The sequence below is a fragment of the Salvelinus sp. IW2-2015 genome, linkage group LG13 (assembly GCF_002910315.2).
Source record: "Salvelinus sp. IW2-2015 linkage group LG13, ASM291031v2, whole genome shotgun sequence".
NCBI classification, from domain to species: Eukaryota; Metazoa; Chordata; class Actinopteri; order Salmoniformes; family Salmonidae; genus Salvelinus; species Salvelinus sp. IW2-2015.
This window is the reverse complement of record NC_036853.1, coordinates 32,599,505-32,669,427: the sequence shown is the minus strand read 5'-3', so window position 1 is coordinate 32,669,427 and position 69,923 is coordinate 32,599,505. Positions and strand designations below refer to the sequence as shown.

The following is a 69,923-nucleotide window of genomic DNA, read 5'->3' as shown; positions in this document are numbered from 1 at the left end:
TGGGACGTCAACAGGCGATAACCACCATCCGAGTAGGGGCAGTGTGGGAAAAGCCGGTTGTTGTGACATGGAGCGTAGCCGAGAGGGAAAGAATACAAGGTGGGTGGGTGTGGACAGGGTGGAAACTGGCTAGATCTCCTCTATGGTAGGGGGGTACGCTCTGTACACACAAGGTTGATGATGGTACGAAAGTGGAAATAGGCATTTTTAGATATTACCATCGTCATCATTCTAGGCTTTCTACAAGACGATTGAGTCAACGCGCTCAATATCTCGCCCTGCCTTCGTGTGCGCTGAATAGTGGATTTAGGGGTTCTAGGGTGGATGGGAAAGAGATGGGAGTGGTGATGGCCTATATTCTGGAAGACAGAGGAGACGGTAGTGGGGATGTATAGTAGGAGAATGGTGGCAGAGAAGGAAATGAGTCAAAGGTACGACGATGGGGGAGAGGTTCAACAGTTTTCCTTCGCACAGGGTCCGCAGGTGTATTTTGGGAACATGATGCAGTGGGTTTGAGGGGCACGACGCAAGTCTGGGGCCAGCGGACCAAAGGAACTTATCAGTTCTGGCTGTAGGTGGCGTCAAGCAAACTCATCGGCTGATTTTCGAACTCTTCTCTCGGCATAGGGATAACCGCTGTTAGTTCTGAGAGTTTCATCTGAAACGATAAATGGGAATAAAGGATGGGTATTTAAGGGCTCGAGGCTTGAAGGGCAGATGAGGAACTGGTAACTCGTGAACACAAGAAGTCCAGGAAGGGAATTCCTCAAATCAGGAGGCGATTAGAACAGAGTCAGAAGGCACAATGGCTCAGCGGGAGAAAGAGAGAATGTACTGGGCAGTATTGGAAGATATGAGGAGCTTCCGCCACTCGTTTGTTCTTCAGCCCGAGGTGGACATCGGCGGGTCTAAGGCACTTTGCAGTCTGCAAACTGCAGAGCACAATTTGGGCCCAAAGTTCTTCGGAAAGCCTCCCATCGGGTAGTTGTTTGGACTTAAGTAATCCCCTCCCTTCCCGCTGACTCTGCCAGAAGCTGCGTACGGGGTGGTGCGAGAACTCGTGGGCTAGATTCTCTCTCTCCACGAGGAGACGAGCAGTAGGTTAGCTCTGTCTCTCTACCGTCAGTAGTGTTGAGTTCGTTTCTTTCAGATGGTTAATCTCCATGTTTTCCCGTCAGTGCAGAAGTCGATCCATGGCGCAACCTTCGGAGGGGAAGCATGGTCCTGAGATTGAATCTCCTCTGTTTCCTTGTTGGCTGTCTTCTGCCTTGTCTGGCTCTTGCAGATCGGCAAATTCACTCTCATCTCTTCTCTCTGAGGCCGCCTGAGACACCCTCTCTTCTGTGGTGTCTGTCTCTCCTCCTGACCTCCTCTTGGTTGAATCTCCTCTCCTACCTCGTCTTCGTGCGTTCGTTATGTCTGTCCTGTTTCTCTCGCGCTCTTGTCTGGCTCTTGTGGCTCAGTCCTTCTCACTCCTCAGGTCTAGCTCGTATCGCAGCGGCACTCTCTCATCTTGCTGTCTCTCTCTGCGCTCGGTGTGAAGCGTTTGTATGGCTCTTTGTGTGGGTGCATCTCGAGAGGAGTTAGAACACGCGGATATCTGCACAGACTACCTCTCTTCGCGACACTTTATCAAGTTTTTTCTGAAACTCTAGCTCGAATCCGTAGGCCATTAGATTGCCCTACCAGGGACTAGAAAGAAGACAAGCAAGGGGAGACAAACAGGGTGGTGATGATATAGGGATGAGTTGTAATATGGACAATGCCCTCCTCACCTGTGGAAGTAATGCGCACGTGTTACACTTGGAAGAGCTTCTAATACTGTCACAAAACTGTTACTGGGTTCATTCTATTACGACTTTCATCAAGTTACTTTCTCCTCTCAGCTGGGAGTGGTAAGGGAGTATCAAGTGTGTGGTGGGTGTGTGTGTGTGTGTGATCGCGTGTGTGGTAATGCTTACTGCTGTCCATATGCTATAAACCTACCGTAGCCAGATGACAACGCAATGAGACATGTTGACTACCTGTACTCTCTGATTGAACAGTAGATGGAGGAACTCCCTCACGACGCCAGGTCAGCGGAGTCAATCACCACCTTCCGGAGACACCTGAAACCCCACCTCTTTAAGGAATACCTAGGATAGGATAAAGTAATCCTTCTAACCCCCCCCCCCATTAAAAGAGTTAGATGCACTATTGTAAAGTGGTTGTTCCACTGGATATCATAAGGTGAATGCACCAATTTGTAAGTCGCTCTGGATAAGAGCGTCTGCTAAATGACTTAAATGTAATGTAATGTAAATGTCAGGGCGTGACACTAGCACTACACAGCTGATTCAAATAACCAACTCATCATCAAGCTTTGATTATTTGAATCAGCTGTGTAGTGCTAGGGTAAAAAACAAAACGTGCGCCAGGACCGGGTTTGGGAAACCCTGTTCTAGTGGACACATAAATAAATCATTGTTGGGGTGCGACTGGTACATACTGGGTTCCCCTTGTTCCAGGCCATGCCGCCGACGTTCCGTCTTGCAGTCAGCTCACGGCTGAAGGACCAGAGGCACTCCGGGGTGGGGGTCGGAGTGCTCTCCTTATCCAGGGAACTCTTCTGCTCACCACCGTAGGAACAGAGTTGGGCACACTGTCAGGGTCTGGATAGCACCCATTGTTGTTTATCAGTCATAAAGCATTCAATATGTAACATTATAAATGTCTCCGACCGCAAACTGAAATTATAATCTCAGAGATGCTGGCCTTGTCTGTGTCTGGGGGCAGCCTCCCCCAGCCCTGTGCTACAGAACGAGTCGTACATGTCCCAAGTGGTGGCTGTGGAGAGGACACAGTACACATTTAAAACATCAGGGGCATCATTTCTGAAAGGGGTTTGCGCACAAAAAAAGATTTATCCATTTTGAACATGATGGGAAAGTGTGCGTACATCCACGCAAATCTTGGACCATGTGTACGCACAACTTCTAGTGGTTTATCAACTGTATTGCAAGCAAATAGTGTTATTTTGGAGGAAATGGAGGTGTTTGATGCACAGGAATTATAATAATGTTTGGCTAATAAAAACATTAAAACGTAGGCCTAGTGATAAATGAGACGCATTTGCCGTTGATAAGGAGATTGCATAGCAGCGGGTCGCCTAACATATTTATTTTATTATATTGCAGGACATGTCTCTCCTTTTCTGACATGACTGGTTTATTCCCGCTATGCATTTAACCATCGCTCATTAAATAGCCAACCATGCTCAAAAGTAAATAGACCGGTAGCCTCTTTACAATATTTGACAGTAGGCTATGGGTAGGCTACAGTATTGCTGTGCGATAGGAGCGCAACATCATAGCCTAATTCATCTCAGAACCTATACCAAGGCAGGAGATAGAAACACAAGTATGTATTTATAAAAAAACATAAAATGCATAAAGATTGCATAGAAGTGTGGACTGTAGCATTTACTTGTAAATTGTTAGATTAGACAATCTTGCAGAATGTGCGGCCAGTTTTTGGCACTCGCTATAGGCAGCATGCGTTTTTGGAAAAAAAAGTAGCTGCAAAAGACTAAAATACACTCTGCCCAAACCTCAAATTTGCCATTGCGCTTTCATTTAGAAACTGTCATGGCCCAGTTCCAACATCTTCAAATCATACAGCAAATGAGGCCGTTTTTATTACCATAAAAAGTGAATGGAGGGCGTTTTCCAGGCAGGGTTGTAACGCTCGCTCACGAGCGCAGAAATATAGTATGGCTCTAATTGTTGTTTTGAACGTGTATTGGAAAGTTCTTAGTAGCTAGCTAACTTTTTAGTTTGGATCCTGCGGCGCAGTTGGCATCAGTTGCTGGGACTGCTAGTCTCTATCCAGTAATCCTGCCGACCAAGGACGGGTTAGAGGAGCTATTTGGCGTAGGAGCTAGCAGGGTTTTCTTGAGGGCTTGAATGCAGCCCGCGACACGGTTAGCCATTGTGGCTGGGACCGCGGATTGTCCCGGATTTGTGGCTGTCTAGATCCCTTCTGTCTGTTGTTTTCAATCTTCCCTGTGACCTGCCCTGTCTGGACCTGCGAGGAGTAACAGCGTAACCTACGTTGCTAGCTACCATGACAAAGACCAAAGCCGGTGGGAGTACTGTTGAGGACAGTTGTGTCTCTCTTACACACGTGAAGGATCTTTAAGCAAACAAAAATTGTTCTACAAGTAGTTGTTACATTAACAAGAAAATAGCTTCAAGTGTTTTGTCCAAATACTGGTTGATTCAACTAATAAAAGAATGGATGACCTAACTGAGAGGTCCAAGACCTGAAGAACAGTTTGCAGTTCTCCCAAGGTCAGCTCGATGAGTTGAAACAGGAGAACGGCAAGATGACAGCAATCTGTACGTCATTGAGGGAGGACATTAGTTCTGCGTGTGAATCCATGATAACAATGACGGAAAAAGGAGCCCATGTGTTTGTAGCTTTAACCCCGCAGCACACACACACCAATTGATTAATGGACTGCTGAATGTATATATTTTTTCTCTTGCTTTGTTTGCTATTTTCAGTTTTATGTCCATCTCTGAGAAGCTACCCAGGAAAGGGCTGAAAATCGCCCATATTAATATATGTAGCCTTAGAAATAAGGTTAATGAAATCAATAACTTTCTAACATCAGATAACATTCATATATTAGCCATTCCTGAGACTCACTTAGATAATTAATTTGATGATACAGCAGTAGCAATACAAGGATATACCATCTATAGAAGAGACAGAAAATCTTATCGGGGAGGTGTTGTATATATTCAGAGCCATATCCCTGTAATGCTTAGAGAATATTTTATGTCAAGTGTTATTGAAGTGTTGTGGTTGCAGGCTCACTTGGCGCATCTAAAGCCTTTTCTTTTGGGGTGTTGCTATAGGCCACCAAGTGCTAACAGTCAGTATCTAAATGATGTGTTAAATGCTTGATAGTGTATGTGATGTAAACCGAGAGGTCTACTTTCTTGGGGACCTGCATATTGACTGATTTTCACCAAGCTGTCCACTCAAGAGGAAGCTTCTCACTGTAACCACTGTCTGTAATCTGGTTCAGGTTATTAATCAACCTACTAGGGTGTTTACAAACACTACAGGAACAAGATCACACACGTATCGATCACATTTTTACTATACTGTAGAACTTTGTTCAAAAGCTGTATCCGTACCCATTGGATGCAGTGATCACAATATATTGGCTATATCCAGGAAAGCCAAGTTCCAAAATATGCGCCTAAATTAGTGTATAAGAGATCATACAAAAGATCTTGCTGTGACTCTTATGTGGAAGATGTTAAAAATATTTGTTGGTCTGATATGATTAATAAGGAGCATCCAGACGCTGCACTTGATTTATTTATGAAATTGCTTCTTCCAATTATTGATAAACATGCACCTGACCTGACTGAAACTGACTGTTAGAACTGTTAAGGCTCCATGGGTTGATGAGGAATTGAAGAACTGTATGGTTGAAAGAAATGGGGCAAAAGGAGTGTCTAATAAGTCAAGAAAAAGAAGAAGAAACTGTATTATAAAGCCAAGATCAATGATATAAAGAATAATGGAAAAAACTTGAGTACTTTAAATTAATTATGCGCAGAATGACAAATTCAACTCCATTGTTCATCGAATCAGATGGCTTATTCATCACAAAACCATTTGATATAGCCATTTACTTTCATGATTACTTCATTGGCAAGGTGGGCACACTTAGGCAGGAAATGCCAACAACGAACAGTGAGAAATCGTATTCATGCATAAAAAGATAAATAATGAAAGAAAAGCATTGCATGTTTGAATTTTGTAAACTTAAAGTGTGAGAGAGATGGAAAAATTATGACAAACCTACTGGCATTGATAACTTATATGGAAAGCTACTGAGGATGGTAGCCACTCGTATCTGTCATATCTTTAATCTGAGCCTAGATGAAAGTCTTTGTCCTCAGGCCTGGAGGGAACCCAAAGTAATTTCGCTACCCAAGAGCGGCCTTTTCTGGTTCTAATAGAAGAACTGTAAGCTTCCTGCCAGCTCTTTGCAAACGGTTGGAACCCAAAGTAATTCCGCTACCCAAGAGTGGCAAAGCGGCCTTTACTGGTTCTAACAGAAGACCTATAAGCTTGCTGCCAGCTCTTTGCAAACGGTTGGAAAAAATTGTGTTTGACCAAATACAATGACATTTCTCTGTAAACAAATTAACAACAGACTTTCAGCTTGAGAGAAAGGCACTCAATATGTACTGGACTGACACAAATGACTGATGATTGGTTGAAAGAAATTGATAGTAATAAGATTGTGGGAGCAGTACTGTTAGATTTCAGTGCAGCCTTTGATATTATTGACCATAACCTGTTGTTGAAAAACTTATGAGTTATGGCTTTTCAACCTCAGATTGCCATATTGTGGATTCAGAGCTATCTAATAGATAGCAAAGGGTTTTCTTTAATGGAAGCTCCTCTAATGTCAAACATGTAAAGTGTGGTGTACCGCAGGGCAGCTATCAAGGCCCTCTACTCTTTTCTGTTTCTACCAATGACCTGCCACTTGCATTAAACAAAGTATGTATGTCTATGTATGCCGATGATTCAACCGTATACGCATCAACAACCACGGCTAATGAAGTCACTGAAACCCTTAACAAAGAGTTTCAGTCCGTTTTGGAATGGGTAGCCAGTAATAAACTGGCCCTGAACATCTCTAAAACTAAGAGCATTGTATTTGGTACAAATCATTCCCTAAGTTCTAGACCTCAGCTGAATCTGGTAATGAATGTTGTGGCTGTTCAACAAGTCGACAGGACGAAATGACTTGCCGTTACGTTAGATTATAAACTGTCATGGTCAAAACATATACAGTACCCTGATGAAGACAGCTTGCCTGTCGAAACGTTGGTAAATTAAATATTTTTGCATCTGAGCTCCTAGAGTGTGCGGCTCTCCTTTATTTTCAAAACATATACAGTACCTGTCAAAAGTTTGGACACACCCACTCATTCCAGGGTTTTTCTTAATTTTTACGTTGTGAAAAGTGAAGACATCGAAACTAGGGACCAAAAAAGTTTTTAACAAATAAAAACATATTTGAGATTCTTCAAAGCAGTCACCCTTTGCCTTGATGACAGCTTTGCACACTCTTGGCATTCTCTCAACCAGCTTCATGAGGAATGCTTTTCCAACAGTCTTGAAGGACTTTCCACATATGCTGAGCACTTGTTGGCTGCTTCGCTTTCACTCTGCAGTCCGACTCATCCCAACCCATCTCAGTTGGGTTGAGGAGGCTAGGCCACAGGCTAGGTCTAGGTCACAGGCTAGGTCACATCACTCTCCTTCTTGGTAAAATAGCACTTACGCAGCCTGGAGGTGTTGAAAAACAAATGATAGTCCCACTAAGCGCAAACCAGATGGGATGGCGTATCGCTGCAGAATGCTGTGGTAGCCATGCTGGTTAAGAGTGCCTTGAATTCTAAAGAAATCACTGACAGTGTCACCAGCAAAGCACCCCCACATGCTTGCTTCCTCCATGCTTCATGGTGGGAACCACACATGCGGAGATCATCCGTTAACCTACTCTGCGTCTCACAAAGACAAGGTGGTTGGAACCAAAAATCTCAAATTTGGACTCAGACCAAAGAACAGATTTCCACCTGTCGAATGTCCATTGCTCGTGTTTCTTGGCCCAAGCAAGTCTCTTATTATTATTGGTGTTCTTTAGTAGTGGTTTCTTTGCAGCAATTCGACCATGAAGACCTGATTCACGCAGTCTCCTCTGAACAGTTGATGTTGAGATGTGTCTGTTACTTGAACTCTGTGAAGCATTTAACTCTAATGAACGTATCCTCTACAGCAGAGGTAACTCTGGGACTTCCTTTGCTGTGGCAGTCCTCATGAGAGCAAGTTTCATCATAGCGCTTGATGGTTTTTGCGACTGCAATTGAAGAAACTTTCAAAGTTCTTGAAATATTCCGGATTGACCGACCGTCATGTCTTGAAGGACTGTCGTCTCTCTTTGCTTATTTGAGCTGTTCTTGCCATAATATGGACTTGGTCTTTTACCAAATAGGGCTATCTTCTGTATACCACCCTACCTTGTCACAACACAACTGATTGGCTCAAACGCATTAAGAATGAAAGAAACAAGGCACACCTGTTAATTGAAATGCATTCCAGGTGACTACCTCATGAAGCTGGTTGAGAGAATGCCAGGAGTGTGTAAAACTGTCATCAATGCAAAGGATGGCTGCTTTGAAGATTCTAAAATATAATTTGATTCAACACTTTTTGGGTTAGTACATGATTCCATGTGTTATTTCATAGTTTTGATGTCTTCACTAGTATTCTACAATGTAGAAAATAGTAAAAATACAGAAGAATCCTGGAATGAGTAGGTGTGTCCAAACTTTTGACTGTAGTGGTTGTATGGTTGTAAAGATGGGGAGAGGTCTGTCCGTAATAAAGAGATGCTCTGCTTTTTTGACACCACACTCCAAAAAGCAAGTCATGCAGGCTCTAGTTTTGTCTTATCTTGATTATTGTCCAGTTGTGTGGTCGAGTGCTGCAAGGAAAGACCTTGTTAAGCTGCAGCTGGCCCAGAACAGAGCGGCACGTCTTGCTCTTCATTGTAATCAGAGGACTGATATAAATACTATGCATGCCAGTCTCTCTCGGCTAAGAGTTGATAAGAGACTGACTGCATCACTTCTTTTTATAAGAAACATTAATGTGTTTAAAATCCCAAATTGTTTGCATAGTCAACTTAAACACAGCTCTGACACACACACTTACCCCAACAGACATGCCACCAGGGGTCTTTTCACAGTCCACAAATCCAGAACAAATTCAACAAAGTGTACAGTATTATAAAGAGAGATTATTGCATGGAACTCCGTTCCATCTCACATTGCTCAAATAAACAGCAAACCTGGTTTCAAAAAACAGATAAAGCAACACCTCACGGCACAATGCCTCTCACCTTTGACCTACAGTATATTGTTTATGTGCATGTATTGATATGTAGGCTATGTGTGCCTTTAAAAAAAATGTAGTTCTGTCCTTGAGTTGTTCTTGTCTATTAATGTTCTGTATTATGTCATGTTTTGTGTGGACCCCAGGAAGAGTTGCTGTTGCTTTTGCAACCTAACAAAATTGCAAATACCAAATGTATCAATGAAAACATGCGTATATGTTGTGTGCAACAGTTTGATAAATCACAAGAATTTGTTGTGCATGCAAATCCTATGTGTATGTGACCAATAAAATTTGATTTCATTTGAAATCGTAGAATTTCCACGTAGGCCAGAACTTAATGAGAAATTTACACACAGTTGATAAATAAGGCACCTGGTATAGAGGCATGAGAGGCTACTGCCCTCTCAAGCTAGAGAGGATTAGCTGCTCTCCATTTTATTCTTCAGCTAGAGCTTCTTCGGGCTAGGCGTCCCGCTAGTGGGACAACTTCCGGTGAAAGTGGAGGGCGCGCAATTCAAATAAATAATCATAAAAATGATGGAAATTAAACATGTAGGTACATACAAGTGTCTTATATCGGTTGGAAGCTTAAATTATTGTTAGTCTAACTGCACTGTCCGATTTACAGTAGGCTTTTCAGCAAAAGCATGCCATGCGATTGTTTGAGGCTGGCGCCCCACATCAAAATATTTCTTCACCGGCACAGTTTTCATAAATTCACAAATAGCGATTAAATATTCACACACTTTTTGAAAATCTTCCTCTGATTTGTCATCCAAAGGGTCCCAGCTATAACATGTAGTGTTGTTTTGTTAGATAAAATCCTTCTTTATATCCCAAAAAGTCAGTTTAGTTGGCGCCATTGATTTGAGTTATCGACTCGTTCAACATGCCATGATAGGAATCCAAAAATTTACCCCTAAACTTTGCTTCAACAAGTCAAAATAATTTTCTATTTAATCTTCAGATATCCTAAAATGTAATCAAACTATAATATTTCATACGGAAAGAAGTATGTTCAATAGGAAACCAATATTAGCAGGTGCGCGTTGTCTTCATGGCGCTCGCACAAATTAATTTCTAAGACTGTGTCCCTGTAGTAAAACTCATTATGCTTACTCGTTTTGGAAGAAACAAGCCTGAAACCTTGAACATTGAGTGCTGACACCCAGTGAAAGCCATAGGAATTGCATACTGGGAGCTAGATTTAATTATTTCCCTATACGTTCTATTGTAATAGCATGGGCTCTAAAAATAAAAATTCTGGTTGGTTTTTCTTTGGATTTTCTCCTACCATATCTATTGTGTTATATTCTCCTACGTGATTTTAACATTTCTACAAACTTCAAAATGTCTTCTTTCCAATCGTACCAATTATATGCATATCCTGGCTTCAGAGCCTGAGCAACAGACCGTTTACTTTGGGCACGTCAGTCAGGCGGAAATTAAGAAAAAAGGACCCTAGCCTGAAGAAGGTGAGATTTTCCAGGAGCAGCCAGGCCCTCTGAAGCTAGAGACAATTATTTGCTCTCCATTTTTTTCTTCAGCTAGCTAACTGTTATTTACTTTTTCCTGTATACTGCAATTTAGCTTTTAGCATTGAATGTGTCCAAGACAGCCTAACCAAAAATAAATATATTGGTATAAGAACAACAGACATAGCAAGGAGAGTTGAGGAGGAAGTACAAAGTGCATTCTGACCTGCCTTGGGCTTGGGCGCTCCATTAAACGTCTGCATGTGTCACGTTCCTGACCTGTTTTCTGTTGTTTTGTATGTGTGTGATGGTCAGGGCGTGAGTTTTGGGTGGGCATTCTATGTTGTGTGTTTCTATGTTGGTTTAGGGTTGCCTGGTATGGCTCTTAATTAGAGGCAGGTGTTTTGCGTTCCTCTAATTAGGAGTCATATTTAGGTAGGTTGTTTCACTGTGTTCGTTGTGGGTGGTTGTTACCTGTCTCTGTGTTTGTGTTCTGCACCAGATAGGTCTGTATCGGTTTTGCACGTTTGTTATTTTGTAAGTTGTTTGTAGTGTTCACTTGTTCTTATAATTAAACATGTTGAGCACTGGCTACGCTGCATTTTGGTCCTCTCCTTCACCCCAGGAAGAAAACCTTTACAGAACACCCACCAAACCAGGACCAAGCAGCGTAGCAACGGGGAGCAGCAGCGGCCCAGTACACAGGACTACTGACACAGGAGGAATGGTCTTGGGAGATCATGGACGGAAAAGGACCCTGGGGAAGGGTTGGAGAGAATCGCCGCTCTCGGGAGGTGAAGGAGGCAGCCACAGCCCAGGAGCGGTGGATTGAGGAGGCAGCAAGTAAGGAGGCTGGAAGCCCGAGAGGCTCACCCAAAAATTTCTTGGGGGGGGCTAAAGGGGAGTGTGGCGAAGCCGGGTTGGATACCTGAGCCAACTCCCCGGCTTGCCGTGGAGTGAGAGAGCGTCGTCTGGCAGACCACGTGTTATGCGGTAAAGCGCACGGTGTCCCCAGTACGCGTGCTTAGCCCAGTGCGGGCTATTCCACCTTGCCGCACTGGGAGGGCTAGGTTGGGCATCGAGCCGAGTGGCCATGAAGCCGGCCCAACGTATCTGGTCTCCAGTACGTCTCCTCGGGCCCGTGGTACATGGACCAGCCTTACAGGTGGTGTCCCCGGTTCGCCTGCATAGCCCAGTGCGGGCTATTCCACCTCGCCGCACTGGCAGGGCTACGGGGACCTTCAACTGGTAAGGTTGGGGAGGCTCGGTGCTCAAGAGCACGTGTCCTCCTTCACGGTCTGGTATACCGGCGCCACCTTCCCACCCCAGCTCAGTACCACCAGTGCCTACACCACGCACCAGGCTTCCAGTGCATCTCCAGAGCCCTGTTCCTCCTCCACGCACTCTCCCTATGGTGCGTGTCTCCAGCCCAGTGCCTCCAGTTCCGGCACCACGCACCAAGCCTCCTGTGCGTCTCCAGAGCCCTGTACGCACTGTTCCTTCTCCCGCACTCGCCCTGAGGTGCGTGCCCTCAGCCCGGTACCTCCAGTTCCGGTACACGCACCAGGCCTAGAGTGCGCCACGAGAGTCCAGTGGCCCTGTTGTTGTTCCCCGCACTAGCCTGAAGGTGCGTGTCCTTAGCCCGGTACCTCCAGTTCCGGTACCACGCACCGGCCTACAGTGCGTCTCAGCCGGCCAGAGTCTGCCGTCTGCCCAGCGGCGCCTGAACTGCCCGTCTGCCCAGCGGCGCCTGAACTGCCCGTCTGCCCAGCGGCGCCTGAACTGCCCGTCTGCCCAGCGGCGCCTGAACTGCCCGTCTGCCCAGCGGCGTCTGAATGCCCGTCTGCCCTACGCCGTCTGAACTGTCCGTCTGCCATGAGCCTGCAAAGCGCCCGTCTGCCATGAGCCTGCAAAGCCGCCCGTCTGCCATGAGCCTGCAGAGCCGTCCGCCAGACAGGAGCCGTAGAGCGTCCGCCAGACAGGAGCCGCCAGAGCCTTCCGCCAGACCGGTCAGCCAGAGCCTTCCGCCAGACCGGATCAGCCAGAGCCTTCCGCCAGACCGGATCAGCCAGAGCCTTCCGCCAGACCGGATCAGCCAGAGCCTTCCGCAGACCGGATCAGCCAGAGCCTTCCGCCAGACCGGTAGCCAGAGCTCGCAGACGGATCCAGAGCCTCGAGCGATCAGCCAGAGCCTTCCGCCAGACCGGATCAGCCAGAGCCTTCCGCCGGACTGCGCAGAGTCCCTCAGCCCGGACCTGCCAGAGTCCCTCAGCCCGGACCTGCCAGAGTCCCTCAGCCCGGACCCTGCAGAGCCTCAGCCGGACTGCCAGAGTCCTCAGCCCGGACCTGCCAGAGTCCTCAGCCCGGACCTGCCAGAGTCCCTCAGCCCGGACCTGCCAGAGTCCCTCAGCCAGGACCTGCCAGAGTCCCTCAGCCAGGACCTGCCGCCCTTATCCCGGTGCTCCCCTTATCCCGGTGCTGCCCCTTATCCCGGTGCTGCCCCTTCATTTAGGTGGTTTTAGTTGGAGGGTGGTCATTGGAGGGGGATACAGAAGCGGGGAGTGACTATGGTGGTGTGGGGACAGCGTCCGGAGCCTGAGCCACCACCGTGGTCAGATGCCCACCAGACCCTCCCCTGGACTTTGTGCTGGTGCGCCCGGCGTTCGCACCTTGAGGGGGGGGGTTCTGTCACGTTCCTGACCTGTTTTCTGTTGTTTTGTATGTGTGTGATGGTCAGGGCGTGAGTTTTGGGTGGGCATTCTATGTTGTGTGTTTCTATGTTGGTTTAGGGTTGCCTGGTATGGCTCTTAATTAGAGGCAGGTGTTTTGCGTTCCTCTAATTAGGAGTCATATTTAGGTAGGTTTTCACTGTGTTCGTTGTGGGTGGTTGTTACCTGTCTCTGTGTTTGTGTTCTGCACCAGATAGGTCTGTATCGGTTTTGCACGTTTGTTATTTGTAAGTTGTTTGTAGTGTTCACTTGTTCTTATAATTAAACATGTTGAGCACTGGCTACGCTGCATTTTGGTCCTCTCCTTCACCCCAGGAAGAAAACCTTTACAGCATGGAATGCTCCATGTACTTATCATTCCCCATTCTGTTCTTACAGAACTTCATGTACAGATTTGTCCTCTTTCTATCAGACAGGGTGAAGGAAACAAGTTGCATGCAAAGTTATCAAAACAACATTTCAAGCGTGGATCTATTTTACATTATGCGTTACTGAGGCCTGAGCCTGGAATCTACAGTGGCTTGCGAAATTATTCACCACTAATGGCATTTTTCTTATTTTGTTGCCTTACACCCTGGAATTAAAATGGATTTTTGGGGGGTTTGTATCATTTGATTTACACAACATGCCTACCACTTTGAAGATGCAAAATATTTTCTATTGTGAAACAAACAAGAAATAAGACAAAAAAACGGAAAACTTGGTAACTATTCACCCCCCCCCCAAAGTCAATACTTTGTAGAGCCACCTTTTGCAGTAATTACACCTGCAAGTCTCTTGGGGTATGTCTCTATAAGCGTGGCACATCTAGCCACTGGGATCTTAGCCCATTCTTCAAGGCAAAACTGCTCCAGCTTCTTCAAGTTGAATGGGTTCCGTGGGTGTACAGCAATCTGTAAATCATACCACAGATTATCAATTGGATTGAGGTCTGGGCTTTGACTAGGCCATTCCAAGACATTGAAATGTTTCCCCATTAAGCACTCAAGTGTTGCTCAAGTGTTGCAGTATGCTTAGGGTCAATGTCCTGCTGGAAGGTGAACCTCCGTCCCAGTCTCAAATCTCTGGAAGACTGAAACAGGTTTCCCTCAACAATTTCCCTGTATTTAGCGCCATCCATCATTCCTTCAACTCTGACCAGTTTCCCAGTCCCTGCCGATGAAAAACATCCCCACAGCATGATGCTGCCACCACCATGGCGTTGGTGGTGGCAGTTGGCGTTCTCGGGGTGATGAGAGGTGTTGGGTTTGCGCAAGACATAGCATTTTCCTTGATGGCCAAAAAGCTACATTTTAGTCTCATCTGACCAGAGTACCTTCTTCCATATGTTTGGGGAGTATCCCACATGCCTTTTGGTGAACAGCAAACATGTTTGCTTATTTTCTGGCCACTCTTCCGTAAGCCCAGCTCTGTGGAGTGTATGGCTTAAAGTGTTCCTATGGACAGATACTCCAATCTCCACTGCAGAGCTTTGCAGCTCCTTCAGGGTTATCTTTGGTCTCTTTGTTGCTTCAGGGTTATCTTTGCTTCTCTGATTAATGCCATTACTATTCCCTCTGCTAAAATGTACTGGAATGCAGCCCTAGGACAAGTGAACTGGAACAAAGTTTTGTTGTTGTCTGGTAAATATTGTATATCTAATAAGGTGAAAGAAGTATCATACAAACTCATTCATAGAATCTATCCTGTAAAGACCTTTATACACAGATTTAAACCCAGTCTCTTTCACTCCTTATATTCTATGCTTCTGATCTATCATGTCTTTAATATCTCAATGTTCAACGTTTACCCCGAATCCAACAGGCCTATATTATTATTATTTTTTTTTTCGTTCTTTGAATTAGTTAATTCTATTCATTTAAATATTTTGATTATTCATATCTTAATTTTTTCATATTTTTATAAATAGATTCGTCACTTCTGATATGTGAGCCGGCTCCAAACGTTCACCTGCAAGAGCCGGCTCTTAGAGCCTACTCGTTCGCGAACGACCAATCACTATTTCAGAGTGGGTTTCTTTAGTTTTGCTGTGGTGGTGGACATTTTGGTGGTCTTACGTCGTCATAAGTACAGACGAAATAGTGGTGTTTATACGGTGTTGTTTTACTTCGTTAGTAAGCTAGCTAGCTATGTTTACACATTTAAAGGCGCAAGAAAGCTCGCTTCAGTCTCTTATTTCATATTACCATAGAAACATACTCCTCCCATAACCTTTTACATTTTAACATCCATTGAAACGGATAAGATCCTGATTGGACATTTTTAGCTAACGATAGCTACTCCAGCACAGTAGGTGGCAGTACACTGTGAATAGTTATCCAGGGAGATCTACATTTCTCATAAGAGGAAGCATGGCTAGCATTGAATCAAAATACTAGCTCATCGTTTCACTTTCTTACACAAGGTGAGTTGCCCGAATTGCTGTAGAGAGCTTAGCTAGCTAAATTGCCTGTTAACTAGCTTTACAGACAGCAACTGTTACACCTGCCTGGCTAACGTTAAGGTTGAATCAAAGATAACGTTACTGGTTTGTGGTTTCCCCTTTTATTTGAACGCATCTAGCTAGCAACCTGGTACTGGCAATGGTTAAATATTTTACCATTGGAGGATGTAATGTTGTTATGGTATTGCATTGCCCAACAAAAGAAGTGTCATGATGTAACTGGGTGGGTATAATTTGTGGAGCGTTCCAACAGGAATCTGTTCCAAAAACTTCGTAAAGCACAAGGTTGCTAACAAACAATGCATACAAAGTAACATGATCAAGTCACCTAGTTAACTAGCTGCCGAATAGGCATCAACTCAACCCGTAGCTTATTATTAATGTTTGTCCATATGCTACCAGAGAAATTTTTCGGAATAAACGTGGTGAGTGAAAACTTAATGAAATAGCCCACTCCCTACCCGGTATCTTATTCGGCCACTATACAACTTTGTATGCGTTGTTTGTTGGCAACCTTGTTATTTACGACGTTTTTGGAACATATTCCTGTTGGAACGTTCCGCAAATTATACCCACCCTATGTAACTTGGCTGACCTTCGGTTTATTTTCTCATAACATCTAAAGGTACTTTTTAAGAGAAATGTCACATCTGTCAAGCAATTATATGTATTTTTCTTAATTCAAGGATATTGACACCAGTCTGCTACAATGGAAGTGCTAACGCATCGCCTTTGGCAGAGAGTATTGCCCCGCCTACCCAGAGCCATGAGCACTCCCTGTAAAAGCAAGTTGAGCTGTGCTGCTGGACATGCCCCAAAGCCAACCCCCACTGACTCCATCTCCCGACCTAGCACACACCTTCCCCTAGTCTCCCGTCTCTTCCAGCCCTCCAACCTGCGTGATGTGGACCAGGAGAAGCGTGCTAAGGGGGATATGACCTGCAAGAGCCAGAGACTGATGCAGCAGGCAGGTCTCATCCACCCCTCCAACCCTGGCTGCTACTACTACCTCCCGGCCACCGTGCGCTCCATGGAGAAGCTGGTGAGGCTGATCGACCAGGAGATGCAGGGAATCGGTGGGCAGAAGCTGGACATGCCCAGCCTGTGTTCGGCAGAGCTGTGGAGACGCAGTGAGCGCTGGGACCTGATGGGGAAAGAGCTGTTCCGCCTGAGGGACCGCCACGGGGCGGAATACTGCCTGGGCCCCACCCATGAGGAGGCTGTGACAGAACTGCTGGCCTCTCAGGGAACCCTGTCCTACAGACAGCTGCCTCTGCTACTCTACCAGGTATAGGATACAGTATGGCACCCAATTAAGCCTGATTAATTAGTTTATTCAGAGTGTGGCTTCTTTCTTCTCTTCATACACTTGGGTTGATATTATAATGGTAATAAACTGATGTGTGTTTCATTTGTATATGCAGATCACCCGCAAGTTCCGTGATGAGCCAAAGCCTCGGTTTGGGCTTCTACGCGGGCGGGAGTTCTACATGAAGGACATGTACACATTTGACATGAGCGAAGAAGCTGCATACCACACATATGAATCTGTGTGTCAGGCTTACACCCGACTTTTCTCTCGGTTAGGCCTGTGCATTGTCCAGGTCCACGCTGATACAGGGAACATCGGAGGTAAACTCTCCCATGAGTTCCAGCTCCCCGCAGACATCGGAGAGGACAGACTACTGGTCTGTGGTAGCTGCTCCTTCTCTGCCAATGTGGAGACCATGGAACCAGGCCGGACAGACTGCCCACAGTGCCAGGAGGGAACGCTGGTGGAGTCTAAGGGCATAGAGGTAGGCCATACGTTCTACCTAGGCACCAAGTACTCCCACATATTCAACGCCGCCTTTAACAACACCCAGAACAAGCCTGCTGTCACTGAGATGGGCTGCTTCGGGCTGGGTGTGACCCGGATCCTCGCTGCTGCCATCGAGGTGATGTCCACGGAGGAGGCTATCCGCTGGCCTGGGCTGCTTGCCCCCTATCAGGTCTGTGTTCTTCCCCCTAAAAGGGGCAGTAAGGTGGATGAGGTGACTGGTTTAGCTGAGGAGCTGGCCCTCACTCTGGGGGAGGCTCTGCCTAGGCTAAGAGGTGAGGTGGTTCTGGATGACCGGACACAGATGACCATTGGTAAGAGGCTGAAGGACGCCAGTCGGCTTGGATACCCGTACGTGGTGGTAGTGGGGCAGAAGGCTGCCGAGGAGACGCCCAGGTTTGAGGTGATCTGTCAGCAGACTGGTGAGACAACGTTCCTCAGTAGGGATGGGCTGGTAGACCTACTCAGATGTGTGGAGACCGTCTGAGTTGGACTGATCTTGACATGGAACTGGACTACTGAGGGCATGACAAAATCTATTCCCCTCAGGAGACTGAAAAGATTTGGCATGGGTCCTCAGATCCTCAAAAGGTTCTACAGCTGCACAATGGAGAGCATCCTGACCGGTTGCATCACCGCCTGGTATGGCAACTGCTCGGCATCTGACCGTAAGGCGCTACAAAGGGTAGTGCGAACGGCCCAGTACATCACTGGGGCCAAGCTTCCTGCCATCCAGGACCTATATAATAGGCGGTGTCAGAGAAAAGCCCATAAAATTGTCAGAATCCAGTCACCCAAGTTATAGACTGTTTTCTCTGCTACCGCACAGCAAGTGGTACTGGAGCGCCAAGTCTAGGACCGAAGGGCTCCTCAATAGCTTCTACCCCCAAGCCACAAGACTGCTGAACAAGTCATAAAAATCGCCACCGGACAATTTACATTGACCCCCCCCCCCCCTTGTACACTGCTGCTACGCGCTGTTTGTTTGTTACCTATGCATAGTCACATCGTTCCCACCTACATGTACAGATTACCTCAACTAGCCTGTACCCCTGCACACTGACTCGGTACCGGTGCCCCCTGTATATAGCCTCGTTATTCTTATTGTGTTACTTTTATTTTAGCCTGCTTGGTAAATATTTTCTTCTTGAATGGCACTATTGGTTACGGACTTGTAAGTAAGCATTTCACGGTTAAGTCTACACTTGTTGTATTCGGCGCATGTGGCAAATTAAAGTTTGATTTGACTAAACTATTGAACTATGTGGAACTCTATTGCACCTCTGAAATGGGCATTCTTGTGGTTGGGTGGGATGATGACATGTAGCAAGAAGGCTAGTGTTCAACAGGCCTATACCTACTAACACCAATCTTTGTCTGATATGGACTGAAATTAAATCTATTGTTACACTGAGATGGACATGCAGGTGGTTGGGTAGGTTGGAATAGGAGACAATAAATATATGGTTCAGTAGCCATATAGTTGTCTGTCGTGAAAAATATAGTTTATTGATCTCTCCACTCGAGTCAGATGCACACGTTGCTACAGAACAATCTCAATCAAATTTCTGTTCCCTCTACGGAAGCATTTTGATATAGCACCGCAACATTCACGTGTAAGCAACTTGTATGATTTTGTTCTGCATCTTTTCATACGTGTCGCTTCAGTAGTCAATACTAAGAAACTGTAATTCAACAACTAGTTTAATCTAAACACATCCACCTTATTTTGGAACAAATATGGCCTCACTAGCACAACAACGCGATGATAGCGACGATGGCATGGATGACTTTATGAAGAAATGATATACCATTATGTGCATTGCTACTAAGTAAACCTCCAATTGGTCCTCACTATTCCACCCGCTAAAACTCCCAGTGACCGGCAGACTACCCCCGACCACCCCGGATCCCATGGCCCCCGAGAGCACGGGACCCATCCTTTGAAAAGAGCACATAGCTAGTGCCACCCACAGAATAGAAGCAGATCAGCCGCCAAAAGCATTTCCATCGCCCTCATTTAACAATTCATATTTGTAATAACGTAGGTAGTTTATGCAAAGGATTGTTACTACTTACCAGTATTGCCGTTCCAAAAATTACATTTTGGCAAGCAATTATTATTTTAGCGAACAATTGTTGTTTCATCCTATATTGTCCTTAACATCTTTACTCCCTAGCAACAGTTGTGGGATGCACACACACACACATACATACAAAAAAACACACTCAACCCCTTTCCTCCACAAACAACCATACACTCAGATGCTCAACAGTTGTTCCATCCTAGAGCCCAACTCAAGAAAGGCCTAGATTTACGAATGCATATACAGTTGCAGCTGTATGAGAAGGCATGAGAGTCTTGGCAAAGAGCCCTTTGACTTGGCACGTACGCTGAGATGAGGAACAGTGTGCAGATCCTCCAAATGTCAATAAACTTGATAATCTATCTCTCAACACTGATAATATTTTTTTGTTGTATTACGATCTGTACAGTATAGATTAGGAGTATTTTTTTTTATTCTTATGATAACACCAGTTGTTTTCTCAACCATTTAAGTGTGAGTCCTCTTCTCACCACCAGAGGGTGAACATGCATTAACATACTGTTTGACAAACTCAGATTGACTGTGTTCTGTGTTGACACAATAATGTTGATGTAAAACGGAAACATCTGACTATAGCGATGAATTAATGTTAAATGTGATAAAATAGTTTCGAATATATTTTGGAAGTTCTCTTTTATCCTCTAATTGCTTCAAGAGCAGGAATTGTGATCTTTGCGAACCCTTTGAGACAATAGTACCATTTCTAAGAGGCCAAGGTTGTAAAGTGTGTTAACAGACATCACATCAGAGCCCTTTCTCTCCTGGTCAGACAATTTATCTTTAGTCAGACTCCCTCCACCTCTACTGCCAAATAGATATTATGCTTACTTCAGCTGGAAAATCTGAGTCTATTGTGTTTTTTCCATCTTATTTTTGCCTTCCTTTTTCTGTTCTTTTTCCCTCATAAATTACTTTAACAGGAGGGAACCCACCATTGTGCTGTCTGCAGCTGCTTGGTGATGTCACCAGCCCAGAACAAGGACCAGGGAGAACACCAAGGTTAGTGTTGATGGAGAGAAAATCTCAATTGCATACTCGTGTCCTCTCTCCTCGCCTCCATCTCAAAACCCATTGGATGAGAAAGTCCCCTCCAATGGTTTTGACAAGGAGGCGAGGAGAGAGGACTCAAGGTGTATGCCATTGAGATTCAGAGAGAAGGAGGGAAGAGGGAAAGAAGGGATGGGGAAGGAGGGGAACACACGTCCCACTGGGCACAGACGTCAATTCGATGTCTATTCCACATTGGTTCAATGTAATTTCTTTGAAATAACGTTGTTCAACCAGTGTTTGCCCAGAGGGATGTGTGCATGAAGTCATTCTGAAGTCAGTTTGATCCTTAGTCTGTCATGTAACTGGAGTCAGGGTTTCATGGGGATCGTTTGTGTACTGTAGCGATCTGCTGTAATTTACCTGTTATTAGTCTGTTGAACAGATGTGCATGAAGTCATTTCTGTTCCTTACTTAGTCATGTAATCTGACAGAGTCAGTTTTCTTGGGTTTCTAAATGTATGTCTGTGTTATACAGTTGTAAAACCTCAAAGGTACAGTTTTTTGGTGGGCAGATTTGTAACTGTGACGGTGTGGGGTTGAATTATACACTTTTACATTTTCTAATTTCTTTGTACTTTCCATTTGTATTCACCCATCAAGTGCCAGTGCAATTACTAAAATTGCACATTATAGTTTTTGAGTAATCAGTACAGTTTTAACATGAGATTTTCTACTTCATCAGCCCCAAAGAGGCCTCCTACAAACCTAGACAAATGGGAATGGCGGAGGATAGGAGAGATGTTAACCCAGCGTTTCCTAAACTCGGTCCTCGGGATCCCAAGGGGTGCACGTTTTGGATTTTGCCCTAGCACTACACAGTTGATTCAAATAGTCAACGCTTGATGATTAGTTGATTCTTTCAATCAGCTGTTTAGTCCTAGGGCAATAACCAAATCGTCCACCCATTGGAGTCCAGAGGACCGAGTTTGGGAAACCCTGTGTTGACCCCTAATAATCCCAAGAGACTTTCCCAGTATTGGAGGATTATGACGCGTGTCCAACATACTGTAAATGTTAAAGGCCGGTGTTGGGAAACTAAGGCCCAGTTATCAATCGTATTAATAACTAGGTCTGTCCTGACTCCTGACACACACACAGCTCTCCAGAGGCACTGTTTGACTGCAGATTAGAGATCTAAAGGTCTCTCTAGTGCCAACTGGCTTTCTGCCTGTTAGTGGACTGGACCTTTAAGTATGAGACTACCTAAACATGTCCATTAAGAAAGGCGTGTTATCACTTTCCATTGCAAAACATTTTGCTATGGTGTGCTCTAATGAATACGACCCTGTTGAGTGTGTAGGCACTAAACTGCCTAAACACCTCACCCATAAAATGTTGGACAGTGGGTGTTGTAGGAAGATATGTAGCTATAGCTAGTGGCATGAAGTCATCTGGCCAGCAGCTGTCTGTGTTTACACAAATACTGTACATTTGTAGGTGTAGCCTATTTGTGTGAGTGCACACATTCTTGTGATTGTGAGATAGATGTGATTTGATGGTCCAATTTAGCAGAATGGCATATCAGATGGTGAAGAGAAAGATCAAGATAAACCAGATGAATGACTGAGTCAGTCTTAAATTACATTGACATACTGTATGTCCCACTAGATTAGACCCAGATCACCCTCTCTCCCACACTGCATCAAATTGCTGTACATTTTCAATAAAACAATTACAGTTAGCTACTGTAATTTGTTTGTTAACATATTTTGAGGTGTGCCTTGTAAATGGCTAGCTATATTTGTTTCACCCGTTAGTGAGAATGCTGTACCAATTGAACTGATATGTGATAGTAGTGCCTAATCAGGTTAATGTGTAAATGCGACAGATCAGTGTGGCAGCAAGTCTTAAATCTTTACTGGTTGAGTATTTTGCCAAGTCCATTTGGTGAGCTTTGCCTTGTAATCACGGCCAGTTTGGAAGCCTTTGTTTAGGCCTGTAGCAGTACAATTGATATAAAACACCCAATATTCATAAATATGCTGTAATATACAAATACCTAGCAGCCAACCTGCTTGCACCAATCCCATGTATTAAAGTAAAATAGCAATATTACGATTACAGTAGCATTTACTTTCTTACAGTATAGTAGTCAAATTTTGCGATATTATACTGTGTCTTTGCTCTGATATTACAGTAACAGCAAGCTGGTGGTAAGTTACCGTGAATATTGCAGTAACATACTTTGCACTAGCCAGAGATGTATCAAAAGGTATCTTGTTACAAACACAAAATGCCTTGAAGACCAATGTGTCCTTAACGACAACAACATTCTCTATGTTGTTATGTTGCAGATAAAAAAGTCATTTTTCAACTAGTTTGTGACCAGAATAAGAAGTCATACTGATGTCTTTTCAACCAGGTTTTGCCCGCTGGGATGTATTTGATGAAGGTATTTCAATAGTTTCAATACCCTATTTTGTCATTTGTATTTCATTGGCCTGAAGTACAATTAATGTATTTTGTAATACTAAAATAAAATTGCAAGTAGCCTGTTTAACTACAACAACATTCTCAGTAACGGTTACAGAAACGTTCTAGTTGCTTTGACTGTGATATTTTTCTTTTTTGTGACTATGTGTCATGAAAAGCCAGAAAACTCATAAGAATAATACCCAGCAGTGTGATTTGCAAGTGATCATTTTTACATTTCGGTCATTTAGCTTGTCCAGAATGACTTAAATGTAAAAATGAACACTTGCAAATCACACTGCTGGGTATTATTCTAATGAGATTTCTGGCTTTTCATGACACATACTGGAAGCATAAAAAGAGAAGAAAATAAATTAACAATTGGCATAATGTGGGCATGCAGGACACGACAGAACATTAACATATATTTGATGGTCAGAATCTACTAAAAATGTCTCATTGTCTATGTCAAATGTCTCAACTGCTCAGATTTACTTACCAACTACAACGGAGCACACGAGTGGTAGCAAAGGCATGTTTGCTCCTCTGTCCCTTATATTACAGTGGGACATTAACTAATTGGTCATCAATCTCAAACATTTTAAGAAAGAGGATATCAAAATTAGACAGTAGTTGGATAATGTTTTTTTTTTTAAATTCATCTCTAAATGGTAAAGTTTTGCTTAATCCTAATAAATGTGGTAATATTCAAACAACATTTTTATAATCAGCACCGTCCATAATCCTGAGAAGATTGACCCGGACAGAGGTTCCTCCAATTGAGGACAGCTTGGCAGTCTTAAAAGAAAAGTAAATGCAAAAATGTAAGTGTAAAGAGGCAATAAAGAGACAATAAAATTTGATATTTTTAAAAAGTTGTCTGTCATATCATTCCTGCAACAAACATTGTTAGAAAGCTGTGTTTTTGTCAAATCTCTTCCTCTTCTCTGCAACTGCACACGTGTTTGAGTGAGGGACATGGAGAATGAGCAAGCGAGAAATGGGAGAAACTTTGCATGATTCACCAAGGGAGGTGTCTGTTGAATGGGTTTGAACCTGGAAAAAAAAGGCGAGTTAAAATCCTTTTTTATTTGCTTTACAAACGTATATTATTTAAAGTGGTGCTGTTTCAATTGGATCTAGTTACACTACACTCTTAGAAAAAATGGTTCCAAAATGGTTATTCGGCTGTCCCCATAGTTCTACCCAGAACCAAAAAGGGTTCTCCTATGCGGACAGCGGATTAACCTTTTTAGGTTCTTGATAGCAAGAAAGGTGCTAAGAGTGTAAGATCAGGCAATCATGGGCAGCTGAATATCATGTATCTTGAGGAATCCAGTCTGTGACCTGATGCAGAGAAAAAACATTAATGATCATCAGCATAGCTAGTACAAACCTAGCTCTTACAAAGCTAGTTAGAAGGAATCAATACACATTGAAGATTAAAAAAACAAACATTTTGCACACTAAACTTAGTCAATACTATGGATTTAAGGAGGGATGGTTATGCTCTCTCCTTTCCCTGCGATATGGCGGAATAGGTCACTGGTAACTTGGCCAAGTACTGCTATAGAGGCCATGCATGAGGTCATTGACATGTTTCAAGAACTGTAAGGAAAGAAACAAATCATGATTAACCATTACCTAAGTCAGACGTAGCATAGCAAGGACATTGACTATGTTGCCCCTCAGCAATCTGGCAGTCAGGCTGACATTCAGAGAGATATAGACAGCAAAATATAGGCTATTTACATTTCTTAGTCAGCAGGCTGGATAACTACTGTACTCCTTCCATTTGTTCCCTCCTCCCATTTGTTCCCTCCTCCAATCTTCCATCCAAGCTAGAAGATCCCTGGGGAAAAAAGAATTGAAATTGAAAAAAGCAGTTGAGAGTTGTAATGTTAGAATGAATGTTGAATGAATGTTGATGGGGAGCAGGGACAGGCAAAATGTATTAGATTATCAAATACAAAATACACAAAAGTATAAGGATCCAACCATCTCCCTCTCTCTCTCTTGCTCATTTACACACAAAACTAATAAATCCAAATCAATGAATCAATGTTTTTCTCTCCATCCAGCCATATTTCTCTCTCTCTCTCTCACACACACACACACACATTTACTGTCATTAACTAAACAGATATCAACATTTCAAAACGTTAGCTAGCTAGCTACAACCAATGACTACAACAGGTAAAATTGAAAACGTACTATGTCCATGGAGGATTAGCCAGTGGGTTAACGTTAGCTAGCTAAAATTAGCCAGCTAAGTTAGCTAGCTAGAAACATTTTCCTTGACGTTCTTCTCCCCAACAAACCACCGCTTTACGTACAAAAGTAAAACAAGAATGAAGGAGAACAGGGACTACCACTTAGCAGTTAAATCTTTTCGAAGTTTAGAGAAATTGTCATTGTTTTCCAGCACTGTTGTTGTGTAGCCTACTGGGCGCTCTGTCCAAACTGTTGTATGGTGTTTTGACCGGTGCATTTGAACAAGCAGGCTGCCTGCACACAGAGATCTAATTGCTCCGTGTGAAGAACCGATTCCAATCCAAGTTTTAGCTGGAGCTGATATGCCTACCTCCTTATTTAGCTACCGAAATAAAAATACAACTACTACACATTATGTTAGTTGCTAAAAGCTTTAAGGGAAAATATAATGGTAATATTTAAGGTAAAATTCAGGTGTAGTAATTTTTCTATAATTATTGATGGAAATACATGCGATTAAAAATTGGGTTTTGTAAATCCTGGTGGACTGTAATAGGATATTGAAATAAATTACATACTGAAGGCCTACGTGTTATTTGTCAAATTCTCAAAACAAATTGAGTTAGTCATAATAGAACATCAAACAAGCATTCAGTGGAACAGAAGAAAATGTGCAGCACAATAAACAGTGCAGTTAGCTAACACAGACGCAAGATTACCATGAGAAGCAAACACACACAGCAAGCTACCAGATACCATTAACTAAACAACCATTATTTCATTGTCCTGCAGTTTTATTGTGTATGTTTATCTTACATGCTGGTAGCCTCGAACAAATGTTATGCAAGTGAATGTGCACTTTGCAATTGGGTGGACTGCAACTACGAAAAACACTGCCATAGCCTGTAGTAAAAGCAAAAGCATTTATAGCATCGGAGAGACTCTAAATTAGGGACCATCTCTGATCGCTATAGGACCTCAGAGACGGTCACAGATTTGAGCTTTTATTGACCTAACAAATTCGATGACTTGGAGGTGAAATATATCAAATTCATTCGTTTTTTGAAATTGGTATTTCATCACCTGCCGAATAAAAACCTCAAATGGCCCTACTCCTGAAAAGGTTAAACAGCCAGACAGGGCCGGTTCTAGCCTTTAGGGGACCCTAAGTGAGATTTGGTTGGGAGGCCTGTCATGCCAAATAGTGTCCCCCACTAAGTCACAATGGGATTCAATGAGTTCTACCTTCTGTTGCTAGGGCTGTTGCTAGAACTTGCAACATTCTGACCGGATTACATAATGAACCAAAGTGTCCGTTGCTATGCTGGTTGCTTGGCACTATTTTACCTCATAGCGGTTGCAAAGGAAGGAGGATGCGGGCAGTTCTAGTTCTATTTCACCACATAAACGCTCGCTCAGTCCGCGCAAAATTATTACCTCAGAATTGCTCTCCAATGACGGTGTTTTCGACAGTGACAACCTGCCTACTACCTGCTGCTTCAGAGGGCTGAAACGACTGGAAAGATAACACTTTCTTTACCATGTATTTGTCTTTATATAAGTCCATATTGTTAAATAGGAATAAATAATTGAACCTCTATGGGATCTGTGACCCCCCCCCCCCCCCCCCCCCCACGGGACGGTTGAGCTAACGTGCGCTAATGTGATTAGCATTAACATTAGTGATTAGCAAGTAACAAGAACATTTCCCAGGACATAGACATATCTGATATGGCAGAAAGCTTAAATTCTTGTTAATCTAATTGCACTGTCCAATTTACAGTAGCTATTACAGTGAAAGAATAGCATGCTATTGTTTGAGGATAGTGCACAGTTATGAACTTGAAAATGTATCAAATCAATTAGGAACATTTTGGCAGACTGATACAACATTTTGAAAAGAAATACAATGGTCATTGGATCAGTCTGAATGTTGCACATACACTGCTGCCATCTAGTGGCCAAAGATCTGCTCCTAAACTGGAATAATACATTGTGGCTTCTCTCTTGCATTTCAAAAGTTGATGGAACAAAATAATATGCATATTCCTTGCTTCAGGTCCTGAGCTACAGGCAGTTAGATTTGGGTATGTAATTTAGGCAAAAAAATAAAAAAAAAAGGGTACGGTCCTTAGGAGGTTTAAAGGCCAGTACCCTGTCTAGCCTGCCAGAAGTTTGAGAGGGTGAAGACTGGCTGAAGCCCATCAAAGTTGTTTCACCATGGCACATGATCGGTAAGTGTCCCAATTAAAATGTTGTAATGGTTTCTTTATTTGACCACAGCAGAGTTCAATATTATAGTGTGTGTGTGTGTGTGTGTGTGTGTGTGTGTGTGTGTGTGTGTGTGTGTGTGTGTGTGTGTGTGTGTGTGGTGTGTGTGTGTGTGTGTGTGTGTGTGTGTGTGTGTGTGTCAGTATCCTTACAAATATGAAAATATACATACTGTATGACACAGATACGGGTAAGAATAAAGTAATCTCTCTAACGCTGGAACAAGGTACGGATGTTATAGGTTATTCTGTCACCAATGGTTTGTTTTATTTATTTTTTACAATTTGTTTTTGTTTTTCCATGGTACATAATCAGACATATTTCAATATCTTAGATTGTTAACAGATATCGCTTTTCTAACCCCTCCTCCAGATTTGGTGAATGGACCAACCAAACCCTCAAGACTGCCAATGGCAAGTCCCTTGATTGGTTCCAGGAAGGGTGGGAGAACAACCTGAAGGTAATTCTCTTCGCACACAACAGCAGCATCCAGGCCGAGTACGGACGGGAGCCGCAGCTGTTGACTGAGGCAAACAATGTGATTGTATATACAATTATTGCATATACTGTAGTCTTTTAAATTTGTGATTGACTTAGTGTTGTTTGTCTATTGCTATTTTTGTATAACGTACTTTCAGATCACTGAAACCCCACCTGATGTGGTGGAAGTTGTCAAACCAGATCAGAACACCTTCGAGTACTACCTTCAGGCACGGACTGAGATGGATGTGGAGGTTTTTGACCAGGTTAAAATGATTGCCTGCTGTTCATTTATTTTCTTGCCCTCCAAGAGATATGTAAGAAATGTATTTGTAACATGAAATATAATTGCATGTATTCCTGTCATCAATCAAGGTGAGACTGAACATGGACAAGGCGCAGGAGAAACAAGAGGAGAGCTACCGGAGCAGAATCAAGAAGGGGACCAAGTGCTACGACATCCGAGCGAATTAATGGTTTGGAAGGAGGACGAAAGGAAGGCGAGACCTGGGAAACCTCGCTGCTTTTTCTCTCCTAGCTGAGGTCACCATCTGTAAAGTGAATATAAAAAATCTTGATAAAAACTATTTGCATTTGCACACAAAATAACCTGAAGCTAGTTTTAGTTTCCCTAACACTGATATTTTTCTCTTCCTAGGGTTACCTCGGTGGAAGCCAACAATCTTCTACAGTTGGAGCAGTGGGACGGTCGACCACTGGAAGCACTGACGCCCTACACTTCGGTGAAGACCAATAGACAAAGTATGTTAAGCTTTGGTTGACATTTGAGAAAGCAAGAAATGGTAGTTATGCTAAGCTTATAAAAATGTACCTCTTCAATGTACCTCTCCAAATGACTTTAGGACCATCGACTGTCCGAGCCCCCCAGGAGGTAACCCATCCACCAGAACCAGTGAGTTTGGATCAGTCTGATTCTCTGTGCTCTGAGTCGGAGGGGGGACCAGCTTGAGGTAGGCTATACCTTCCAAATGTGTTGCAAAGTACATATCTACCATTTATAACACTGCACTAATCCATCAAATTTTCTCACAGTAAAGTGTAACCTGTGTGTTTGCTTGTTTACGTATCTGTTTCCTACCCTGTTCCCTTTAACTCTGCTCCTGTTCTCCAAGACCTAGGGGTTCTGCCCAACACCCAGACGTGAATCCACCTGATGTCCTCCATTACCAACCACCCTCCAACTTTTCATTACATCATCTACAGCTACTGTAGAGCAAGAAAACTATCATGCTGGGCACATAAAATGTGAGATACACAGATGAACTAAAAACACTAGCACTGCAAACACTCAGAACAAAGAGAGCAGCCTCCCTCTTCCTCTTCAAGTCCCCCTTCTGAGACTGACTGCCTGTTGAGAACAAGTGACAGGCAGAAACTCCCACCCACACAGCAACCACCTCCTCTATATTCCACACAGCAGAATTCAGTATTTTAGTCTACGATTGTCATGTGAGTGCACAACAAATCTGTGAAAAAATATTAATGACACAACTGCACCAAAAACAATCAAAGTTGATGTATTAAATATCTTAAATATTGCCAGGTTGGTTCTCACAGCTGTTTCACAAGGTGTGCATTATTGTAAGTTGTAAAGTATCCTTTGATGGTATTTATTTGTTCCACATTATTCCTTGTTGTAGCCTAGAACCTACAATAGATACATACTGAATATATTCAACCACAAGGGTCTAATAATGAGCTATGCCAGACAGGAAAAAATGATCGTAATAGAGGACTACTGAAATGATAGTATTTCAGTGTAGATAAGGGAAGGACAGGTTAAAATAAAAACATGACAGCCAGACAAGCCAATGTATGAATCAAATGGATTTGCATATGAATGGAGTGGAAATTAGCTGACTTCCTGATCTGTAAGGTAAGTAACTTTAATGTATCAAAAAGATTACACATATTCTTTGCCATTTCCGAAACGTAGCAATGTTTAAGACATGGATTTCATGTTGTAAGGTTAACAAGGAACCCAAAAGTTGTTCGAATTAATGTTTTCATTTTGTTAGCTCAACAAAACTTGTTAAACAGTGAAATTGTTGCGGAAATCAGACTTGTTTGCATAGCGATGATGAAAAGAACGTAATTTAGACTGAAATGATCTCCAAAATTCGAATCATTAGGTCATCCCACCGTTGATATAGCAACGGACGCTGAACAGTTTATCCAATCCCATTGTGACGTAGAGGGGGACACTATTTGGCCGGGGGACATTATTTGGCATGACAGGCCCCCCACCTCGCTACAAAACATTTTACTGGCCCCCCTCTTGACAGTGGAGAGAAAATGTCATGTTTTAAAATACATTTCCTGCAATTCTACACATTTTGCCGTGGGGCGTAGAGAATGTTACAGTTTTAAAGGTACAGTGCAGTCAAAAACTATTTATTTCCACACTATGAGGTTAGAATAATACTGTGAAATTGTGAACATGATAATGCCATCTTAGTGTAAAAGCTGTTTGAAAAGGCCGCCTAAAATGTCATCCTGTTTTGGAGTGATGGAGTTTTGGCCTTCCGTGGTGACATCACCATGCGGTAAAGTAGTTCATAGACCAATAAGAAAGAGAGTTCCAAACCTTTCTGCAATAACAGCTAATTATTTGTTTTCCCCTGCCCACTCAGACCACTCCCAGACAGTCCTAGCAAAATTATTGCTTGAGGAATTGCTCTTTGCTAAGAAGTGTTATTTGTTTATTTTTGAATTATTTTAATTGAAAACAATCACAGTAAGGTACCTAATTGAGTAACAGTGACTAACGAAATCAATGGGGGGCCACTGGAGGTCAGGGCCCCTGGGCACGTGCCCGGTCGGTATTCCACCATGATTACTAGACTATTAATCTAAAAATTGTTAGCTGACATGGCTAATTGAATCACCGTCAGTGACTGACATAACAAGAGAAAAACTGCTAATGCACAACCAAACTTCGAAAATTGCACCTGGTGCATTCTAGTAGTATTATTCTCAATAGTAAATTGAGATCCCGACAGTTCCCCAAAAATAGGCCTGCGTTCAGCGTGTTGACTGGGTACAGTATGCCACAAGACCCTAAACCGCTTTGGTGTGCTCTGCCAGGTGTTGTTTGCCAAGTGTGCTAAGCTGAATCATGCAAACCCTGCTGAAAAAAGAACATTACTCCAATTTGTATTATTGTAATGGTTTTATTGTCTTTACATGCAATGGGCGGATTGCCAACAAACACTATGCACATGTTTATATAGATTGGCGTCTATTAATTGATTAGCACTTAGATAACTGGTCAGAAGTTCAATCAGATTTCAACCAAAAAAATGATATCAACCAATGTCAAAAAGACTAACTGAAAAATATATCATAATATGGTTGTAATCTGGTTATAAGACGTCCAGACCAGATTTCATCCAGTAAAATACGTCTTAATCACATCGTATGCCTACTGGGATGTAACAAAAACAGGGGTGCAACTTTCACTGGGGATAGGGGGATCATGACAGAAATTATCTGTTAATATGAAACCCATCCAATTGCCTAGCTAGAGTTTCACTGGTGCTGCTGCCACTGAACAGATAGCCTACTTTTCTAGAAGAGATCTATCAACATCAGCCATGTAAGAAGGCTTTTAAGTAAGCTATTACGTCCAACCAGCTCTCACAGTCTCACGTCAGAATTAGACGTTCTTCCATGTTTCTTAAACATGAAAAATTACGTTTTTCCAAATGTAAAATTTCTAAATGTTGAATTTTAGGCAATAACTCAAAATGTTCAAGGTTAGGCATTAACTCCAAATTAATAAGGAGTGAGAGAGGCTTAAAATAAAAAATATAAAAATTACTTTCTATTGCTGGATTTGAATTTGCAACCTTTGGAATCAAAGGCAGATACTGATGCCCAACCGTATTCCCTATCCTCAACATCCTAGCAAAACCAAAACCAACTTGAAGGTAACGTTGCTCATTGCCCCTAGTGGCCGGTTTTCACGTCATCTCACGACTTCCTCAGACATGGATGGACGTTGAATGCTGACTTGTATCACGGGTGAACTGGCTAATTACGTCCGTGTTAAAGTGTTCTATTACTGTAGGCATATTGTCCGGTACAATGGACGCTTCATAATACCCATAACACCTAGCAGTAAAACCTGGTAACGGTTCCAATCGTTTTTTCTCCATTAATTTTTGCATATGGGATTTTAGAACTACTTCATATTAGGTCTGTGTTTAGTGTAGGAGAGAAGACCTCCGCAAGACTACAAATTCCTGCAGAAAGCTCCTTCACGTCATCTCTAGCCTACACTGACAGCTGCCGTTCACCAGTGCGGTCAGAGGCTGTGTCCAATCCATGAACTCCAGTTTGGTCAGAGCCAGCATGAGGGATAAAGTTTATCCTGTGTTGATGAGTTTAGCTATTAAGTTTGAGCATTCTAGCAATACAATGTTCTATACAGCTGTCAACATTCTACAAGGAAAAAGCCACTTAATCAATTATATAATCATTAACCAGATTACGCCGGATACCAGACTTAGATGAGTGATAACTCAGTTGTAGAATGTTGTCATTGAGGAGAATTAATCAAAAAATCTATTGACATTCGGACTCGGCCTGGAATCAAAATGAATGACTGCCCATTATTGGCCCAAGTACATCGGGTCGTTTCCGTCTACTGGAATTCAGCCGACTTACCAGAATCCCCCCAGAAGCGGCCAGATGCAATTTTAAATACATTTATACAAAATTACCCGATTTAGTAATTTTAAATATTACTATTATACATTTTATACATAGACATTTTTTACCCCCTTTTCATCATATCCAATTGTCTTGTCTCATCGCTGCAACTCACGTACGGCCTCGGGAGAGGCGAAGGTTGAGAACCGTGCCTCCTCTGAAACCCAACCCCACCAAGTCGCACTGCTTCTTGACACAATGCACGCTGAACCCGGAGGCCAACCGCACCAATGTGTTGGAGGAAACACCGTACACCTGGTGACCGTGTCAGCGTGCATGTGCCTGACCCGCCACAGGAGTCGCTACAGCGCGATGGGACAAGTACCTCCTGGCCGGCCAAACCCTTCCCTAACCCGAACGGCGCTGGGCTAATTGTGCATCACCTCATGGGTATCCTTGTCGCGGCCGGCATGGGTATCGAACCAGCATCTGTAGCAATGCAGTTTGCACTGCGATACAGTGTCTTAGACCACCGTGCCACTCAGGAGGCCCCATCCACAAAGTTTTTAATGCTTATCAATTTGCCTTGCACAAAGTATCAAAATACTAAACTACTACTTAAACAGGACTCTTAAACAATTTAATTTAAATGTTAATTAAACATTTTTATCACGGAAACAATGAGAAAATATGGATAAATAAATAATGAAATGTTAATTATATAAAGCAGCCCGTGTAATCATCTGCCAGAGAGTAGCCACAATCGGCCGAGGCCCAAGTAATACATTAGGGCCAGATAACTAACAACGGAATCGGCCCGAGTGCCTAGTAATACATATGGGCCAGATAACTTACACCAGAATCGGCCCGAGCTCAATCCCCGCATCCTAGCCATAGGTAATACTGCCGACGGTGGCCAAGACTCGGGCCACATGACGTCGGCCGAGTCTGACTCTCAGCCGAGTGCCCCGACTCTCAGCCGGAATCGGCCCAGATCCACTGTGCTAGCTGGGTTGAGATCTACGGAGAGACCTAAGGTTAGCTAGTTCAGCTACACGGCCAGATGGTAATTCTAGTAATTAAATGTTTTTAAGGTAGCTAGCTAGGTAATTTGAAAAATTCTAAACAAGAATACAAACAAGAAATACACGATATCAAACTAAAAAGGCTATAATATCTACTTGACAGGTTACTGCATGGTGAAGTATGCTTAGAGGGATGACGCCAAAGCTTGCGACAGGATGTGTAGTTCTGTATGATAGCCACATTAGTGGCTAATTAGTGTTTCATTTTTGTGGGACAATTACAGACAAATATATTGATATAAGTTACCTTGTCCGAGAGAGATTTGCACGGTTATCAATACGTCACTCCAGGGTAAGCCTATACGAAACACAGACCTTATATGAAGTAGTTACAAATTCCAGACGCAAAAATGAATGATGAAAAAACGATTGGAACCACTTCTGGGTTTTAACGCTAGGTTTTATGGGTATTAGGACTCATACTGTGGTACTCAATAAAGATGTTTTACAGTAGGCTACTTATGGCAGTTAACTTGTGCGCTCCCTTCCCTCTGCGGCTGTCTCTGTCATCATGCAGGTGGAATCTGGACTCCTGGATTCAGCTCTCCGTTGCATATTTCATGAATAGCCTAACTAATTACTAGCCTTACCTATAAAGGACTATTCCTTAATGAGAACTGAAGCAAAACCAATCGTCTGGACTCCAGATAAATGTATGCTATTATTTCATAGGTTTATGCGACTGTTTTTTCTGAGGAAGCTTCACATTATTATAGATATACCTCCACCGAGAAGCAATGTACTTTTTGATCAATTCCAGTGGGAATTTAACATAATACAGTCCAGTGAAAGTGTATTTATTTCAGCTGATGGGCACATCAATTCAACCCACTAAGCAATTGACTTCAGGCAACGTCTTTTGGCCGTATTTTTGGGTGCGATTAGGACCGGCCTTGATTTAGGCCAAATATATATGTCTATGTTTCACAAGTTTGGACAGCACAGTACAGTACAGTAGAGAACAGCAGATTACAGTACATTAAAGAAAAGTATAGAGTATAGTACAGTAGAGCACAGAGTACCGTAAAGAAACGTAAAGTAGACTGTACTGTACTCTTCTGAACTAAACTGTACTGTACTAAATTAAACTCTACTATACTGTACCATACTGTGCTCTAATGAATAAAACTACTGTCCTGTACCGTATCATACAGTGGTTCTTCCTGTAAAAGTTGCGTCATACTGCATCACACTTTGCGGGCTGCCGCAGAATTCTATGGCACATTATTTAATTGTCAGCCATCGTTGCCATTAATGCTAGTTTGTGCTAGTGTGACCATCAGAGGGCATCTTTGAGAATCATTTAATCGTCTTCAATATTGGCTGTACTAGAAAATGTAAGACCTTTTTTTGTAAGAATGGGATTGATTTTAAGGGATTGATTTTAAGAAATGTAGCTTAATTAATTAGATTAATATTATGGTGTTTCTATTCCACGAAAAACGAACCCCTCAGGGTTTCCGTTAGGAAAATATGGCGCTGTATAACGTGACGGTAGGGGGTAGGCTACAGTACTAAGAGCATAACATTTCCACACCCTAATTGTAGTCTAACCAAAACCCAAACGGAGAATAAAATATCATTGATTTATCAAGACCAGTCCCCATGCTTGTCTCAGAGCAGCACGAAACGGTGCTGAAATAGTTGACCACACGCAGGTAGGCTATTGCTTCAAATCATATTGCTTCTAACTTCAATATGCTTTTTAAATAAATAAGACCTACACCACTTTTAACAGCATATTACTCAACACTAGTGAGACTCATGTCGCCTACGGTAGGCCTACAGTATATGTACAAATATTTTTTTCAAGGGCGTGACTCTCCGCCAATAATTACGTTTAGAGAATGGAGGATTCTAAATTAATATCTAAGGGGAATTATTCCTAAGGGCAAATCTGATCTGTGACAACATCTAAGGCGCTTTTAAATAATTCTAAATGAATTACTAATAATAATCACTTTGTTTAAAAAATGACGATATTTTGGAGATGATTTCATTTTCAAATAACCGAAAGTGAGCGATTGTAATCTGAATAAAGGCCAAAATAATATTTATAAAAGCCAAAATATTTATTTCTGTTTTTAGAGGGAGAGAAACCAAAGCCCACCGTGCCTATTTTTTGGAAAAGGACATCCCTGCCGGCCAAACCCTCCCCTAACCTGGACAATTGTGCACTGCCCTATGGGACTCCCAAACATGGTCAGATATAACACAGCCTGGATTCAAACCAGGAACTGTAGTGACGCCTCTTGCACTGAGATGCAGTGCTTAGACCACTGCACCAATCAGGAGCCATGACTAATATGACCAGTATATATTGTCCTGCTAACAGCACCTCCTAGCAATGTTTTTTTTCAGAATTCACAGCCTGCTATGCTTGTGAAAAACAGGGTTAATAATAATAATAATACTTTTCCCCCCTTCCACTTGTTAAAGGTTCCAATTGATAAAGTTTTTTTAATCAACTAGTATATTTGAGTTTAACCACAATATTTGTTTATTATTTGTTCTGTCTTTTCTAGTGGATTAAACTGAAATTGCAACCAACTTTCTATGGCTTGTTTAAAAAATAACGATATTTTGGAGATGATTTCGTTTTCAAATAACCGAAAGTGAGCGAGAAAAAGGCCATTCTTAAACATGAGGTGAGACATTCTTACTAATAGTGTAAATAAAGCCAGTTTGTTATTTAGAATTATTTCTGTTTTTAGAAGGAGAGAAACCAAAAGCCCGTCGCCACATAAACCTTTTTTGTAAGAACATAGTATATGGGATTGATTTGAAGAAATGTAGCTTAATTAATTTGGTTAATATTATGGTGTTTCTATTCCAAGAAAAACTTAAAACGAAACCCTCAGGTTTCCGTTAGGAAAATATAACGCTGTACAACGTGACCTTTAGGCAAGTCAGTTAAGAAAAAATTCTTATTTACAATGATGGACTACACTGGCCAAACCTGGACAATGCTGGGCCAATTGTGCCGCCCTAAGGGACTCCCAATCATGCCCGGTTGTGATACAGCCAACCTAACTAAGACATACATTTTACGATACAATTCTCCCCATACGCTCCTTCTTGGCAAGAGTCCATTGTCCTGCTAATAGCCCATTATGGCGCTGTACAACGTGACCGGTCGGGAGTAGGCTACAGTACTACAGTAAGACCAAAATAATCCTAACATTTCCACACCCTAATTGTAGTCTAACCTTTACCCAAACGGAGATTCAGTGAAAATAAAAATCTGGTTGATTTATCAAGACCAGTCCCCATGCTTGTCTCAGAACAGCGCTGTCTTGACCTCTGAATGCTGTCTGTTCCTCCTTCCACTTGCCTCTTCCAATTATTTTGAAAGAGTATTTTCCAGTAAGCAACAATTTGTTTACCTTCATTAGCCTACTTTGTTCCAATATTTCTGTCATTCAGGGATATTTATTCCCATAGTAATTCGTTATGGATCCATATGGAAAATGACATTCGCAAGAGACGGTGGTAATATTTTTCCTTTCAGAGACATGGTGTCCAAGTCAGGATAACCAAAACATTTCTTTATTAAAGACTATCGGAAAGAGTCTTTGTCCTTATTTATTTTGATCCAAAGCAATGAATGAGTGAGTCACTCAGCTTTATGTAAGTGCCAAGGCTATTACTGCACCATCAACTTGATTATTTAGCAGACATCACTTGCTTATATTCAGTCAACACATAAGAATATCGTGGAATATAATTGAACATTTTAGTTTCTCTTAGTATAAAAACCTAAGTGTTACAACAGTTTTAGTAAGTAATACTGATGAGTAGAAACAAAAAGAAATGTGTATTTTTCCTGGGGTGCGCGTGCAGGACAGAGGAATAGCAATTCTTACACTATTGTTCTAAATTCAATCACCTTATTCATCCTCATCATTCAGTTCATTGAAATTACATTTTGAAGTTGTGCACAATTATCAGTTTCCATTTGGTTTATGTCGCCCATTCATTGTCAGTTAGTGACATATTATTTGGGACCCAAAAACATAATCAGTGCTCTAACTCCCCCTTGCGGTGGTCTGGAGCAATGAAGCAGTGACGCAGGGTACCGTACTAAACCACAAATTACCTCTGAATCCCGCAGCATAATCTCAAAACTTTTAGTTGAGCAACCACTGTACCGTATTGTACTGTACATTGTCTTCTGTGTTCTACTATGCTCTACTGTACTAAACTGTGCTGTACTGTACAGTGATGTTCCAACTTGTGAAAGATAGCCGAGGTCTATGATTAGTTCAGATTTGGATCTGGTCCGCAACAACCAAATTTGTACTTGTTTGGAGGCGGAACTCATTAGAATAATACCCAGCATGCTTTGCAAGCAAGAAAAAAAACACATTTAGATTTTTGTCATTCAGCAGACACTCTTATCCAGAGTGCCTTACAGTCAGTACATTCAACTAAGCTAAATAAGTATCAACATTTCAGCCATAGCAAGAAAAAAAATCTGTAACCGTTACTCAGAATATTATAATATTATTGTAGTTGAAATCGTCTGTTGGTTTACTGTGTTGTTTGGACTATTTTGAACATCATTGCTGCATGTTTCAAAGGTTTTGAAAAAGCTAACATAAGTGCATGCAATAGATGGAAGCAATCTTCAATTGGATTCTCTTTGCTATTAAGTATAGAAAATGATTGTTGTGATAATTGAGAATGTATAGTAGTTCAAATTTGGCCATACGATCAATAATGGAAAAATACTATTTTCAATATCCTGTAGATGACATATTTTCGACGTCTGGAAAATATGTATTTTTGACATCCATATAAGATGTATTTTCGACATCTGGAAAATAGGTCTTCTAGACTTTAATTCAGCATCTGAAATGCACTTGATGTCAAAGTTCTGGAACGTCATTTTGCATACTGGGAATAGGCTATAACAGCGCACTAACTTCACCATATCGACGTGTTTGCAATGGTAATAGGTTATGTTCTACATCCATGAGCTCAACAGCAGAATAGTCTATTAATGTTTCCCAGTGTTCGGCATATTTGAAAAAAAACTATAAAAGGACCTGGTGCATTATTTATCCTATTATCTCTCTGGCGCATTGATTGTGGAGGAGTTGTGTAGGTCATAGGATGCCAGACATTACAATTAGAGATTTCTGTTATTGCAGTTTAACAGACAAGGATATCCAAGAAACACAGCTGAGGACGTAGTGTACTTTTGATTTGACAAAGAACGGAAGATTATGGATGAAGGCACAGTTTCCAACGACTCTATTCCAGATTTAAAAGATTTGGAGGTGAAAATCGGACGGAAGACACCGGAGGGTTTGCTAAAGTGGATGCGGGAAGAGGCGTCAACGCAACGCGGAGATGCCAAGTTGAACTCGCTGGAGACCAAAGACGGAGACATCACAGAGAGGAAGAGCCTAGATGAGAAGATTCGAAAATTAAAAGTCGATATGGTAAGAATTTGTATTGGGGCTATGACTTTTGTAGGCCTATCTATATAGTTATTTACCTGTTGTTTTATTTTTCTGTTAGATAGATTATGAGGAGGCTACAACAGTTGCTCTGCTTTTGGCATGTAAGATTAAATATCCCCTAATAACGCAGAAGTATATTGTTCGTGGTCCGTAGGCCTACGGTGAACAATATATTTATTATTGTTAATCTTAGTCCTAAATACTCTTCCTGAAAATAAGGCATCCATCCAATCAATAATTCAGCTGATCTTTAACCTAACGTCGCCTGAGTAGAGACCCCAAATACGTTTTCAGGGTAAACGGAAGTTAGGTTGTAAATACTGTATCCCTGAAAACCGGAAACAATCAGCTTTATTACGACTGAGGAGAGTGGCCCTTCACCATGCTAACAGCGGCAGTTGGCTGAAGTTGCGAGGAAACAAAGCGACAACTTGGCCCTTGGGCTACAGACCTACGTACTGCTATGAAACATGAAGTTGTGGGTCTATTCATTCTTGCTGGCAGGTCATGATTGTTTGAGACCTGGCCTGTTAATAGGTCCAAGGATGGAGTTTTATTCCTGGTGAATTACTATTCTATTAGATAATGGCAACCATCTGTCAGTCTATTTAATTTACAATCTAACTATCGTTCATTTAGCCTATTACTCCCAAGCCTATTACAGGCCTGGCCAGCCATCTTTCATTGATAGGATACATTCCTGGTTTACCATACCAGATGCCATCACAGCTCTCCCCTTGGTGCAAAAACAGGACTCTAGCGGAGAATTTTGGGCTTGCTGTTGTTTTCCCCTGTCTCGCATTCCTATGGTAAGGGGCCAGGGTTCCGGTCCTATAGTTTTGCTTCGGTACTGCAGGTTATCTGACGCCCGATCCAAAAATACCATTTCCACACAAGGCCACATGGAGAAGGCAGATTTGGAAATTCCTAATAAGACATTTTGGTCATCACTTTTGTGCGTAAAATATAAATTGAACTATTCAAATAATTGTCCCTGAGGCCGATTTGTTTTTCTTCATCACTTACAGCTGAAGATATTTTAAATTAATCGTTTTTGGATGACGTGATGACGTCGTCGTTGCTCGCGCTTCTCCCTGTGCGCAGTGAGTGCAAGTGCGCATGTGATGTTGGCCTGTATAAACCGGATGCAAACCGGATATAGACGGTCCATGGATCAGCGTATGCGATCGTGAGTAGATTACCTTGAAAACAACAGTCGGATATCTTGGACCGGTCTCCTCTGCTATGTATTGGCCAATGACAGGCTTTGAAACAATTGGTCGGCCATATTGGCACCCCTCAGAAAATCAGTCCTCCATAGGAATTAATGGAATTCTACAGTATTTCAATTAAATGTTTCAAAGACAAAATTACATGTAACATTAGTCCTTAGTACTTTCAAAAATATATATACTTTCAGGATTTAAAAAAATATATATCATTTTTGTTTTATTTGTATGTTTAGCTCCCATAATGTAATGTAAAAATATTCTGTATCCAGAAGAAAAGTGGCAAAAACAAATGTAGAAATTATACTGAACAAAAATATAAACTCAACATGCAACAACTTCAACAATTTTACAGTTCATTTTAGGAAATCAGTCAATTAAAATAAATTCAAAAGGCCCTGATCTATGGATTTCACATGACTAGATAGGGGCGCAGCCGTGGGGAGCCAGGCCTAGCCAATCAGAATGAGTTTTTCCCCACAAAGGGATTTATTACAGACAGAAATGCTCCTCAGTTTCATCAGCTGTCCGGGTGACTGCCAGGTGAAGAAGCCAGATGTGGAGGTCCTGGTCTGGCTTGGTTACACGTGGTCTGTGGTGGTGAGGCCGGTTGGACGTACCTCCAAATTATCTAAAACGATGTTGGAGGTGGCTTATGGTAGAGAAATTAACAATAAATTAATTGGCAACAGCTCTGGTGGACATTTATGCAGTCAGCATGCCAATTGAACACTCCCTCAAAACTTGAGACATCTGTGGCATGGTGTTGTGTAACAAAACTACATATTTTAGAGTGGCCTTTTATTGTCCCCAGCACAAGGTGCACCAGCTTCTTGATATGCCACACCTGTCAGGTAGATGGATTATCTTGGTGAATAAGAAATGCTCACTAACAGGGATTATAAGAACATTTGTGCACAACATTTGAGAGAAATAAGTATTTTGTGCATATGGAACATTTCTGGGATATTTTATTTCAGCTCATGAAACATGGGACCAACACTTTACATGTTGCGTTTTGATTTTTGTTCAGTGTGTATATACAGTACCAGTCAAAAGTTTGGACGCACCTACTCATTCAAGGGTTTTTCTTTATTTTACATTGTAGAGTAATAGTGTAGACATTAAAACTATGAAATAACACATATGGAATCACATAGTAACCAAAAAAGTGTTAAACAAATAAAAATATATTTTAGAATTCAGACTCTTCAAAGTAGCCACCCTTTGCCTTGATGACAACTTTGCACACTATTGGCATTCACTCAACCAGCTTCATGAGGAATGCATAGTCACTTTAACTCTACATGTACATATTACCTCAATTACCTCGACTAACCGGTGCCCCTGCACATTGACTGTACCGGTACCCCCTGTATATAGCCTCGCTATTGTTATTTTACTGCTGCTCTTTAATTATTTGTTACTTTTATTTTTTTACTTAACACTTTTTTTCTTAAAACTGCATTGTTGGTTAAAAGGGCTTGTAAGGACAAAAAAATTGATAGCCGTGCCATATAGATTGCAAAATAGTTGGGAAGAGATTTTTGACTTACCGATTCCATGGCACATGGTTTATGAACTGATACGCAAAAGACACCTGATTCAAAACGTAGGATTTATACATTTAAATTATTATACAATATTTTTGCAACCAACAGAATGTTATTTATATGGGGGATACTATTATGACACAAGGCGAGACCCAGATGCAGATGGTTGGAGTCTTACAATATTTATTCATCCAATAGGGTAAGGCAAGAGAATGGTCGTGGACAGGCAAAAGGGTCAAAACCAGTTCAGAGTCCAAAAGGTACCAAAGGGCAGGCAGAATCAAGGTCAGGGCAGTACCCCTACTTCCCCTCAGTACCCCTACTTCCCACGGCTGTGCTCTTTCGTGACCCTGCTGCTCATTCTGAATAGTATAATCTAATCTGTTTTAAACCAGTGGCAGCATGTGCAGCAGTGGTCATTCGGTTTTTGACATGCAAATGTGAAATGGGTGTATTTATGCTGTTGTTCAAATGCACAGATTGCTTTATATATGTTCTCAGAGAAACTACCGGTAGTTCGAAAATGTGGTGTCATATTTCTGTCATGCTGCTTTGTTGACAACTCCAACCACCCTGCGCCCCAGGTATTCAACCAATTAGAGGCCATCACTGGTTCTGACAGCACATCAATGTGGCATTGGAAAGTTTTTACACAAAAGGCCCCGATGGATGTGTCCTTCTAAAAACCAAAACAAGACACGTTTGGTGCCTTGGTTTGAATTGAAAACACACAAAGCAGTTTATGTATACAAAGGATCTTAATTTGATCAATCTTTCGTTGCCGAGAGTTTTCCTGCACCACAGGAAAAGCAGAGCGGAGCTTCGTGATTTACATAAATTCACTGAAAATTTGCATTTACACAAGGCTATATTAAGAGTGTTGCACTTTTCATGTGGCCAGATTTTTGGCAGCTAATAGCCAAACCAAAGATCAAGCAACATTATGGACTAAACGTTCAAATGTTGCTCCAACAATACTGGTCAAATTAACATCTGTACCACCCATGAACAGACTGGTCTTCCCTCAGGTGTCATTTTGTCATCTGCTCTGACTGGCCTGACAATAATCACAGACTACCGCCAAGATACTTGCAAAAAAAACTTCATAAAATGCCATATGTTGTAGGAAATGTACCCATAACAATCCAGTCTATAATGTTAATCCAAACTTTCTTGCTTTGCCAGCAATATAGTCAATAGGCCTACCTAAAGGGAATAGACAGCCATTGTATGATTTGAGTGCTGATGGTACTTTACACAGTGCTGACATGGTGGACCAATAGTGAGTGATTTGATCAAACTAAATAGGGAGGGTTTGGAGGTTAGAGGGCATGAAGGGGGTCATAAATCTATGGGCCGCCAGCATCACATAACAACCCCTTGATTTCATCAGCCCTGCTGAGCCAGAGGATGCAGACAGAGGCTATGTCCTAAATGGCATCCTTTCCCTATATAGTGTACTATTTCTAACCAGAGCTCTGGTCAAAAGTAGTGCACAATATAGGGAAAGGATGCCATTTGGGATGCAGCCAGAGGCTCGAGTGATTAAGAGCTAGCGTACCTCTTAGCCAGTACAGGGCTGGGCTGCTCGGTGTTGGACCAGTATTTCATCTCTCTGAGCGGGGATGGGTAGCAGGAGAACAGAGGGGTACCGGACATTGCACTCTCATCAGAATTCTGCGTACACAGAATAGGCTACACAGATGCACATACATGTCTGCTTGCACATGCTCGTGCACGCTCTCACCTTCTCACTGGCGACGGTGTCCTTTGTCGCCATTTTTCACCTATGTTCCTGCCCGCTGATAGTCTTTTCACACACACACACACACACACACAACACACACCACACAAGACACACAACCACACACACACACACACACACACACACACACACACACACACACACACACACACACACACACACACACACAGTATGTCTGGTTCACATGGATTTCAGCACACACACACACACACACACACACACACAGGGCGGTGGCGCCGTCCTTTTTCTCACCTTCTCTAACTGCCCTCTGATTATGTGCCCAGATTTAATGCAGGGAGCTAGCTGTCACTGAATCTCACCTGTCTCACTGCATGTGTGCGTGCCTGCTCGGGCATGTGTGTGGACAGAACACATGGATGGATGGACAATCAATGAGGACTCACAAGATACTACCACCAGAGCAGAGTAAGAACTGCTAACACTTTAACACAGGGCTCTGTTATGAGCAGACAGTTAGGGAATCTTTCCTTAATAAAGACTATTCTGTTTATTTCGCCCAAGTATCAGAGAGACTCCTAAAAGTCTCTCCATGATGGAGCATCATTCAATACAGACTGATTTCACAGATGGATTTCAGTTAAACACTCTGAAATGGCCTGTTTTCCACGATAGGATTATAAATACGGTGCGTGTGTGTCTGTCCGTCCGTCCGTCAGTGTGACCCTCTCCCGCAGAGATGAAGCGTCTGTCTGTTTCGTTTGGAGGTCATAGGGAGGCTAGCTAGGACAGTAAGAGAATACCACTCCATAAATATTTACATTCCTATGTGGGAACTTTCTGTTATGTCTCAATAAATTAGACACAACACGAGGGATCTATTACCATGCAAGTCTTTTTCCCCCCTCCACTTCAGTCAAATAATTATTTTGAACGTACGTCATCAGTTGATCATATTGTTCAGACACAAATGGCTTTGTTGAGACAGACTGCGACACACTGGAAGGTGAAGACAGACCGAGACACAGATCATTCTCAGAGTCTGGTCTGAGACTGTTATGTGCTCAGTGTCAGGCTGTCTGATTACTGTCGGACTACTTTCCCTCCAGAAGTCCACAGCTGCTGCCGAATCTCAGCTGTCTTTCTGAACAGCTTTATTGAGTTAAAGTTAACGGACAGCTCCCTGTCATAGGGATTAAGACACATAGACGAGCCTCTTGTCTATTTATCAGACAGCTACATAGCTGCCTGTTTGGCTTCGACTGTATTTTCAGTCTGGAGCTCAACTGTAATGAAATAAAAAGACTTATTTCGACGTTTATGTCCACGTATAGGCTACTGTCTGCCAACTGTACCTGTGTGTGTCCTATTAAAAGGACAAGTCCTGTGAATGTTAACGCTACAAAGCGTTGTTGTAGCCCAGTGGATGACTCACTCCTTCTCCCTCCCTCTCACTGACTGCTGCTGTGCTGCACAGATGGAAGTCACTGGGGAGAGACGGTCTGCAGGCAAAATAAAACAGGACAGGAGGAGGGCTCTTTCAATTCAAAGGGCTTTGTTGGCATGGGAACCATATGTTTATATTGCCAAAGCAAGTGAAATAGACAATAAACAAGGGAAATAAACAATCAGATATTAACAGTAAACATTACACTCACATTTTTGATATTTTTTAAGTATTTAGACATTTCAAATGTTATTTTATTGGATAAATATAGGTTGTGTTGTAACAATGGGCAAGTAGTTGAAGTACGAAAGGGGAAATAAAGTAACAGATCCACTGGTCTGCTCCAGTGGTAGCCCTTTTCTTGTGGCAACAGGAAATGCATCTTGCGGCTGTGGTGGCGCATTCTGGTATTTCACCTAATAGATATGGGAGTTTATCAAGATGGGATTTGTTTTCATTTTTTGTTGTTGTGGATCTGTGTATTCTAAGGGAAATGTGTGCCTCTAATATGGTTGTACATTTGGCAGGAGGTTAGGAAGTGCAGGTCGATTCCCATTTCATTTTGTGGGCAGTGGGCACATAGGCAGACCTGGCTCTTAAGAGAAGACAAAGCTATGAGCCGCTCTCCATGACAAGGCCATGCTCACTGAGTCCGTATATAGTCAAAGCTTTCCTTCATTTTGGGTCAGTCACAGTGGTCAGGTATTCTGCTACTGTGTATTCTCTGTTTAGGGACAAATGACATTCCAGTTTGCTCTTTTTTGTTGTTGATTCTATCCAATGTGTCAAGTAATTATCTTTTTGTCTTCTCATAATTTGGTTGGGTCTAATTGTGTTGCTGTGCTGGGGCTCTGTGGGGTCTGTTTGTGTTTGTGAACAGAGTCCCAGTACCAGTTGGCTGAGGGGACTCTTCTCCAGGTTCATCTCTGTTGGTGAGGGCTTTGTTATGGAGGATTTGAGAATCACTTCCTTTTTAGGTGGCTGAAATAATTTAATTGCTCTTTTCTGTATTTTGATCATTAGTGGGAATCTTCCAAATTCTGCTCTGCATGCACTATTTTGCGTTTTAAGTTGTACACGTGGGATGTTTTTGCAGAATTCTGCATGTAGAGTCTCAATTTGGTGTCTGTTCCATTTTGTGAACTCTTGGTTGGTGAGTGGACCCTAGACCTCACAACCATAGGGGGAAATGGGTTCTAGAACTGATTCAAGTATTTTTGGCCAGATCCTAATTGGGATGTCAAATTTTATGTTCCTTTTGATGGCGTAGAAGGCCCTTCTTGCCTTGTCTCTCAGATCGTTCACAGCTTTGTGGATGTTACCTGTGGTGCTGATGTTTAGGCCGAGGTAGGTATACTGTAGTTTCTCTCTTCCCTTTGTCTGTCTGAGAGAGCGAGAGAGAGATGGAAAAATAGGATGACATTGTGCAGACCAGAAGGTTGGCTGTGGAGAGAGGCCTGTTCAGTCTCTAAGAGCCACTGGTTTTCACAGAGATGGAGCGAAAGAATGCGATAGAGTGATGGCAGGACAGACCGACTCAGAGGAAGCCAAAGTGTTTAGAAGGGAGAGAGTCAATGTATATTGAGTGGTGCAAGTCTGTTGAGACTGACTTGTACTTTTCCATGTCAGAGAGAAAGTGGGAGGTATCGATAGAGGGAGAGAAAGAAACAGAGCGGAAGGGAGTATGCAAACAGATGGAACAGCGGGAGGGCTGGGTTGAGAGGTCACCCTTCTGCTGTATCTGAACGTGCTCTTATTAGAAAGAAATAGAGGGAGAGAGGTGGATGGAGTTAGATAGAGATAGTATCCCCCTGCTCAAGGATGTGTTCACTTCACTCTGTTTGCAGGACAATAGAGAAAGAGAGAGAGAGAGGATGTTTTTGCAGAATTCTGCATGCAGAGTCTCAATTTGGTGTTTGTTCCATTTTGTGAACAAACCCCACCTTCTTCAACATATATATATATATAAACGAATTGGCAAGAGAGTGAAAGAGCCCACCCTCTTCAACATATATATCCATGAATTGACGAGGGTACTAGAACAGTCTGCAGCACCCGGCCTCACCTTACTAGAATCAGAAGTCAAATGTTTACTTTTTGCTGATGATCTGGTGCTTCTGTCCCCAACCAAGGAGGGCCTACAGCAGCACCTAGATCTTCTGCACAGATTATGTCAAGACTTGGGCCCTGATAGTTCATCTCAGTAAGACAAAAATAATGGTGTTCCAAAAAAAGTCCACTTGCCAGGACCGTGATTACAAATTCCACATGGACCATAATTATGTTTACATGCACAGTAATAATTTCATATTAAACTGCTTATGGCATCAGGCAGATTATGCACTAGTCATGTAAACACCTTACTCTGCTTATCTTAATTGGCATAAGGTCAAAATCGAAGCAAGCATACGCCAATTAAAACACCATAATTATCTGAGCAATCGTTCTAGTTATTAGGACATGTAAACACCTTAATCGGCGTTCCAGCACATGTGCTAGCACCAACCGAGCGAGCTTCCTCTCTAGCGTGAGTGAAGTGAGTTCAGGACATCTAAATGTATGCGTCTTAGAGGCGGTTTTCACACACAAACTTTATATGTCCGAACTCAGAATCGCTGTGGTAGAACATTTATTTTGATTGGCCATTTTCTGCATTTATCAGCGTGCCATCAGGTTGCCTTATTTCAGAGGTGTCCATGTAAACAGGATTATTAGGGAAGTCATTCGTCTTGCAAAGCATGTAAACGTTTTAATCAAACTATTATATTCATCGGATTATCCACAATAATCACATCATTGTGTGCATTTAACCATACTCACTGTTGCATAGAGCACATAATAAGCTATACCTACCTCGGCCTAAACATCAGCACCACAGGTAACTTCCACAAAGCTGTACATTTTTATTTTACTAGGCAAGTCAGTTAAGAACAAATTCTTATTTACAATGACGGCCTTGGAACAGGGAGTTAACTGCCTTGCTCAGGGGCAGTACGACAGATGTTTACCTTGTCAGCTCGGCGATTCGATCTTGCAACCTTTCGGTTACTGGCTCTAACCACTAGGCTACCTACCGCTACAAGAGAAGGCAAGAAGGGCCTATGTCATCAAAAGGAACATACAATTTGACACTCCAATTAGGATCTGGCTAAAAATACTTGAGTAGGTTATAGAACCCATTGCCCTCCATGGTTGTGATTTCTGGGGTCCACTCACCAACCACGAACTCACAAAATGGGACAAACGCCAAATTGAGACTGCATGCAGAATTCTGCAAAAACATCCTCCGTATACAACGTAAAACACCAAATAATAATACATGCGGGGCAGAATTTAGATGATTTCCATTAATTATCCAAATCCCTTCAGTCAGCTGGTATTGGGTCTCTGTTCACAAAAACAAACAGACTCCACAGAGCCCCAGGACAGCAATACAATTAGACCCAACCAAAAGAAAAATAGAATCATTTGTAACATTGGAAAGAATCAACAACACAAAAACAGCGCAAAGTGGAATGTTATTTGGTCCTAAACAGAGAATACACAGTAGCAAAATACCTGAGCACTGTGACTGACACAAAATGAAGGAAAGCTTTGACTATGTACAGACTCAGTGAGCATGGCTATTGAGAGAGGCCGCCATTGGCACTCCTGTTTCTTAAGAGAAGACAGGCTATGTGCACACTGCCCACAAAATGAGGAGGAAACTGAGCTGCACTTTCTTACCTCCTGCCAAATGTATAACCATATTAGAGACACATATTTCCATCAGATTACACAGACCCACAAAGAAAACAAGGTTTGATTGAAAACAAATCAAATCTTGAGAAACTCCCATATCTATTGGGTGAAATACCACAGTGTGCCACCACAGCAGCAAGATGTGTGACCTGTTGCAACAACAAAAGGGCAACCAGTTGAGCACAAAAGCCATTGTAAATACAACCTATATTTATCTGTTTATTTATCTTCCCTGTCATACTTAAGCTATTTGAACATTATTACACTGTACATAGCCAATAATATAACATTTGGAATGTCTAAATTCTTTTTAAAACCTTTGTTTTAACTTTTTTTAGTTCAATGTCTACTGTTAATTTCTGATTGTTTATTTCCATATTTGTTTATTGACATTTCACTTGCTTTGGCAATGTAAACATATTTTTCCCATGCCAATAAAGCCTGAGAGAGTGAGAGATTGAGTTTGTTGTTTTATTCCCCTGCAAGGCTACAGCAGTGCGTCACGGTGCCTGTTTGCAGTGTGACATTGCCAGACTGGTCTCAGCATTGGAGCGTGTCTATGGCTCACTGGTCTGTAGGGTCAGCTGTGTGCGCATTCAAACTAAATCATAACACCGTGTGTGTTTGTGTGTGCGTGGGAGTGGCGTGCGCGTCTAGATTTCTGCTTGTTGAAATGGCACATCAAGCCTGGAAATCTGATTTTCACCTCGAGTAAGAGGTTCTATCCCTGGCCCTGTCGATAAAGTTACATCTCAAGAAGCATCGAGCGCTAGCTTGTCATTTTGTGATGAAGGCTGAGGATACTAGACTGCTATAAAAGTGCTGCGCGCGTACACACACACACACACACACACACACACACACACACACACACACACACACACACACACACACACACACACACACACACACACCACACACACACAGAGTGCTGTTTATTCGGTGTGAGTTCAGCTGAGCACGGCATGGTGCATGAAATACAAGCCGAATGCCGGTGAAAGAATTTCCAGAATCCTGTGGATTAGCCGGGAGCTGTCTGGCCCAGCGCCTCCTTCGGAAAACTGGAGTCTTTTTGGCTGTGAAAACAGCTCTACCATCCTCAAGGCCGCTGAGGGCTAAACTCCAAAGGCAATAAACTCCCTTCTCCCCATCCTACTGCAGACTGTCCGTAAGACAGGCCTATAGGAAGGTTGGCATTGATACTGGCACACAGACTGGCATTGAGAGAGCATACAGATGGACACTCAGCCAGACCTGAGCCTCTTCAGCGACATAGCATGGTGTGCCTGCCACCGCAAATCAAATCAAAAGTGTATTTCAGATTTGCAGACGTTATTGCAGGTGCAGCGAAATGCTTGTGTTTCTAGCTTCAACAGTGCACTAAAACCTAGCAATAGAAAACAATACACACATAATCCAAAAAGTAAAAAGAAAGAAATTAAGAAATGTCGGAATGAATATAAATAATATACACTGTATGAATGTGAATAGAAAATGTGTGTATAGCGGTAGTTATATAGGATGAGTCAAGACTAAAATACTCTATATAGAAATAAAGTGGGGGAAACAGTATGTAATCATTATTAAAGTGACCAGTGTTCTATGACTCTATGTTCATAGAGCAGCGGTCTCGAAGGAGGCCTGGAGACAGAAGCTATTCATTAGCCTCTCGGTCCCAGCTTTAATGCACCTGTACAGTCTCCAACTTCTAGATGGTAGCGGGGTGACTAAAGCGGGGGGGGGACACAGGCCGTGGCTCAGGTGGCTGGGGTCTTTGAGGATCTTCTTGGTCTTCCTGTGGCACCAGGTCCTGTAGATGTCCTGGAGGGCCTCAGTGCCGAGCCATGAGAATAATATTTACAGCTATGCTCAGCAGTTTATCACTCAGCTTCTCGAGAAACCGCCGGCTAAAACCCCAAACCTCAATAACCTCGATCCTGAACAAAACCCAGCCCTGCTGTCTACACTTACAAAAAAGTGAACCTTAGCTGGCAGGAGTACATACATTTTATATTGGAAAGTATAGGGCCAAAGAAGTTGACTCTAAGGCAATGTTATCCCACTTCCAATCCCTTTGTTTCCCTGGATGGAGAATAGTTCACTGAAAGGGCACTCAGTCAGTCACTCAGTGGACGGTTGATTGATGAAACAATATCCATTGTGTTTTATATTATCGCCAGAGACGAGACGTATGTGGCAGGGTCTACAGACAATCACGGATTACAAAAAGAACATCGACGTCTTGCTCCCAGACAAATTAAACAACTTGTTTGCGCGCTTTGAGGGTAATAGAGTGCCACCGACACAGCCCGCTACCAAAGACAGTGGGCTCTCTTTCTCCGTGGCTGACATGAGTAAAACATTTAAACGTGTTAACCTTCGCTAGGCATCCCCAGCCGTGTCCTCAGAGCATGCGCAGACCAGCTGGTGTGTTTACGGACGTATTCAATCAATCCCTATCCCAGTCCCTATCCCAGTCTGCTGTCCCCACATGCTTCAAGATGGCCACCATTGTTCCTGTTCCCAAGAAAGCTAAGGTAACTGAACTAAATGACTATCGCCACGTAGCACTCACTTCTGTCATCATGAAGTCCTTTGAGAGACTAGGATCAAGGATCATATCACTTCCACCCTACCCGTCACCGTAGACCCACTTCAATTTGCTTACCGCCCCAATAGATCCACAGACGATGCAATCGCCATCACACTGCCTGCCCTATCCCATCTGGACAAGAGGAATACCTATGTAAGAACTCTGTTCATTGACAACAGCTCAGCATTCAACACCATAGTACCCTCCAAACTCATCATTAAGCTTAAGGCCCTGGGTCTCGACCCCGCCCTGTGCAACTGGGTCCTGGACTTCCTGACGGGCCGCCCCCAGGTGGTGAAGGTAGGAAACAACATCTCCACTCCGCTGATCCTCAACACTGGGGCACCACAAGGATGCGTTCTCATGCATGCCTCCAACTGTGGCCATGCATGCCTCCAACTCAATCATCAAGTTTGCAGACGACACTACAGTGGTAGGCTTGATTACCAACAACGACGAGACAGGTAAGAGGTGAGGGCCCTCAGAATGTGGTGTCAGGAAAACAACCACTCACTCAATGTCAGAAAAACAAAAGAGATGATCGTGGACTTCAGGAAACAGCAAAGGGAGAAGGCCCCTATCCACATCGATGGGACAGCAATGGAGAAGTTGGAAAGTTTTAAGTTCCTCGGTGTACAAATCACAGACAAACTGAAATGGTCCACGCACACAGACAGTGTGGTGAAGAAGGCGCAATAGCGCCTCGTCAACCTCAGGTGGCTGAAAATGTTTTGCTTGTCACTGAACACCCTCACTAACTTTTACAGGTGCACAATTGAGAGCATCCTGTCGGGCTGTATCACCGCCTGGTACGGCAACTGCACCGCCCACAACCGCAGAGCTCTCCAGAGGGTGGTGCGGTCTGCACAACGCATCACCAGGGGCAAACTACCTGCCCTCCAGGAAACCTATAACACCCGATGTCACAGGAAGGCAAAAAAGATCATCAAGGACAATAACCACCCGAGCCACTGCCTGTTCACCCTGCTTCCATCCAGAAGGCGAGGTCAGTACAGGGTCATCAAAGCTGGGACCGAGAGACTGAAAAACAGCTATCTCAAGCACATCAGATTGTTAAACAGCCACCACTAGCACAGAGAGGCGGCTGCATACCTACAGACTTGATATCATTGGCCACTTTAATAAATGGAACACTAGTCACTTTAATAATGCCACTTTAAGAATGTTTACATATCTCGCATTACTCATCCCATTTGCATATACTGTATACTGTATGTCCTTCACTATCTATTCTTTACTATCTATTGCATCTTAGCCGTTCTGTCACTGCTCATCCATATATTTTATACTTATATATTCTCATCCCATTCCTTTACTAGATTGTGTGTATTAGGTTTTATTGTGGAATTTGTTAGATATTAGGTTCTGTTGTGGAATTGTTAGATATTAACTGTTAGATACTGCTGCACTGTCAGATCTAGAAGCACAAGCATTTCGCTACACTCGCAATAACGTCTCTTAACCATGTGTATGTGACCAAAGAAATTGGATTTGATTTGATAAACAACATTGTCCTCTATTACGTCCGTGCTTCCCATATTACTCATATGATCACATTTCTCTCGTTTCCAAATGAGTGTTTTGTGGTTGTAGTTATGATGATGCAGCCTGACCGAGATGAATGGCTGATCTATATCCACACGAGTGATGTACTGCTCTGCCTAAGGGATGCAGAGACCTGAAGGTACAGCCATTTATACTATGCAGTGACCATGTTTTAAGGCTGTAGAAATCCATCAATAGGCTTTTTCATTGACTTGACCTGCAGGGTCATGGTGGGGGGTACACAAAGACTGCAAAAGATCAGAGATCTTGTGTGCTTTAGGTGTACGCGCTTAATCCACTGTCCTGGAACTGTGGACTTTAGGCAATGAGACTCACAGTTGCATTCTAAGAGTGTGATGTATTCAGTTGGCAGTTGGTTCTGCTATCCCTGGGGCCAGTCCAGAAAGCAGAGTATACTTTGGAGGGTCTGCAAAGACAGGGAGGCACTCATTACTACAGCAAAGCGTACAGTCAGTGTGACTTTGCCATCAGCAGAAGAACTCTTATACATGTAACTCATTGAGAGCGAGAGAGAGAGAGAGAGAGAGGCCCTAGCTCCTGACTGGACTGGAGCACATCTCTGCTATTGTGTTCTGTTGGATTTCCCATCATGCACTGCTTTTTCTCTTCTCTCTCCATTTAGCTTATTCAACATCCCTCCTACACACATTAAAAAAGCAGGGGTGCCTACTTATTTCCATAAAAAGTGTAATTACTAACTTAACCATGCTCAAAGGGATATTCAATGTCTGCTTTTTTTACCAATAGGTGCCCTTCTTTGTGAGGTATTGGAAAACCTCCCTGGTATTTGTGGTTGAATCTGTGTTTGGAATTCCCTGCTAGACTGAAGGAATTTACCGATAATTGTATGTGTGGGGTAAAGAGATGAGGTAGTCATTAAAAAATCATGTTAGACACTATTATTGCACACAGAGTTCATGTAACGTATTATGTGACTTGTTAAGCACATTTCTACTACTGAACTTATTTAGGCTTGCCATAACAAAGTGGTTTAATATTTATTTTCTCAAGACATTTCAGTTTTTCATGTTTTATTAATTTGTAAAAATGTTGAAAAACCTAATTTCGACAAAAAATCTCAATATAATACTTTTTTAAATCAGGCAACAACAATAAAATTTGGAAAAAGTCAAAGGGTGTGAATACTTTCTGAAGGCATTGTATATATCCCAAAACTATCTCATCTCTACTCTCGTCATCCTCTTCTCCCTCTGTTATTCTCTCACCTCTCTCTTCCCTCACCTTGCTCCTCTCCTCGTCTTCCTCTTACCCCTCCACCCTAACCCATACCTACCCCTTCTATCTCTCCCCTAACTCTCACACCTCCCTCACTCCAAAAATTAGGGGTTCAACAACGGTTCTTCTAAAATCCTCAAACTTCCTTGTAGAACCTTAGTTTTTGGCACTGAAAAATGCCCCCAAAAGGTTCTTCCAAGAACCCCAGAGGAGGTGGGGTTCATCAAGGAACTTCTTTAGTTCTTGGGGATTCTTGCTGGAACCTAACTGCCCATCTGAAGGACAGCAGGTGCAGGCACTTAACAGAAGCATTTTAAGATCTCCTCAATTTCAGGTAAGGTTCCTCCCTTTACGATCTAAATGTATATTGTTTTATGATGATACCATCTATCTTTTTATATTTGTGCAGATGGTTGTGTTATTTGAGACTTTCTCCCTTTAAAAAAAAAAATTCGAAACCAGAAAATGAACACAATTCAATGGATATGAATCAACAAAGAGGTAAGAATATGTTGAAGGCTATAGCTGCAATGGGCACAGATAAGTGAACTGCTCACTTATTTGTGTGTCTGTGTTTGCAGGTATACTGACGAGGAAGCACACAAAGGTATGAACAATTGGTATTGGTTTGTCTGATAATGTTATGCACATGTATCATCTACAATTCATTTGAAATAATGGTTTCTCTAAAACCTTATAGGACTCAGTCACAGCAGCCATCTTCCTCCTCCGTTACCTTTTCAGTGAAGATCCCAGAGGCCTTTACATCATGGACAAGGTATGTGTATGAAAACCGTTGTCAAAAGTTACGTTTTTTAATTCACATCATTTCTGACTACAAAAACCAAGATATTAATACTGTCATGTGCACATTTTGTTAATCGTCTGTGTAATTATATATATTTTTGTATTCACAGACTTCACCCTGCCTACACCTCTGATGAATATAACAGGAAACCTGTTCGATCACCATGCACTGCTAAATCATTGTGGCTGTGGATATGGAGAACATCAACACATTAACGTCATCACACCAGAGGATATACCCATTGGACTTGGGGCTCTGCTGGAAGTTCACCTCATATTTAGATTTTTTTATTCTGCTTTGCCACTAATATCTAAATAAACACTGAGAACTAAAATATTGTGTTATTGTTGTTATTTTTGTGCTGATTGTTATTATTATTATAATACTAACGGGGGAGGGGGTGGTTAGAAAAAGGAACCCCAAAAAGGTTGTTTGTGGAACTGTTAATGGGGGTTCTTCAAGGAAATTATAGGGGTTCCTCCCTAGTTTCAATTTGAAGAACCCGTAAAGGATCCTCCAGGAACCTTTTCTTTTTAAGGGTGCTCCTCTCTCCTGGGTCCATTGATTTCCTCCCACCCTCTCCTCTTTTCTCCCACCCTCTCTCCTCTCTCTTCTCTGCTGGATCAATAAAGTACAAAGTCGTCTTCTTCTCCATAGGCCCACCTGCGCTCGGTGGATGTGAAGATCCTGCAGCAGCTGCTGGCGGTGCACGAGGGGATCGAGGCATGTAAGTGGCTCCTGGAGGAGCGCGGCACCCTGGCCAGCCGCTGCAGCAGCCTGACCAGCAGCCAGTACAGCCTGGGAGAGGGCCCTGGAGGAGACACCTCCTGGAGAGACAGCTGGAGCAGCCTGCAGGACCCCCTCAACGACAAGCTAGATAACATCTCTATAGGTAGCTACCTGGACACCCTGGCGGATGACATGGATGAGTACTGCCCCTCTAGTTCTGAGTATGCGCTGTGTTCTACTCCACTGGGGACTGAGATGCCCACTCGGACTGGCGGAGGGACAGGTTCTGGGGTAGGGGCGGGGAGAGGTGCTGGAGCAGGGGCAGTGTCTGGGGCAGGGGTTTTGGCTGGGACAGGAGGGGCAGGAGCTGAGTTAGGACCAGGCACAGGGGGCAAGGTAGTTGTTGGGCCTGGGGCTCCCCAAGTCAAGCCAGAGATCCCCAAAGAGGAGCCTCCCATTTGGACTAAGGCCAAAAAGGTAGTGAAAGGAACCACCATCACCAAGGACACCAAGGACTCTAATCAAACGCAGCAGCCCAGTAAGAGCAATGGCGTCCTGGAGAAGGCAGTCAGGCAAGCAGGAGGACTTGCTGACTCGGCCCGGGCCTGCCTGGCTGAGAAGCTGGGGAAAAACCAGAGCCCCAAACTCAAACCCTATAAGAACGGCAAGATAGACCTGGATGGCTGCAAGATGAACGGCACGATGCACCTGGAGTATGACGCCCACTGGCGATGGGTGCAGTCGCAGGATGATGTTACATTTCTGTGAGGTGGATGAATTACGCCACCAAAGACGCTTAGCCCGCTCCCATGTGATGACCAAACAGGTCGAAGGTTAAGAGAGAGGGGGCCTTGGACTGGTGTTGTGGTTGATTGCAGTTATTATACAAACTTCTACCATTGCCGTTGTGCAAGACATCAGGTGTGGATGAGTAGGAGAACACAACATCATTACATTATGTTCTATTCACTCTAAATGTGACTGCACTAACTTTCTAGAACATTGACAGTATTATATTGTGGATAAAGTTGATATTTTTGTTTACCCTCTCTTCCTGTGTGCATTGTAACATACAGTACCATAGAAAAATGAACAATTTCCAAAAAGAAAATAAATATATTTGTTACACACACACATCTATAGAACCTAGTTAATGAACAAAGTTTGCCCTTACTGATCAATCCCATGTCGAAATGATTGTAAAACACCCTATCCATAGATACCTGAATCCTTCTCATACATACTATACCATAGCATGCAAAGAGCATCTAGAATGTTCCTACTGTTTGCACACGATTGCTATTGTGGATGTCCTAAAACTACCTAAAGTACTTAACCAGTCAATGCAATATGTATAATCAGTGAATCGCAATGCAATGAATCTGTGCATCAGGTTCTTATGTGGGTGGATGTGTTCGAAAAATGTGTCAATATGGCTGAGTATTAATATTGTTATTTTGTGGATTATACAGTATTTTCCATTTGGAAAGCAGATGTTGTCATTGGTGTAATCCTAAACTATTATGCCTGTATCTCCCGTTCCAAGATAACTGCACTGTTTTTCTGATAATCCTGATTGTTTAAATGACTGATTTGCCCTCTTTCAGTACTCTGCTGTCTGTGTCTTAATGAGTCATACTGTCTCTGTTCTTTTACTCAGTGTTGAGTGGTGTGAAGTTAGTACAGTAATTTGGGTGGGTGAGAATTGCATGTCATGTGCTGACTGGTTTATTGGTAAAAATCGCCATGAAAAATGTGTGTAAAAGCTTAATACAATCATCAGGGAAGAAAAGCAATATTCCCTTGAAGCCTTTTGTATTCGCTTATAAACAACCCACTCTCACACAGAACCATCACCACTGAAAGTTAATAATATCTCAACCCTCCAAGGGAGGGGTTGCCAGGACAACTGAGAGAGAGAGAGAGAGAGAGAGAGAGAGAGAGAGAGAGAGAGAGAGAGAGAGAGAGAGAGAGAGAGAGAGAGAGAGAGAGAGAGAGAGAGAGAGAGAGAGAGAGAGAGAGAGAGAGAGAGAGAGAGAGAGAGAGAGAGAGAGAGAGAGAGAGAGAGAGAGAGTTCACGTGTGTATGTACATGTCTGCGTGTGTCCATGTGAGTGCACGTGTATGCAACACACACGTGTACGTGTGTGTGTGCACATATTTGTGTTTGCAACTGGCTGCTGTGCACAGCTGCTCTGCTAGATTTAGATGAGGATGGAAGCGTCTCAAGGGTCTGTTCTTCAGTAGGCTATCCCCTTCTTTTTCATCATGGGAATACAACACATTTCACTGCACCTATCTGGTGTATGTAAGAATAAAACATGTCAAATAAATAAATAATAATTGTCTCACCCCATCACCCTCTCCCATCCCATCCCATTCTACCCCGTCGACATTAGTCATATTTATGCTGGGAGAATAATGCACTGTATTTGATAGATAATGGATACCAGATAACATCATATAAGGCATGTGTATTGCATAAGCATTGTGAATGTTATCAGATCTATTATGCATATCATGGAACTAGATTAGTGTAACAAATCAATTTAGGAAGGACTGTTTTTAATTTAATTCAGTTAGGATTTCCCTTCATGATGTTTTGAATTCTGTATACTCATGCTTTTACTTCCTTGTTCGCTGTCTTAGTTCTATGGTTCTAGGGTGTCTGTCTCTGTGTGATGTCTTTGCTTGCGTGGCTCCAGTTCTGTACCCCTCAGCACTCTTATCAGAGCAACCTTTTAATATGTTTCAGATGAGTTTTCACTTAAAGACCTCAGCGAGACTCAGTGACGGGCACGCAGGGTAGGCAGTGCTTACCTTGTGATAGTTTAATTTAAAAAAGCTGTTATGAAATAATTATACACGCAATAAAGTCGAATCATTTCCTAAAACTGAATCAAAACCTCAGGAAAAGAACCAGGGTATTCCTGCCTTTCCATCCATCAAAGCCATTGAAATCCTTGACGTGTACGGCCTTTCCCGATTCCATCCCAGTCACTGTTAATGGACAGGTTCAGCTTTGCCTAGTTTGAAGTAGCTTTATTCAAGACAGATTTCATATTTTAAAATCAAAGTTTATTTGTCACGTGCGCTTACAGTGAAATGCTTACTTACAGGCTCTAACCAATAGTGCAGAAAAGGTATTGGGTGAACAATAGGTAAGTAAAGAAATAAAAACAACAGTAAAAAGACAGTGAAAAACAGTAGCGAGGCTATATACAGTAGCGAGGCTATATAAGTAGCGAGGCTACATACAGACAACGGTTAGTCAGGCTGATTGAGGTAGTATGTACATGTAGATTTGTGCATGCGTATTGCCTCAACATGTTGTGTGGGTATTGCCCTGGGGTAAGCTGTGCATATTTGGGCGTGTCTATGTAACGAGTGTTACATTTCATGTTGTATAATTATACAAAATCTGAAAAGTTCCCATGTCTGATATTAGTGTACATTCCATGTGTTGTTGTAAGTGTATTTTTAATGTCGCACACTTCCGTTTACTTCTGCATTCCCCCTCATAAACATCCCCTGGCCCCCTTACCTCTTCCCTGTCTACTGTATCTACAGTTGAAGTCGGAAGTTTACATACACTTAGGTTGGAGTCATTAAAACTCATTTTTCAACCACTCCACAAATGTCTTGTTAACAAACTATATTGTTACTAAGTCGGTTAGGACATCTACTTTGTGCATGAAACAAATAATTTTTCCAACAATTGTTTACAGACAGATTATTTCACTTATAATTCACTGTATCACAATTCCAGTGGGTGAAAAGTTTACATACACTAAGTTGACTGTGCCTTTAAACAGCTTGGAAGATTCCAGAAAATTATGTTGTGGCTTTAGAAGCTTCTGATGGGCTAATTGACATCATTTGAGTCAATTGGAGGTGTAGCTGTGGATGTATTTCAAGGCCTACCTTCAAACTCAGTGCCTCTTTGCTTGACATCATGGGAAAATCAAAAGAAATCAGCCAAGACCTCAGAAAGAAATGGTAGATCTCCATAAGTCTGGTTCATCCTTGGGAGCAATTTCCAAAGCCTGAAGGTACCACGTTCATCTGTACGAACAATAGTACGCAAGTATAAACACCATGGGACCACGCAGCCGTCATACCGCTCAGGAAGGAGACGCGTTCTGTCTCCTAGAGATGAACGTACATTGGTGCGAAAAGTGCAAATCAATCCCAGAACAACAGCAAAGGACCTTGTGAAGATGCTGGAGGAAACAGGTACAAAAGTATATATATCCACAGTTAAACGAGTCGTATATCGACATAACCTGAAAGGCCGCTCAGCAAGGAAGAAGCCACTGCTCCAAAACCGCCATAAAAAAAAACAGACTACGGTTTGCAACTGCACATGGGGACAAAGATCGTACTTTTTGGAGAAATGTCCTCTGGTCTGATGAAACAAAAATAGAACTGTTTGGCCATAATGACTATCGTTTGTTTGGAGGAAAAAGGGGGAGGCTTGCAAGCCGAAGAACACCATCCCAACCGTGAAGCACGGGGTGGCAGCATCATGTTGTGGGGGTGCTTTGCTGCAGGAGGGTCTGGTGCACTTCACAAAATAGATGGCAACACTTTTTAGGGATAGGGGGCAGCATTTTCACTTTGGATGAATCGTGTGCCCATAGTGAACTGCCTCCTACTCTGTCCCAGATGCTAATATATGCATATTATTATTACTATTGAATAGAAAACACTCTGAAGTTTCTAAAACTGTTTGAATTATGTCTGTGAGTATAACAGAACTCATATGGCAGGCAAACTTCCAAACAGGAAGTGGAAATTCTGGGGCTGGTTGATGTTAAAGTCATCATCTATTCACATCCCAGTAAGATATGGATCTGTTCGCACTTCCTACGCCTTCCACTAGATGTCAACAGTCAGTAGAACGTGGTATGAAGCCTCTAGTGTGATGTGGGGCCGGGTGGCAGCTATTTGAATGCTAGTTCCTGGTCATGCGCGCTAGTCATGATATGGCCATGTGTTCCATTACTCTGTAGACAAAAACGAATGCTCCGGTTGGAACGTTATTGGATATATATGATAACAACATCCTGAAGATTGATTCTCTACTTAATTTGACCAGTTTATTCGACCTGGAATATAACTTTTTGAAGTTTTCGTCCGAGTTCGCCTGGACCGGAGCCAGCGTTTGGACATGTGAACTAAACGTGCTAGCAAAAGTAGCTAATTGGACACTAGTAATGGACATTATCGAACAAAACAACGATTTATTGTGGAACTAGGATCCTGGCACTGCATTCTGATGAAAGATCATCAAAGGTAAGGGAATATTTATGATGTAATTTCGTATTTCTGTTGACTCCAACATGGCAAAGAAATGTTGTGGATTTCTGAGCGCCGTCTCAGATTATTGCATGGTGTGCTTTTTCCTAAAGTTAAAAAAAAATCTGACACAGCGGTTGCATTAAGAACACGTGTATCTTTAATTATATGTAAAACATGTATCTTTCATCAAAGTTTATGATGAGTATTTCTGTTATTTGACATGGCTCTCTGTAATTACTCCGGATATTTTGGAGGCATTTCTGAACATGGCGCCAATGTAAACCGAGATTTGTGGATATAAATATGCACATTATCGAACAAAACATAAATGTATTGTGTAACATGATGTCCTATGAGTGTCATCTGATGAAGATTATCAAAGGTTAGTGATTAATTCTATCTCTATTTCTGCTTTTGTGACTCTATCTTTGGCTGGGAAAAATGTATGTGTGTTTTTTGGATTTGGTGGTGATCTAACATAAATATATGTTGTGTTTTCGCTGTAAAACATTTTAAAAATCGGACACGATGGGTAGATTAACAAGATGTTTATCTCTCATTTGCTGTATTGGACTTGTTAATGTGTGAAAGTTACATATTTCCCCAAAATATTTTTGAATTTCGCGCGCTGCCTTTTCAGCGGAATGTTGTGGGTGTTCCGCTAGCGGAACCCCTGGGCTAAAAAGGTTAAGGACAACAAAGTCAAGGTATTGGAGTGGCCATCACAAAGCCCTGACCTTAATCCCATAGAAAATATGTGGGCAGAACTGAAAAAGCGTTTTGCGAGCAAGGAGGCCTACAAACCTGACTCAGTTACACCAGCTCTGTCAGGAGGAATGGGCCAAAATTCACCCAACTTATTGTGGGAAGCTTGTGGAAGGCTACCCAAAACGTTTGACCCACATTAAACAATTTAAAGGCAATGCTACCAAATACTAATTGAGTGTATGTAAACTTCTGACCCACTGGAAATGTGATGAAAGAAATAAAAGCTGAAATAAATAATTCTCTCCACTATTATTCTGACATTTCACATTCATAAAATAAAGTAGTGATCCTAACTGACCTAAAACAGGGGATTTTTACTTGGATTAAATGTCAGCAATTGTGAAAAACTGAGTTTAAATGTATTTGGCTGAGGTGTATGTAAACTTCCGACTTCAACTGTATGCGGAAGAGTTAGGTTACTGTAAAACTGTCCCATGAAAATCATTATCAGTTGTATGTGTTAAAACACTTATAATGAGTTTATATGTTCACTGACAGTGTACTATAATGGTCTCCCACCAATATATTGTGGTATGTACAATACCGTTCAAAAGTTTGGGGTCACTTAGACATGTCCTTGTTTTTGAAAGAAAAGCACATTTTTTGTCCATTAAAATAACATAAAATTGATCAGAAATACAGTCTAGACATTGTTAATGTTGTAAATGACTATTGTAGCTAGACATGGTTGATTTTGAATGGAATATCTACATAGGCGTACGGAGGCCCATTATCAGCAACCATCACTCCTGTGTTCCAATGGCACGTTGTGTTAGCTAATTTAAAATATATAATTTTAAAAGGCTAATTGATCATTAGAAAACCCTTTTGCAATTATGTTAGCACAGCTGAGTTGCAAAGAAAAAGCCATATCTCAAACTGGCCAATAAAAAGAAAAGATTAAGATGGGGGAAAAAACACAGACACTGGACAGAAGAACTCTGCCTAGAAGGCCAGCATCCCAGAGTGACCTCTTCACTGTTGACGTTGAGACTGGTGAGGACTTGTGAGGCGTCTGTTTCTCAAACTAGATACTCTAATGTACTTGTCCTCTTACTCAGTTGTGCACCAGGGCCTCCCACTCCTCTTTCTATTCTGGTTAGAGACAGTTTTTCGCTGTCCTGTGAAGGGAGTAGTACACAGTGTTGTACGAGATCTTCAGTTTCTTGGCAATTTCTCGCATGGTATAGCCTTCATTTCTCAGAACAAGAATAGACTGACGAGTTTCAGAAGAAATGTCTTTGTTTCCGGCCATTTTGAGCCTGTCATAAAACCCACAAATGCTGATGCGCCAGATACTCAACTAGTCTAAAGAAGGCCCGTTTATTGCTTCTTTAATCAGGGCAACAGTTTTCAGCTGTGCTAACATAATTGCAAAAGGGTTTTCTAATGATCAGTTAGCCTTCTAAAATGATCAACTTAAATTAGCTAACACAACGTGCCATTGGAACACAGGAGTGATGGTTGCTGATAATGGGCCTCTGTACGTCTATGTAGATATTCCATAGAAAATCAGCTGTTTTCCAGTTACAATAGTCATTTACAACATTAACAATGTCTACACTGTATTTCTGATCAATTTGATGTTATTTTAATGGACCAAAAAATGTGCTTTTCTTTCAAAAACAAGGACATTTCTAAGTGACCCCAAACTTTTGAACGGTAGTGTATGTATTTCAGTTATTTTTCAACTTTTTATCTGTTGATTTGTGAATGCTGTACATGCTAGCTAGTTACTGTCCTTTTCTCTGTACATCATTGAGCTAGCATGGCTATTCATATCCCCTTTCATTGTTAATGTGTACTTTGGAGAGGAGTTGGCATATAAGGACAGCACAGCATTTGTTTATGGAAGTATTTCCTGTCATTATCCGGTATGTCCTGTGTTTTTGTTTCTTAAAATAGTCTGACAATATTTTACTGACTGTGAGCGTACATCATGTCACTGTACATAACGCCTATAGTCTGTACTGTAAGTTTCTATTTCATAATGAAAATTGCATTTGTATTACATTGTTATGTCATTCTTCAGATTATTGTTATATGGGCCCTGTCTACTGTACCCATGTGGAAGAGAGGAGTTGGCATGAAAGGGCAGTACAGCATTTGTTTATGGAAGTTTTTCCTGTCATTATCAGAGAATAAAAGATCAATTAACCTTGATCCTTTGGTCATATGTAAGCCGATCAAAACAGAACGCAGAGACAATCTACACCGGTCACATCTACATAATTTGGCACTCGCATCCTCCCCTGAACTGAAAAAAGCTAGCTAGCTAACAAAAACAACATGTTACCTGACAGATGGACACTATTGCACCTCAAACTTTTTTCCATGTTGAAGGACAGACATATGTACTTAATTTACAAGGTAGGACTACATTTATTTTCATTCGCAATCTGCAGGTTAGGCCACTGTTGAATCATGAGAATAGACAACATCCATTTGAGTGCATTTGATTTATCAAGCTAGAGTTTTGTTTTGATGAGACACTTTTTTTAACGTTTTGAACTGCATTTTTCAGTTATTTTGATTGTTGATATGGACATTTCGTTAGAACCTTGTTTATTTTACATGTGGGTGTAATAATATTTAATATAATAATATTATTATGTGTGTGTGTGTGTGTGTTTGCGCACGCCGTGCATTGGAAAAATTGTAAATCCATTGTGAAAGACTATGGTGTTTGTGTTGCAAATTATTTTGATGAAATGTGCCAATATTGGTATTTTAGTGCCCCCTTTCAGTTGTAACTGTGGATGCTACATCGGTCTATGGCTGAGCTGAGTTGAGCAGTGTGTCATTTTGTCGGATGTAATTTAAATATGCCGCCATCGGAGACTATCGCTTGTGTACCTTAGCTACATTGGTATTTACATTTGGTGAAAATCGTTTGTCAATTTTGGTTAATAACCAATGTCACTCTGATTGTTGGAGCTATTTGTTGTAGGGTGAACTTGGGCTTCATCAAGGTTTATTTGTGAGTAAATCTGGCTTTGATAATAGCCAGTCCTTACCCAGCCGCTGACCTCACCGCACGTCACTGGCCACACTACACCCTTCCACCCACTCGTCCCTATTTCCATCCCCCCACTCCACCTCCTTCACTTTTAAACTGTGTTTTTCTTTCTCCTCCTCCAGTTTTTTTTCATCCTGCTTTCCACCACAATGACTTGCTGGAAATACATGTCCAGTGCCAACATGCACATTTAGTGCTCGTCTACTCAAGGGCCATGGTACGATAAGGACTTGCAATGGAGAAACAATGGCCATAACTCAATCCTGGGGATGAGGAGGGGGGACTATGCCAAAACTGGCCTCCAAATTTATGTTTTGCCTTACAGACCCATGACTGCATCATTTAAATCCCTATCGCCTCTTTTGTCTCTCTCTCTGTCTGGGCCTATGGTAAGAAATAGAATGTGCATGGCTGTAAATAAAGTAAAAGACTGTCCATGGTTAGATGTTGGGTGTCCCGTTATGTATGGTATTTAACAGATGGGTTGGCTGGTACTAAGTCATGGCATGCCAACGAGTCAGTGTTTCCCTCCTAGTTTGTGGATTTCTTCTCAAATTAGCCCACCCCAAATGGAGGAGACAGATTGTTAGTGTCGTAGCCCATGATCATCACACATGTCAGATCATATATAAATACCAGATATTTTCCTAATGGTTTAACTTGTATTACAGACTGAGACAAGACCCACTGTAAGAATCTATATGAAGAGTTTAGTTCAAAATGCTATATACACACATTTTTCACATTTGTGTTTTTTCATCAAAAATGATTGCCTACCTTAATGTGTGTAAAATATCACCGTTCTTAGATTTTTTTATCAATAGATTTTAGATGTGCATTAAAATGAGGTTTGTTGCAAAATGCTATATATCCATTGTTTAGATGGAATGGAATGTTCGTATCCTGTATATTTGACTGTGATATGTGGTTGTCTCACCCAGCTATCTTAAGATGAATGCACTAAATGTAGTTTACGGAAGTTCAATCAGTAAGGCTGTTCTGAATGGCTCGTCACTTTTAATTGTATCTAGTAAGCACAATATAATTCACATCACTTCCTATCTCACAGTCATAACAGGTATTCATTCATATGGTAGCATTTATAATGTTACCTCATTATCAGAGCAGGTATTTTTATGGTAGTGTATAATGCTAACTCATCAGCATAGCAGGCATTGTTATGGTAGTGTCTAACATTGCCTAATCAGCTTAGCAGGTATTTACATGGTAGTGTTATTAATGTGACCTTGTCAGCATGTCACGCCCTGGCCTTAGTTATCTTTGTTTTCTTTATTATTTTAGTTAGGTCAGGGTGTGACATGGGGGATGTATGTGTTTTGTATTGTCTAGGGGTTTTGTATGTTTATGGGGCAGTGTCTAGTCTACGTGTTTGTATGTCTATGGCTGCCTAGATTGGTTCTCAATTAGAGGCAGCTGTTGATCATTGTCTCTGATTGGGAACCATATTTAGGCAGCCATAGTCATTGGGTATTTTGTGGGTTATTGTCTATGTCTGTGTAGTGTTTGTGTCAGCACTATTTGTTTATAGCATCACGTTCGTTCGTTTGTTGTTTTGTTAGTTTGTCAAGTGTTCTTCGTTTCGTTTCATTAAACGTAGAATGTATTGTTATCACGCTGCGCCTTGGTCCTCCTCTCTTCCAACATACAACGATCGTGACACAGCATAGCATCACGTCTCTCCTCCTTCACTATTAGCAAGCGTGCAGAATGTCATTCACCTATTAACTTCAGCCTTTGAGCATGGCGCACTAAGGCAATTCCACCACGCTTCCTGAATAACTTACACCTGCAATAATCTCTTTCCATTCATTCAACCAATAAGCATAAATCTAGGAGTATTTCTATGTTAACTCACCCCTTGTCTCTCACTCGTCACTCACCGTTTGTTTCTGACTTCCAATGATCATCCACCTCCTCACCACCACCAACCAAAGGCCCGTCATCAGATCCCCTCTCATCATTACTTTTACGATACGTGTTTTTGCCGTCATATGCATTAGTAGCACAATTTAGAACTCATTTACATTACTTTTTACTTACACATGTATGTTGAGTTCTCCATATTGATGTTGGTTTTCAATTTTGGCTGACTTTCCTTAGCAGATGTACAATCAACGCGAAATTAATTATGGGGCGTTTCAAGCCCCGGAGTGAAAATAATTGTACACTCGCACACACGATCGCAAACGAGGACTGAGGGGCTTACGTTGCCAACTTCCCTTGCTTGGCTAATTGTTTGGACTAACGGCAAAGATGGCCCCGGGTATTCCCCAAAGGGCATAAGGTGAGGGTAAGTGGAGGAGGGTGGGTCTTTTATGTGTTTGAAACACAGCCTGGCTTTCTAATCCAGAATGTGGGAAATACTGTATGCAACCCGATGCTGAAAGGCTACTGGTTAAAAGCTTCCCCTATGACAGAGATGATAATATCTTCCATGACGAGCTGCTACAGGTTCATAGAATGATGGTTGGTGTGAACATTTCTGATGACCTGTTGGCAACGTCGCTGATAAGACCATCCAGGAGGCCGACAAGAATGAAGACAACTCCATTTCCTTTAACTGTACGTTACTGTACTAGACTTTCCCTAGGTAGGATAGGGAATACAGTATTTTGTGCATTTGGGCATGACAGCATTGTCTTGTTTAGTAGCACAAAGTCAATACACACACATTACAGCCACTAATATTCTAATATGTATAACCTGGGATCATTCCCATGGTAACTGAGTCGATATCTGTTACTGTGTACAATCATGTTCTGTTTGTCTGCTGCTCAGAATAGATTATGAGTGTTTGGCACCTGGAGTCAAACCAAACATTATACACTGGACACCTGATAAGTAAACATACAATACTGGGCATCTGATAATAAAATGCAAAAATGTCTTACAATCTAGTAGACCACTGTCAGTGACCAAGCTCATATGAAATACCAATACTTGAGTTTTATACTCATAGGGGAGAGTGGGATAAGTTGAGCCAAAAGGCTAGTTGAGCCACCCCTTGTTTCTAGGAACCATACACAAAATGAATTATGTGACCAAAGTAAGTATCTCCCTCTGATTCCAAATGTTTCAAATTCGAATCCAGATAGAAAGTTGTTTTTGATATTTTTGTTTTAAGCCTATCCCAAACCTTAATCCTTCGGAGTTAATGCTTAACCTTTAAGAATTTGGAGTTAATGCCTGAACTTAACCCTAACCTTAAAAATGTACAGTTAATGCCTAAACGTAACCATAAACACTGAACTTTGACGTTTGGAACAACTTTGAAATTTGACGTTTCAGAAACATGGATGAACATCTAATTCTGAGGGATACTGTGAGAGCTGGTAGCTTGAGAGCGCAGCCAAGGAAGTGAGAGAAGGGAAGAAGTCCATTTGAGCCGCCGCAAAGGATGAAGAAATCGACTGAATGACACTGAAGATGTACAGTACCGGTCAAAAGTTTGGAGACCTATTTTTTCCAGGGTTTTTCTTTATTTTTTTACTATTTTCTACATTGTAGAATAATAGTGAAGACATCAAAACTATGAAATAAAACATATGGAATCATGTAGTAACCAAAAAAGTGTTAAACATATCAAAATATATTTTATATTTGAGATTCTTCAAAGTAGCCACTCTTTTCCTTGATGACAGCTTTGCACACTGTAGGTAGCCATTTTATTAGCTGTTCAGAAGTCTTAAGGCTTGGGGGTAGAAGCTGTTAAGAAGCATTTAGGACCTAGAATTGGCGCTCCGGTACCTCTTGCTGTGCGGTAGAAGAGATAACAGTCTATGACTAGGGTGGCTGGAGTGACAATTTTTAGGGCCTTCCTCTGACATTGCCTGTTATAGAGGCTGGCAGGAATGGCAGGAAGGCAGGAAGCTTGGCCCCAGTGATGTACTGGGCCATACGTACTACCCTCTGTAGTACCTTGCAGTCGGAGGCCGAGCAGTTGCCATACCAGGCAGTGATGCAACCAGCCAGGATGCTCTCGGTGGTGCAGCTGTAGAACGTTTTGAGGATCTGAGGACCAATGCCAAATCTTTTCAGTCTCCTGAGGGGGAATAGGCTTTGTTGTGCCCTCTTCACAACTGTCTTGGTGTGTTTGGACCATGATAGTGTAACGAATGTCGTCGGGAGAAGGAGAAAAGGACCAAGGTGCAGCGTGGTAAGTGTTCATATTTTTAATCAATCAACAGAACACTGAACAACACAACAAAAACGACAAACGAACAGTTCTGTAAGGTGACGACACACAAAACAGAAAACAACTACCCAGCAAACACAGGTGGGATGAGGCTACCTAAATATGGTTCTCAATCAGAGACAACGATAGACAGCTGCCTCTGATTGAGAACCACACTCGGCCAAACACATAGAAACATAAAACATAGAACAAAAACATAGAATGCCCACCCCAACTCACGCCCTGACCAAACCAAAATAGAGACATAACAAAGGAACTAAGGTCAGGGTGTGACAGATAGTTTGTTGGTGATGTGAACACCAAGGAACTTGAAGCTCTCAACCTGCTCCACTACAGTCCTGTCGATGAGAATGGGGGCGTGCTCGGTCCTCCTTTTCCTGTAGTCCACAATCATCTCCTTTGTCTTGATCACGTTGAGGGAGAGGTTGTTATCCTGGCACGACACGGCCAGGTCTCTGACCTCCTCCCTATAGGCTGTCTCATCGTTGTCGGTAACCAGGCATACCACTGTTGTGTCATCTGCAAACTTAATGATGGTGTTGGAGTTGTGCTTGGCCATGTAGTCATGAGTGAACAGGGAGTACAGGAGGGGACTGAGCACACATCCCTGAGGGGCCCCCGGGGGGTGGCCCATCAGGAAGTCCAGGATTCAGTTGCAGAGGGAGGTGTTTAGTCTCAGGGTCCTTAGCTTAGTGATGAGCTTTGAGGCCACTATGGTGTTGAACACTGAGCTGTAGTCAATGAATAGCATTCTC

The 69,923-nt window shown here is 42.2% G+C and overlaps 2 protein-coding genes, 2 long non-coding RNA genes and 1 pseudogene across 5 annotated transcripts; 3 read left to right on the top strand and 2 right to left on the bottom strand.

Moving 5' to 3' along the window:
* LOC139028475 (dynein axonemal intermediate chain 4-like) overlaps window positions 1-2,960 on the bottom strand; it is a 19,654-nt pseudogene extending 16,694 nt beyond the window's left edge.
* A 12,547-nt stretch (window positions 2,961-15,507) lies between these two features.
* LOC111971350 (probable proline--tRNA ligase, mitochondrial) lies at window positions 15,508-28,535 on the top strand. 2 transcript variants are annotated; one of them, XM_070446231.1, is made up of 5 exons: window positions 15,508-15,590; window positions 16,316-16,917; window positions 17,054-17,425; window positions 20,477-20,555; window positions 28,359-28,535. In XM_070446231.1, the coding sequence occupies exons 2-5, from the start codon at window positions 16,339-16,341 to the stop codon at window positions 28,523-28,525; spliced, it is 1,197 nt and encodes a 398-aa protein (XP_070302332.1). In that variant the 5' UTR covers window positions 15,508-15,590; window positions 16,316-16,338; the 3' UTR covers window positions 28,526-28,535. The 2 variants fall into 2 exon arrangements, with proteins under 2 accessions (XP_070302332.1, XP_023853857.1); XM_023998089.2 differs by lacking the exons at window positions 20,477-20,555; window positions 28,359-28,535 and having other exon boundaries at window positions 17,054-20,128.
* LOC111971351 (uncharacterized) lies at window positions 23,707-25,531 on the bottom strand. Its single transcript, XR_002878251.2, has 3 exons — window positions 25,233-25,531; window positions 24,771-24,870; window positions 23,707-23,816 (listed from the first exon to the last, which is right to left on the bottom strand). It is a non-coding gene; the product is annotated as an uncharacterized lncRNA (long non-coding RNA).
* A 10,129-nt stretch (window positions 28,536-38,664) lies between the features above and the next one.
* Window positions 38,665-57,471, top strand: LOC111971425 (uncharacterized). The gene is made up of 2 exons (XM_023998195.1): window positions 38,665-39,195; window positions 55,791-57,471. Exons 1-2 carry the CDS (start codon window positions 38,977-38,979, stop codon window positions 56,628-56,630), a joined length of 1,059 nt encoding a protein of 352 aa, XP_023853963.1. The 5' UTR covers window positions 38,665-38,976; the 3' UTR covers window positions 56,631-57,471.
* LOC112081196 (uncharacterized) lies at window positions 51,736-55,528 on the top strand. The gene is made up of 3 exons (XR_002896372.2): window positions 51,736-54,932; window positions 55,026-55,103; window positions 55,243-55,528. It is a non-coding gene; the product is annotated as an uncharacterized lncRNA (long non-coding RNA).
* Window positions 57,472-69,923: the final 12,452 nt, after the last annotated feature.

Excerpts from the sequence above, each read along its gene's own strand:
- LOC111971350 (XM_023998089.2), top strand. The coding sequence starts at position 16,339 with ATGGAAGTGCTAACGCATCGCCTTTGGCAGAGAGTATTGCCCCGCCTA. Across the intron at positions 16,918-17,053 it reads TGCCTCTGCTACTCTACCAG|ATCACCCGCAAGTTCCGTGA; the intron begins GTATAGGATACA and ends TTGTATATGCAG.
- LOC111971425 (XM_023998195.1), top strand. The coding sequence starts at position 38,977 with ATGGATGAAGGCACAGTTTCCAACGACTCTATTCCAGATTTAAAAGAT. Across the intron at positions 39,196-55,790 it reads GAAAATTAAAAGTCGATATG|GCCCACCTGCGCTCGGTGGA; the intron begins GTAAGAATTTGT and ends TCTTCTCCATAG.